This window comes from Vicia villosa, linkage group LG6 (assembly GCF_029867415.1).
Source record: "Vicia villosa cultivar HV-30 ecotype Madison, WI linkage group LG6, Vvil1.0, whole genome shotgun sequence".
Lineage (NCBI taxonomy): Eukaryota > Viridiplantae > Streptophyta > Magnoliopsida > Fabales > Fabaceae > Vicia > Vicia villosa.
In genome coordinates, this window is record NC_081185.1 from 152,699,037 (window position 1) to 152,771,125 (window position 72,089).

At 32.9% G+C, this 72,089-nt stretch overlaps 5 protein-coding genes, 1 long non-coding RNA gene and 1 other non-coding gene across 7 annotated transcripts; 3 read left to right on the forward strand and 4 right to left on the reverse strand.

The window, feature by feature from the left end:
* Positions 1 to 5,987: 5,987 nt before the first annotated feature.
* Positions 5,988 to 9,900, reverse strand: LOC131610547 (CST complex subunit TEN1-like). The gene is made up of 4 exons (XM_058882520.1): positions 9,771 to 9,900; positions 9,365 to 9,493; positions 6,957 to 7,110; positions 5,988 to 6,560 (listed from the first exon to the last, which is right to left on the reverse strand). The coding sequence occupies exons 2-4, from the start codon at positions 9,466 to 9,468 to the stop codon at positions 6,441 to 6,443; spliced, it is 378 nt and encodes a 125-aa protein (XP_058738503.1). The 5' UTR covers positions 9,469 to 9,493; positions 9,771 to 9,900; the 3' UTR covers positions 5,988 to 6,440.
* Positions 9,901 to 16,422: 6,522 nt separating this feature from the next.
* Positions 16,423 to 17,760, forward strand: LOC131612815 (F-box protein PP2-B13-like). Its single transcript, XM_058884563.1, has 3 exons — positions 16,423 to 16,826; positions 16,916 to 17,034; positions 17,186 to 17,760. The coding sequence occupies exons 1-3, from the start codon at positions 16,551 to 16,553 to the stop codon at positions 17,649 to 17,651; spliced, it is 861 nt and encodes a 286-aa protein (XP_058740546.1). The 5' UTR covers positions 16,423 to 16,550; the 3' UTR covers positions 17,652 to 17,760.
* A 1,094-nt stretch (positions 17,761 to 18,854) lies between these two features.
* Positions 18,855 to 20,311, forward strand: LOC131612817 (F-box protein PP2-B15-like). Its single transcript, XM_058884564.1, has 2 exons — positions 18,855 to 19,106; positions 19,681 to 20,311. Exons 1-2 carry the CDS (start codon positions 18,855 to 18,857, stop codon positions 20,206 to 20,208), a joined length of 780 nt encoding a protein of 259 aa, XP_058740547.1. The 3' UTR covers positions 20,209 to 20,311.
* A 1,682-nt stretch (positions 20,312 to 21,993) lies between these two features.
* Positions 21,994 to 24,310, reverse strand: LOC131610548 (uncharacterized). Its single transcript, XM_058882521.1, has 6 exons — positions 23,984 to 24,310; positions 23,025 to 23,060; positions 22,735 to 22,936; positions 22,574 to 22,652; positions 22,372 to 22,489; positions 21,994 to 22,250 (listed from the first exon to the last, which is right to left on the reverse strand). Exons 1-6 carry the CDS (start codon positions 24,151 to 24,153, stop codon positions 22,226 to 22,228), a joined length of 630 nt encoding a protein of 209 aa, XP_058738504.1. The 5' UTR covers positions 24,154 to 24,310; the 3' UTR covers positions 21,994 to 22,225.
* Positions 24,311 to 27,567: 3,257 nt separating this feature from the next.
* Positions 27,568 to 27,666, forward strand: LOC131615431 (small nucleolar RNA snoR69Y). Its single transcript, XR_009287843.1, has one exon. It is a non-coding gene; the product is annotated as a small nucleolar RNA snoR69Y (small nucleolar RNA).
* Positions 27,667 to 31,275: 3,609 nt separating this feature from the next.
* Positions 31,276 to 35,459, reverse strand: LOC131610552 (uncharacterized). The gene is made up of 3 exons (XR_009286527.1): positions 34,897 to 35,459; positions 34,537 to 34,648; positions 31,276 to 34,399 (listed from the first exon to the last, which is right to left on the reverse strand). It is a non-coding gene; the product is annotated as an uncharacterized LOC131610552 (long non-coding RNA).
* Positions 35,460 to 64,548: 29,089 nt separating this feature from the next.
* Positions 64,549 to 64,959, reverse strand: LOC131615019 (uncharacterized). Its single transcript, XM_058886539.1, has one exon. The coding sequence runs from the start codon at positions 64,957 to 64,959 to the stop codon at positions 64,549 to 64,551; it is 411 nt and encodes a 136-aa protein (XP_058742522.1).
* Positions 64,960 to 72,089: the final 7,130 nt, after the last annotated feature.

A 72,089-nucleotide genomic window follows, 5' to 3' on the forward strand; every position in this document is an offset into this window, starting at 1 on the left:
TTTATAAGCATGGGCAAATATATCTTTATTATATTTAAATTAATTTTTTATTTGAAGTTTATTAAAAAATTATAACTTTTTAAAAATAAAAATATATAATATTATAAAAAAATTGAAACAAACGGATTCTAATACTCCTAAAAATATAAAATAAAAGATTATTGACACAAGTTACACCAACAACAGTTATCGAATTTGATTTAGTCATAAGAAGAAAATAATATTTAATAAAAAAAATGTTTGAAATAACTAAGTCTCTATCAAAATCATCGTAACAAAAAGATAATCAAATTTTAACAAATAATTAAAGAATGACAATTTGAAATTTGAATATTTTAAAAACTGTAGTGATGCCGACATATAATTTCTGAAATCAAAATTAGTGTCTGTGTGTTGCTTCTATTTTCTTTTTCATTTTTTGTCAAATTTGTTGTATTTCTTTTGAAAGAGTGTTGACATATATATGAGGGCAGATATGGTGAATCTGTGTCAAGACCCTCATGTCGGCAGAATCTCTCTCTCCCTATTCATGACATGACTCTACAAATAGTAACTTATAGCCTCTTTTTTCTGGCTGTAGTAACTTATAGCCATTTAATTTAACTAACAATTATTATTTTTTTATAAGTAACTATGAATATCTAGCCATTACTATGTGTTAATTTAAACAAATATTTAACGGCTAACGTGTGCCCTAAGAGTACGTGTTAAAAAATATATTAATAAAAAATATATATTGAAAATATTAATTATAAATATTAAATAAAATTATTACACAATTTTTAATAAATTCTTTTTACGTTTAACTTGTCTTAAAGACATACATATGTTAGTATTACCCTAATATAATTATTAATGAATTACTTAATCCAACGTGTCAATCTAATTAACATTAATTTTTGTGATGAGCTATTCAAGTGCAATCACACTAATAACTAGTGATTTATCTCTCTCTTAAAAAAAATGGTTAGGGCTCACTCAATTTTATAAAATTGATTTGTAAAGGAATTATAAATATATATTTAAAACATATATTATTTAATATTTAACTATTAATAAATACTTGAGGCGTAAAAATAAATGGTAGATAATGCGATAATCAAAATTGATAGTATATGATCAATCGAATCATAAATCAAACTCTTATATTATATTAAAATATGTAATTAGATCTAATTTAATATAATAAAATCAACTTGAAATATAAGAATTATTCTCACTTATAAATACATATTGATGTCATATATTAACCGATTTAGAACTCTTAACTATCTCCTTTATATTTAAAATATAATTGATTTAGAACTCTTAACTATCTCCTTTATATTTAAAATATAATCGATTTAGAACTCTTAACTATCTCCTTTATATTTAAAATTAATCAATTTAGAACTCTTAACTATCTCCTTTATATTTAAAATATAATGTAATGAACAATAAAAATAAAAATAGAAATAAATGTGTGGAAAAGTAGTTAGAGTTTTACTCTCGGTCCTAAATTCTTAACAACCTTTTAAAAAAGTTAAATAGCCTTAAATTATAAATTGGTTTACGGTATAAATAAAACAATAATGTTTGATTTTATATCTTTTCATATATGAACTTATTTGATGGAACATTTGAGCAAATGAAGTAATATTCTTGTCGCTGATTGTGAAGTGTTGGTGAGATGTTTTAATCTCTTTGATTGTTTCATGTAAAGCTCGTCCTCTTAAACACTGAGGTGTACATGCAAAAACCAATTACTAGGATGTCAGAATAAGTTAGTGTTTTAGCATAATGCATGTGAATTGATGTGTTGGTTGAAAGTAGTTCATTTTGATATCCTCCACAATTACATAAGGTGTTTTGAGTTCATTTGCAATTATTGGAAAGTGTCTTGCTCGGCTTCTATGGTTTTTTTTCCTTGCACTCTTGAAATTGGGGGAAAATATGTCTCTTTCAAAGTGATAGACCACTTTTGGAGTTTTCTTTTCTTTTTGATTTTTTTTCCACAAACCTTTTAAAAATTGTTTTTTCTATTAAAGATAGTTTGTATTCACAAAGAGTGATATCCGCTCCTCGATGAATCTAGTAACCTTAAATTCTCATTTTAATAGAATTCAAATTCAATGGGCATTAAATGACAGGCTTTTGCAAATTGTGTATTCACGGTAATTTTCAAAGTCATTATTAATTTTAAAAGTATTTTTTATACTTGTTATTAAAAAAAATCTTATTCAAATAAATTCTATTCCACTTTCAACGCATACACGATCGTGTGCTAAGGTATACTGAAGATTATTCACGTGCTTGCCTGTATTCCACGCGTAGTGGGAATGATATTGTGAGGTCATTTCATGTGTATATTGACAAGACTCAGCATGATGATATTGACTAGACATTGTACACCACTCATTAGGACACTATTACCTTCGACCCCATTTTATATCACTCTGAATGGTTGGCATGTGAGACTAATTTGATGTGCAGGTATTTGTCGGAGCAATGCATGCGTCAGTTTAAATTTGTGCATATCATTTTGAACCCCTTCCCTTTCGTAGCTTTTCATATCAGCATCGTCCGCAGACATCTTGATGACATATTGAGGGATTAGAAGACTGATATGATACTAGAGGAGTATCATAGTATGTCAGCCACAAATCAGTGGCATTATGGTAACATACGGTTGCATGACTTTGTTCTATTCTGTGTTACACCCTGTCATGACCCCAGACGCTCCTGGACGTCCACCTAGTCTTACTCACAAGGAGATCCTAGAGAATGAGCAGGGCAGGGATGACCATATCATTAATGTGTTTCCGATCTATTAAAATACTATGCGGATTACAAGATAGGGTATATAGTATGGACTATTTGAGAAAGGTGGTGATGACGTGTTTGCCCTAGCACATTCCGTTCTTACTGAGACACGAAATGTCTTGGGTTACCAACGGCAAAGGAGAAGCCAGGGAATTAGGATTAGGCATATACAATATGTTTTTTTTGTTTGTATTTTCGGGTATTTTTCTAGCATTTTACATACTTTGAGAACTATGTTTGTAATATTTTGAAATGTTTTTTAATTAATAGACTACCTTATTTAGAGATGTTAATGTTTGAATCAAATTATGAATTATGACATTGTTAGTCAAATTAAAATGTTTTTGGATTAAAAAAAAAATACAAACTTAGACAATGTTTTTGCCTATAATGCATGCAGAGAAGTTTTCGAAGATGCATATCTGAAATAAGATTTTCGAAGATGTATCTTCGAATTCACCTCAGAAATATTCAAATATGGATCTTCAAACCAAATTTTAGCAAAAACGATTCAGAGTGCATTCTGAGATACATCTCTAAATATTTTAGAGGACAATTGTGCATTCTGAGTGCATTCTGAGATTCATTTTTTTCATATATATATATATATATATATATATATATATATATATATATATATATATATATATATATATATATATAATCCTTTTTTTAATGTTTTAAAAATTGAACCGATCATCAAATTTATTAGGAGGAATCAGTGATTTATCGATCGAATTACTAGATTAGTGGTTGATCAACATGAGTAAATTGAATAATTCAGTTGAATAAATTAGTCTCTATAGCAAAACTATATAATTATTAAATCAATCAAACCAGATAACTCGATCTCTAGAAAAATCACAACACGTAACCAATTTTAAAATTTCAAAATACCATAATTTTACAAATTCATTCTTTGAATTCAAATTCTAAACATAATCATCACACTCAACAAAATAATACAAAATACAAATAACTTAATTAGAACATAAACTAAATAATAACATATAAGTGCAGCGTCTAATAAATTTAATTTCAAGGAGAAAAAGTTGTTACAAATAAGTTATGAACAAACTCTACTTATATTTTAATTTTATAGTTTATCTATCGATTTTATCCATCGATTTTTTAAAATCACCGGTTTGTCGGTTTTTTACTAGTTTTGATTGGTCTGGCCGACTCTCACTGGTTTAATAGCTTATCTAATTCAACAATCAAATGAGACAGATGACTTTTCCGATTTTCAATTCGACTGGTAAATCCAGTTCAATTTTTGAAACATTGTTATCACCTTTCAAGTTTTTCTTTCACTTTAATATTTTTGCTTATCTCTCATATTTGATAAACAATTTTCATTATAAATATATTACTTTAAATATATTTAACCCCGTCCATAGAGTGGCACCTATTTGGATTAAATATGCTCCATATAGTAGGCCAATCGTTCTAGATGCCTAACTAATAAATGCAATAGGGATTAGGGGTGATCAAAACCAAACCAACCCAATAGAAAACCGCAAACCAAACCAAACCAAACCGAAACCGCAAAAAACCGCATTTGGTTCGGATTAGTTTGGGTCAGTTTTTACAAAACCGCACGGTTCGGTTCGGTTTGCGGTTTGTATTTTGTAAACCAAACCAAACCGAATCAAACCGCACTATGTTACAACCTAAATTTTACTAACTCACATCCAACCCAAACTTAAACTTATTATACCTTAGCATTATGATTACGAACAATTTTCTCATCCTTACACATAATTTCAGTCCCGATCTTCTAAAATCTCTAATAACATTATCGCACCTTCTTTGCCACATACATCTTCCCTCTTCTTCTATAATCTCTACTCTCTTATATTCTTTCTTTTTCACCTTCTCATTTTTATGTAGATGTTCCGTATTTCAGTTTCGTTTTTATCGCATATCTTCTTCTCTAATCTCTTAACACTTTTTTTCTTTTTCACTTTCACTAATCTTTCGTCTCTTCTATTTTTTTGTTTCGTTATAATAATTTTTATATTGTTTTATGCTATTATTTTATGTTTAATATTCCACTTTTGTCTAATTTAATTTTTACATATTAAATGGAAAATTGTTGTCAAAATATAACGAGTTTTGTTGTTATTTGATAGTGTATGAATGTATAAATACAAAATTATGTTATTATCTATATGTGTATGTATGGCTCAATAAAATATTTGTAAAAAACCGAACCAACCGAACCGAACCAAACCGCATTAGTTTGGTTTGGTTTGGTTCGGATTTTTTTTAAAAGCCAACCGAACCAAACCAAACCGCACTATTTTTTCTCTTGCGGTTCGGATGATTTTTTTCGTCAAAACCGTCCAAACCGCACCGCGAGCACCCCTAATAGGGATGAACTCGAGGATATATTACTACACCATGACATCCTGGTATAGTAAGGTTTTTCCATTAGGTAATGTTATGAAATTTAAGTATTCAACATTCTTAGTGAATGATTGATGATATATTTGCAATGATATGCTGAGTCTCATAACATCACAATATCAATGAAACATTTCCTTCAACAATACTCTTATCATAAAAAATTCCATTCCTTTCATGTTCTGACTTCTGAACGATTAATCTGCTGCCCTAACAAAAGCTACAACAGAACTGCATGTCTGCATGTAATCCCACTTTTTTTCTCAATGGTAGGTGCTCGTGACTTTTTAACAGTAGCAAGGGGCAACACATTTATATACACGTGACTTGTTAGCTGTGGCTCTACTTCAAGACTCCCTCCACTTTACTATCAAACATTAAATATGAGCCCCTCTTCTAACCAAAATTCAAGCATCAAATATTAACACATCTTCTAACTAAAATTCAAACATTAGTTCATTATGCTCAAGGAGTCTAGTCTCTTCAATTGACCACTTGACCCAACCACACAGTTGGCGACAGGGCGTAAATTTATCGTCATAATTTACACCAAAGCCAGGATAATGCTCCCTCTCTCTTGCTCAAAATTTTCCATGAATAGATATCAAATAACAATACAAATGATTCTATAACCAACATATTTACTTTAGTTTTATGTTAAGAGGAATGGAGTATTTATACTGCTCCACTAGCACCAAGAATTTATGTACAAATTGTCACGAGCGTGCTTAATGAAGATCAACATCAGATAAGTATGGGGAGTAATGTGTGGGACATGAAAACCAACAAATATTCCATCATTACAAGCTTGAAATGCACCGTCAAAAACATAATTCATTGCTTGTCAATGAAAATTATAACTCCACCACCATAATTCTGAATGAGTGGTAGACAATAATATGAGAAAGAAAAACTTTGTATGTTTAGTAGATGTTGCTCTCTACCTTTTCAACCACTACAGCTACGACATAAATGAGGGGACCGACCGAGTCAACAATAGATGGAAATATGTTAATCATATGGACATCCAAGTACCCATATGCTATAAAGATGTTGATATAATGTTGATGCACCACCATACTGAAAGAGACTGTTAAAAGCATATTAAAATTCATGTTGAAATAATGTGTCACTTCATTTCATTAAGGGAGCAACAGCAACCTTCCACCTTTTATATTTTGATGGAAAAATGATCATGCCTTCTTGTCTACAAAAATAATCCTGCAAAGTTAAGTTGCTGCATTATCCAAATGATTGGCTTGAAACTGTCTCAAAAGCAGCAAAGATTGATGATAAAGGTTGAGATCAATCCCATCGACGTTTCTACCAACACGTGCTTGCAAAACTCCCTATCAAGGAACAAAGAACACAATGCTCAATTATCTTCTCATTCACTTCACATGAATCATACCTTTATTCATACACCGGATGAGGGTGAGTGTGTATACTCTGAGCTAAATGACAGGAATTAATAAAGTTGATAGTAGTGTTAAATTTGTTAAAAATTGATATTGTTTTTTTACTAATTTATCCTTCAAAAATGTGAATTAGTTGATGTTTCCAACAGTATGTATTGTTGGTTGTAGAAAAAGATGTGAATTAATTTAAGGTATGTTAGTAAAGAAATAATTACTGCTATTGAAAATTTAAAGAGGGTCTTATAAAAAGGGACCAAAAGGGTATCATAAATCCAAACGGAAAATTTGTTAGACTAAGGCTTTAACAAAACCTTAACAAGCATATACCTCGTTATCAGGTTGGATAAGGAGTTCACCGATGAATTGGTAGACAGAGCCAACTTGAAACCTAAGGTCCCTCAAATGCTCAGTATTAACTTTTAGAATGTCCTTACCATCGATAACTGTTGCTAGGCCTGTCTCTGAAGAGTACTCATGTAACCTATAGAAGGGTTAACACAAGTTATTCACTAATACTTCACAATCACCATTCATAACAGCAACATTAAAAGAGATATAAGACAGCAACATTGTCCGCCAGGTGCCAGTCATACAGCGACTTGTGCAAAACGGATATAGATGATTATTAGATATAACACTCAGATATCTTACAACGGTTTGTGCTCGATTGAACAGATATAGATAATTAGACATAACATTCTGATCCCCTACAATTTGCATGGAACATTTCATTACTGATAAATATCTTCTACGGTTAATTATTCCTAGTCTCCTAGTTTTGCCAAATTCAGTTTGGATCCTTATAGTTTCAGTTGAAGATAGTTCTCAAACTGATGTAGTTCCCTAGGTGTTCTAATCATGTCAAATCAGCAAAGTATAGTATCACATGCAGTTTTGTGGCATACATATTAAGAAGGACTAAAAATTGACTAAAGTTAGACTGAAAACTAACAAGAGGTCTTAATTGAATAAATTTAACATCTACATGGGCAATATTTTGTGATTCGGCATATCTTATATGTTAGTAAAACACAAGTACTATGTAGCTCACAGTAAGGTAGAACTGTGGAGTTGACCCATCATCGATGAATGTGGAGATGAAGCACTCTCAGACAATAGTTAGTACAACACATAAAATAAACTCAACAGAACTTAAATTGAATTACAATGAACATCTAGTGTTCAGGTCTAATTGCTGAAAACTAATACACAAATTTTAATTAATGATTTAAATAAAACCCTCTACAAGGTCAGGATAATGACTGGAATGCATTTTATTCTAGATATTGTTGATGTGTCATATAATATTGCAAAAAATGGAAACAGACTAAAAGATAATTAAAGGAGAACTACATTCAATAAAAAAGAATTGCAGGAAAATTGTTATATTCTGGCATCAAAACTTCTCTCCAGTTCTTTAAGTAACTTTGGTCACTCTAAGATTAAGGGATTTATAAATCTGAGTATTCAATTGTAATATATAAATTTCCTATATTAAGGACTGACACTAAAACGTATTGAAACTGCCATCTCCATGCCATAGATGCCAATATTTGTTCCCTACAAAGTACAAACACATTTTAACTACTACTCGAGACTAGAGTACTGGTATCCACATGTTGTCAATAGCACGCTATAGCAGCGTAGCATAGCAGCACGGCCCCTCACCACTACGCTATTTGCAAAAGCGATCATAGCGGCTGAGAATAGCGGTTTCTTAGCGGCACAATAGCAGCACTATAGCGGTTTGATGGCCGCTATTCTCAATATGGGGCAAATTTGTAAACCCAAATATTTTTTAAGAGTATATTGGTCTTTCCCACCCTTTTTTACCTAATATTTAACCCCACCAGTTTGCTTCTTCAGTTCCACCATATTTTTTGTTCTCCCCTGCCTTCCCATTTTCCACTCTTCTTCGTCATTCTTAATTGTTCTTCCCCGTTTGCCAGCGTCTTCATTTGTTTCTTCCCCATTTGCCACCCTTCTCCCTTGCCTTCCTGTTTCCCATTGTTATTCTCTTCTGTTTTGTTTGCCTTGCTCTTTTCTCTTTTATTAACAACCAAGGCATCATCATCCTCCACCTCTGCAAGTATAACACCAACCTCCAACAACAAAGGTTATTTTAAACCTATTGGTGACAACCTTGATATTGGTTGGTAGAGGAACTTTTTTAATGACCAGAGCAAGAAAACAATTATTTGTGATTTTTGTGGAACAACGAGAGTTTGAATAAAGTGATGAGCAAGATAATATCAACATGGTGAAACTTAGAAGTGAAGATGACACAGAAGCGGATGTGATTTAAAATTTTCATTTAGTTTACGTTTAAAACTTGGTTTAATCATTTTAAATGCTTTTATTATTTGATTTTGATGGGACATGTATGTTGTTGGAATTCATGTTTCCTGTTGAAACTTTACTACGCATGTATATTGTTGCAATTTCTATTTTTAAGTATTTATGTATCTCGTTGGAATTCATATTTATCATGTACATTGTGTTTTAGTCATCACAATAACAGTCATCCCGCTATCCGCTATTCAGCGCTCCATGCAGTCATCCCATCCCACACACCTTCCATCAAACATTACAAATCATGCATTCACTCATCATCCGTAGCAACAAAAAAAAAAACACAAAGACATATACATATACATTCAACATAATTTCACATATTCCATCTCCAGCCAAAAGCAAATTCACAAATACATGATACTTAGAATGGGAGCACTCACTTTCCAATTATTCTGAGTGATGTTCCTTGCTTGAAAAAAGGAGAGGATGGTCGCAGATCTTGTAAAGATACCAATGAGCCTGATTTCACTTCCAATGATGCCATCAGATCTCACATTCAAGTTCCAAATCTGCTTGCCATCAGAGAAAACATAACATAATCAATGATACTTCATAATGCATGAATCCATGTTAATGGCAAGTTATGCTACTCAAATTTTTGCAGTTTGACCTAATTAGCCATATAAATATTTGAATATATGATTTCCTACACAAAAGAATGGTACTTGTTCATAGTTTCAACAAATTCCAATTCTGCTAGCAATTTGGGAAAAACATAACATATACAAATTCCAATTCACTAATAATCAAAGTGGGAAAATGAGTTGATAACTATCTGAAGAAAACCTGACGAAGGAGAGAAGCTTAGGAAGAGGGTTTGACGTCGACTTCTGCGACGGTGTTGTTGCGGTGACAGTGACTTCGGACGGTGGTGGAGGTAAAGGACTCAGCGTTCTTTTTAACATGGACGACGTCGTTTAAGGTAAAGATGAAAAACCAAATATTTATGAATAAAAAATTATAAATTATGCATCTCTTATCAATTTAATATTAATTTTTTTAAAAAATATTAATTTATACGATTTATTTACATTATTGTATAATGCTTCAAACTCTCGTTATCCTCGTAACTAGGGTGGAAATAGGCTGGGCTGAGCTAGGTTTTGCCGAGCTTAAGTCTGGTCTGTCAAAAAAACTAAAACCTAAGTCCGGTTTGTAGCTTGTCGCAGACTTATTTTTTAGGACTGAGTCTGGCCTTTTTGAATGTCTGGTTAGCCTGTTAGCCTACATTAAAGCCTATTTGTTTTAGACATATGTAAATAAGCAATTAAAATAAGGGAAATGCTAACCAGTGTCCTCAGGACACTGGTTAGCAAGACCGTTAAAATAATGCTTAAATAGACTAATTAACTAAAAGAACTTATGAGAACAATGTTCATCAGGTGTTTTCATCTTATTTTCACCAGTTCTTCCAGATAAACAAATTTCATTAATGTATTTTAATTCAAAGTACAAAATATAATATAATGATAATAAAAAAAATATTCATATTTATTTAAATAGGCCGGCCTGATAGGCTTAAAAGGCTTTTTTTAGGGCCTGAGGCCTAGCCTTTTTAACTAAACAGACTTATAAAAAAGCCTAGGCTTTTTCTATTTAAAAATAATGTGTGGCATGGTCTGAGCCTATATAGGCTGGTCTGTAGGCCCCTGCTATCGGTCTGGCCTATTTCCACCCCCACTCATAACTAAGGAGGATAGGTGAAATTGCCCTCAATTTCAGTGTTTTTAGATGATTTAGTGAGCTCTTCAAAGCAGTTTTATCCCTAAGTGTGAATTTTTTAATAAAGTCATTCTTGCACAAGAAGTTGTTTATTCCCTACACCACTCTCGCACTAGAAAAAATATCATTGCTTTTAAAATTGGTCTTGAGAAAGCTTATATGACAAGTTATATGACAAGTTGAATTAGCATTTTTTTTGAGATTATTTTACAGAGTTGAGTTTCCAAACTTGGTTGTCAAGTTGATCATGAGTTGCATTCAGGCCAGTAATCTAGCGCTTCTTTAGAATGGTGCTAAAACTAATTACTTTAAGTCAACTATAGATCTTCGTCAAGGAAACCTGTTTCACCTTATTTGTCTGTTTTTTGTATAAAGAAGTTATTTTTATTTATCAAAAACAATATGCACATGAGAAGTTGGAAACATGTCCAAATTTCTCTTGGTGGTCTGAGGTTATCTCACTTCTTATATGTTGACGAAGTTTGACCAAATGAAGAGAATAGGAGAAAATAGCAAAAAATAGAAAGAAAAGAAAGGGCACAAAAAGATGAAAGCTACAGGATTTCTCGCGCACCATCGTGGACATGTTAAGACTGCATCATGCGCGCGATGGGCTAAAAAGCTGGACAAATTTCTGATGCGTTCTGAGGCACTGTTTGGATTTTAAAAGGTTTTTCTGGTACAAAATTTGGGGTGATTCTTTTTTACTGAAAGTGGCAAGAAAAGGTTTTGAGAGCATTGGAGGCTAAACTCTTCAAGGAATTCACATGCTATCTTCATACTTGATATTTTATTGTACAGTTATGAGTAACTAAATTATTCTAGATTAAGTTTTATTTAATGAACTACTTTGAACTTGTTGGATCATGTGTTTAATTTGATGTTATATGGATAATTAAAGTTATACTATTATTTAATTGCTTTTGTTCGTAACGCTTATCACATGTGGACACACTGATTGTATGATTTTAGACAAATAGGAATTACTGACCCCTAGCCTATGAGTCTGACATAGGGAAATTAATCTACTGACGCTGGTTGAACAAGGATAGGAGACCTCTAGTAGTGGCATTTGAATTAGCGTACTGCAACAACGCTTCACTTCACTTATGCTGGTTGAATAGGGATAGGAGACCTCTAGTAGAAGTTAATGAGTTGTACACCAAGAGATTGAGTATATTGGTCTTGTTAGTTCATCGTGAAAATATAACGAATTTACCATCCATATAATGCAATGAACATCCACAAGGAATAAATAAGGGATTCACACAAAATCTATTTGCTTTTCTTGCGTTGAATTTAAAACAAATTTACTTTTCACAAAAAAACTCGAACCCCTCCCCCCAATATTTACTTTTAAATTCGCACAATTGTAACTTTGTTAGATAAAAATCCTTGTGGATACGATATTTATTTTATTACTTCGACACTATCGGTACACTTGTCGAGAAGTCAACAAGTTTTTGGCGTTGCTGGTGGGGATTGTTGATAATCTTAACAGGGCTACGCTTTCGCAACAATTAGTTTTAATTGTTATTTTTCGTTTTTATTTTATTTTCTTAGGTTTGGTGCAGTACTATGAAGATATTTTTTGTTTGTTTAGGCAAGGTTTAGGATCAGAGCCACTACCTCTTGATCCAGAGATTGAAAAGATTGCACGAGTAAACCAGGAAGCAGCGCGAGAACATGTTTAGCGCAACAAGCTTTAGTAGAGAGAGAATCACTTGTTTGTTCTGATCTCGAAAGTGAAAAATAAGAAACAACCATGGCAGTACCACTAGCTCAAACCATGGTGGACTATTGAAAATGAACTGATGTAGAGAAAATTTCTATGGGACTCATCCCCGTTAACCTTGCTACTTTTGAAATTAAAAATTCATTGCTTTCAAGTTTAAGGGACAATCCGTTTGATGGAAATGTGGTTTGTGATCCGTGGGAGCATCTAGCTCGCTTTTATGGAACAACATCAATGTGTAGACCAACTAGTGTAACTAAAGATTAGGTCAATTTTTGAGGTTGTTTAGTTTCTCATTGACTGGGAGAGCTAAAAACTGATTGTTTTGTCTACTGAATGGCATGATTGGTACGTGAAAGGAGTTGGAAGACAAATTTATAGGGTGAAACAATATTTTATATCTATCATCATGGATCACCTTGCATAATTTCCTATGGGATAATCATCTTCATTCCTCATAAAAATTTCATGATTGTCGGGGTAAGACATTATTTTATAACGAATTCAGGTATGTTGCGAATGAGTAGTAAGTTAGTACTCTCTCCAGTCCAATTTATAAAAGAAGATTTGTTTTTTAGATATATTAAATAATTAATGTATTTGGTCCATATATAGTTCATATACACTAATTATTCAATGTATCTAAAAAATAAGTTGTCTCTTACAAATCAGACCAAAGGTAGTATATTTTATATTTAGTTAATTATTTAGTTTTGTTAAGTATAATATAATGGATGCTAACGTTACCAAAACACTGTTCTTATTTATGATGTTTTTTATGACATGAAGTAGCCTTATATCATCTTAAAAAATTTCATTCACATTGGATGAAGTTGCACTAAAAATATTTCATATGGGCATATATATGTAACAACCCAAACAAGATATGTCTAGAATTACCTCGTTGGGTTGTTAGTATTGGTATTGGAACATAAATACAATAGTGCATACATTATATGAGTACGAATTTTTTCATATTGATACATCAAGTATCCATACAACATGTAGTAAATAACACGGTATAATATGGAACGGAATCTTTTAGCTCTTCAGATTTTCTGCTTCTTCTATCACTCATACATGTTTATCTAAAATAAACAACGAGAATGTGTGAGATAGTATGTCTCAGTGTAGTATCCTATATATGGGCCTACTCGACTCTAAAGGTATCCTGAACTATTTCAACACTATTATCCTAGTTCTTACGGAATAAAGCCAAATTAAAAAAGTTGAGGTCTTATGACCTCCAAATTATGCGAGAATGCTAACACAATTACCTTCTCAACCAATGTTCACCAACGAGATATAATGACTTACATGAATAATATCTATTAATTAGTGATTTCTTAATCAATCCTAGCTTATGGGCTAAAGGAATTTCAACCAATCACACTCTCACTTACGAGATCACATTTACGAGCTAGGTATACTATTGACCATTTTTTATGTGCATAACACAATACAACTCATTAGCATTACACTCCACATTGGAGTGTGAATGAATGCATACACAACTTTAGTTTATTCTACACATATGTGCTAAAACTTTAGCCATTATGTTCCATATACACCAACGAGAAGTTAATGAGTTGCAGGAAGACATCTATCAACCAACGCTTATCAAGCTCGACTTACAGATTAGATAACCAAAAGGAGAATATTGTACTATTATAGTTTTCTTAACATCGGAACATAGTACATGTTATAATTTTAAATGAAACAATCTTATCCAACAAGTAGAACAATACAACCATTCAATCTGACTACTATTTACATACAATTATCTAATTCAATTAGATTTCAGCTAATGACAGTCATTTACTTTCTTGTCAATCTTAGTATTAGAATTTAGGCTAATGACGGTCATTTAATTTCTCGTCGATCCAAGTATTAGCATTTTGGATAATAACGATCATTTATTTACTTGTGGATCTAAGTATTTGCGTTTTGGCTAAATAAGACCATTTAATTTCTTGACGATCTAAGTATTAGCATTTCGACTAATGACGGTCATTTACTTTTCTTGTTAATATAAGTATTAGCATTTAGGCTAATGACAATCATTTACTTTTCTTATCGATCTAAGTGTTAGCATTTTGGTTAATAACGCTCATTTACTTTCTTGTCGATCCTAGTATTATCATTTTAGCTCATGGCAATTATTTACTTTCTCGTCGATCTAAGTATTAGGGTTTTTCATTTACTTACTTATGGATTTATTATTGGCATTTCGGCTAATGATAATCATTTAATTTCTTATCGATCTAAGTATTAGCATTTCAGCTACTGAATATCGTTTACTTTTCTTGTTGATCTAAATATTAGCATTTTGGCTAAGGAAAATCATTTACTTATACAATCTAGAGATTATCATTTTGTTCTCTTGTCAACCAATTTTCTTTTACTCATCGAAGGACAAAATTTGCTCTTTTATATTTAATCATCTTTCACAAAGATTATATGACTTTTTCATTCATATTCTCTAGTTAATTATATTTAAATAAGGTCGATATAGTACCTTAATTTTGTTCGAGTTGTCTGGTTTTTTTATTTTTATCGTTTGATTATTCTTAAAAATACAAAAAAAAAAAAGTCTTTTCTTTTCATTTATCATCACATCTCTTCATGAAAAAAAAAACAATTATTTAGGATTTTGGTATTGTTTTAGTAAATCACCAAAATCCAAATTTTGAATTTCAAATGTTAGAGGCAAATTGACAAATTTGGCTTTGTCATTATGTGAAGCTGAAGCTGAGTACGTGGTTGCATCGTATGCAACATGTCAAGCAATATGGATAGATATGTTGCTTGAAAAGCTCAAGATCATGGAACCTTAAAAAATAAAGTTGTTTGTAGATAAGAAGTCAGCTATCAACCCCTGAGGGTTGGCCTAGTGGTGGATGTTGGGGTCTTGAGAGTGTGTTCCTCTCAAGATCCCGAGTTTGAATCCTGCTAGGTGCTATCAATTCTTGTGTTGGACCAGTCCATACAGAACTTTGTTCTGGCTTTAAACGGGTCCCCAGCTAATGGACGGTGGGATTGGTCTCTCTTGGATTAGTCGGTCTTTAAACGGGGCCCATGCTAATGGACGCTGGAATTGGTCCCTCTTGGATTAGTCCGTCTTTAAACGGGACCCCCGCTAATGGACGGTGGGATTGATCCCTCTTGAATTAGTCGGTCGCAAGACCGGATACCAAGATTTCCAAACAAAAAACAAGTTAGCTAGCTATCGACCTAGCCAATCATCCTATGTGTCATGGTTGGAGTAAACACATAGAGAAGAGGTGGCATTTCTTAAAGTATGTATTCGACATACGCCTATATATAGACATGACCTTGTATAGTTTATGCATTAACAGTTTTACCAGCTTCACAAATTTGATATATAATTTTTTACTTCAATCTTCTTCCTCATTTTTCTTGAAAAACTTAATTATTCAAATATTGTTGAGTGTGAAAATGGAATTTTTATTGAATGGCCATTCATGATGATTTATGGATTTTGAGGATGAATACGGGAAGAAGAAAAAGATGAAGATACGCTAAAATTTAATTTGGTCGCTACATGCTTAACTGGCGTTGTTTTTACATAGAAACAAATTCTTTTGGCTGGGTATGACTTTCTTCACTTGTGTTTTTTAAACTTTTTTAACCTCAACTTTAAAGGCAGGCGGTGATAACAAAATCAAATTTATAACATAGTTTTTTGTGAATAGTTTCTCTGTCTCAAAAATTGGTATTAAGATGTTAAAACAAACAACGTGTTTATTCAATGGTACGTAATCATCATAACTCCATCACGTATATATTTGATTAGTATTCATTAACAATCACAATTATGAACTAAAATACCAATTTAATATAGCTGGCAAGTGCAAATTGCATGGCTACTTTCCTACCCATGTGCCATATGGATCACTCTAAAGATAATTACAAATTGCAGCCCTTTATTTAATACCACATTTTCAAAATCCCACTGCCTCTAAAATACTAGTTTTCTTCTCCCTAATTTTTCTTCTATCCATGTTACCCTTTTCCTCAAGCATAACATAAAATACCAGAAGAAGAAAAAAACATCATAGAACAGAACAAAGGAACAAATTGATTTAATGAATTCCACTACATCAATAGTTTCTTTGCCGGAAGATTGTGTTTCTGCAATCTTGTCACGCACATCACCACAAGATGCATGTAGATTTTCAATGGTTTCCAAAACTTTTGTTTCAGTTGCAAACTCTGATTTGGTTTGGAAGAACTTCTTGCCCTCTGATTACAAGGACATTCTCTCAAGGGCTGTGAATCAATTCTCTCTCAAATTCATCTCTTCATGTAAACAACTCTTTCGTTTTCTTTGTCGTCCAGTTCTTCTTGATGGTGGTAATAAGGTAATTAATTAACCTTAATTACTCTGTTAGTAACGCTAATTAGTTTATGCTTATTTTATTTGTTTGGTTCTGTTATGTGATGAAAACAGAGTTTGAAATTGGAGAAGTTTTCGGGTAAAAAATGTTACATGATGTCAGCAACAGAGTTGTCAATAGCGTGGAGCATTGATCCAATGTTCTGGACTTTGAAATCAATCCCTGAATCAAGGTAATTTTCTAGTCATCTTTGATTTCAATTAATGTATGAAGCACAGACACAGGAAACACTAATACTGATATAAACACACATTTTTTTAAAAGTGTACTGAGCAATTAATTAGTGATTGTTAATTTAAAAAAATCAAATTAATAATTTGTAGATTTTCGGTGGTTGCTGAGCTGAGAACGGTGAACTGGTTAGAAATAAAAGGTAGAATGAGAACAAATATTCTAACGCCAAACACGTCATATGGAGCATATTTAGTAATGAAAGTTTCTCATCATCGAGCTTATGGACTGGACTTTGCTCCTTCAGAAGTAACAATTAAGAAAGGAAAGATAGTAAAGAGAGGGAAAGCATATTTGTGTGATAAAGATGAGAATAAGTGTAATATGGAAGCATTATTTTATGGAAACAGAAGAAACAGATTGGTTCAAGAACAAGAAAATGGAGAGAATGTTAGAGTGCCATGTAAAAGAGAAGATGGGTGGATGGAAGTTGAGATTGGTGAGTTTTGTAGTGGTGAAGGTGATGAAGAGATTGAAATGAGTGTTGCTGAAGTTCGTCATCAGTTGAAGGGAGGGCTTGTTCTTGAAGGCATTGAAGTCAGGCCCAAACCTACATAATGTCAATGTTGAGTGTTTATGTGTGTATAGTTTAAAATAATGAGTTTATAATTTCAAATACTCCATCAATGAAAATGATGATTTTATAGGAATGATCTTTATATTTTTTTAATACAATTTAAGACTTTCATATATTGATTAAAAAAATTATATTTAATTCTAGTGATGAAAACTTTAAGTTTTTTTTTTTTTTTGCATTGTGAAAAAAAAATCTAATTTAAATTTATAAAATTTTGTATCAATTTTACTTATCAACAAAGGAGATAATAGACATTTGAAATAAACAATTGTGTGCATTTTCTTATAAATAATGAAATTATGAAAAATTATTTTCTTTATTTTCATAAATCCATCTTCCATTCTTAAGATTTCATCAGAATATTATTCATTTTCAAAACTCTTATATCTTTTTATTAAATAGTAAACTAAATATATTTTTTCTAGTAGTCTAAGAGCATTCCAAAGATGCAATCCATTTTTAGATTATTTATTAAATCTCATTAAATCACATCTTGAATAATTTATTTAGTTTAATAGTAATAATTTATCTCTAAAAAATTTATATTGGATCTTACAACCTTACATATTAATATTTTATTTATATTAAATTATATTTTAACTTAAAATATTAGTTAAGTGTTTTAATTAATATTAACAAATAAAATTAATCAATAATGAAACTAGATTAATGAGATAAAATTGTGAGAGAATTTTTTTTAATAAGGGTAAAGTGATAAATTAAAAGTTTAAGAGTAGATAAAATTGTGAGAGAAAATTTAAGTTTGAAATATTTAAATTGCATTGCGCTCCTATAATTAAATATTCGAACTTAATTGATAAAAATAAATTTTTTTAATCTAAATATATTAGAAGAATAATAATCGTGTTCATAAAAATAATTTCACTTATAGATGTATCATGTATCCTAATCCTAGTTCAATTTGTGAAGAAATGTAATTGCCACAATCACACATCATGGAAGATATTTCCATAAAAATGTCCTCATCTACTTAATTGAATTGGTTCTAAGGTACAGGAATACGGAAATCTAATTTTGGATGATGTTCACATGTTTTGAATGAATGTTGACATTAAAAACTATGTCGTCATACTATCGATATATCACAAATTATTTCTATAATATTTACGTATATAAAACCATACAACATGTGAATATTGAAATCAAAAAAACATTATAGTATTATGGAACTTGTGGCTGAAGATTGTTTTTCACACATTTTATCATTTACATCACCAATCGATGTTTGTAGAGTTTCTCTAATCTCTTCAATTCTTCAATCCATGGCAGATTCAAATCATGTTTGGGAAAAATTCTTACCACAGAATTATCAACAAATTGTTTCTAGACTGGTGGGTCCCTCTTTGTCATTTTCCTCAAAGAAAGAGTTATTTGCGGCGTTATGTAAACCGCTACTAATTGACAACGGTAACAAGGTACTAGTCATTTTCAACAACTTTTGTTTTTGTTTCCAACTTTTTTTAATGATGTTCACATTCACCTGACTGGTTTTTATTGGTTGTGGTTGTTTATCCACATCTTTTAATAAATGCCTTTATTTATTTGTTGAAATTTATGAGTTTATTAAACTTATGCAAGATAGCATAATTTAATGAATCTCATTTATATTTCAGCTGATAATTTTTTTTCATAAATATGTTTAAATTTCAAATTATATACTCACTATCTATTTTTAATTATAAGTAAAAATATGATTGAAAATTGTAATTCATATACAATTTTTTAAATATTAATTTTACTTATACTTAAAAATAATTTTGTAATATTAATAAAATTATTATTAACTAAAAATTATTTATGTATCCTCAGGCGGGGGAGCAAATATGAATTTATTAATATAAATTTAAATCCATATTTTCTCCGCTGCTTGTGGTTATAAAAATTATAAGTTAATAATTTTTGTATTTTTTATTATACATATTTATATAATATTAAAAAAAATTAAACATCAAAGAATAAATATTTTATAAATGTTGATGAATGAAACAGATATTTTGTATTGAGAGAAGAAGAGGCAAAATATGTTACATGTTAAGTGCAAGGGAGCTTTCAATTACATTTGGAAACACTCCTCTCTATTGGTCATGGAAACATGTTGAAGGCTCAAAGTTTGCTGAAGCTGCTGAACTGAGAACCATTTGGTGGCTAGAAATCAAAGGAACCATTAACATTGAATTGCTATCTCCAAAAACAACATACAAAGCATATCTAAAAGTGAAAATTGCAGATCGTGCTTATGGATTGGACTTGTTACCATCAGAGGTTTCTATTGAGGTTGGTAATTATAAATCATGTGAAAAGGTTTATATACATTCGAAATGCAAAAGAAATGGAAAATTCTCTTCTCATTGTAAGTGTGAGTGTGATGAAGAATGGTTGGAGATTGAGTTGGGGAGTTTCTACACTGAATCATCAGTTCAAGTTGAAGAGGTGAGAATGTATCTTAAGGAAGTTGAAGGTGTGCACTTGAAAGGTGGCCTAATCATTGATGGAATTGAACTAAGACCTGTTTGTTAACAATAATTAGTTTATTGATTAGTTCGTTAGCATAATCACTTTCTTTATCTCATAATTTGTTATCAATTCCTCATTCATGATTCTATATAAGTTAATATGTGTTGTCTCGTAATCTTGTATTATTGATAGCAAGTATAATAATTTTAATCTTGTAGAAGTTAAAACAAACTTTGCGGGGAGATTTAAACTCGGTTACCATTTTGATTTTTGTTAGCACAAATTATACTATAAAAACATTTTCACACCGGCACCAACATCAACACTTTTGTTTCTTCATGGAGTATGATTGCGCAAACCCCTCTTAATGTGGCAGACATTCTTAGCTTGTCAATTTCATGGGTGAGGCTCTGATCCCTAATTGAGCATATATTTTTCCAAAAGTATCTCTGGAAACTCCAAGTTCTTGTTTCAATGTTAAGAGTGAGAGCAACATCACTGATGTTGAGCACCACAATTTCTTGTTGTATTGGTTCATCAAGTGTGTATTGTCCTTCTGAATGATGAAAAAGAACCATTTCTTAGACCTCCCTCTTTCTTTTACTACTCCATGGTTCATTATTCGTCTCTAGAGGTGAGTCTCTTATTCATTATCACATTTAGTCTTGGACTGTCATCTCGGCTGCCAACTGTTCGGTCATCAATTTTTGAGGGTCATCATGAGGGAGCATATATAATTGGGTCTTTATTTTAAGAGCAACACATTAAGTGAGAGACACCACATATTCACCCAAAATTTTAAGGTGATAAGTATATGGGTTCTCCCACTTATAAAGTGTTCAATCTCCACTTTTTTGTTCGATGTGATGTGAGACTTCCACCTCACACTTGTTACTCAACACTTCCAACTCACAGTTGTTTTTCTCAACACCGACGACTACATTCATTACATGGTACAGTGGGTAGGGTTCCAATCATTTTAAAACTCGACATCCTTGGCTACAGGTTGAATTCCTGCAACACTTGTTGCTCGACTATGACTGCGGTCACTAGTCTGAAGATGAGTTTTATAGACTATCATATTGTTCGTTGGCTCGCCAGTACAGGTGCAAGGTCCATTCCTTGGTGAAGAGATTCATTTGACAATTAACCAAACATTTTTTATTAATTAGTGCCTTTCGATGTGGGATGCCATGTTTTCAGGCTAGCAAAATGTTTCTTGTGTTTCATTGGAGCTCGTGTTTTCCTTGGAGTGGACATGACTTCTGCTCAAAAGGATTCCTGTAGTGAGTGATTCCACTCTGTAGTAATATAATTTGTTGTATCTCCTTACCTTTCTTACCTGTGCCATATTGAATTTGCTTGTCGCTTTTTATTTGCCCTTACAAGTTCAAAGGGGATTCAAATAAAAAGGTTTGATCAGTTACTTACCAATTTAGTCTTAATGTGTTGGAATAAAATAACAATAAATTATGACAATATTTCAATGCACTCCTTAATCAGAAAGCACCTTTTTTTTTTTTGCCAAAATTTGAGTTTTTCTGGAGGTACAGTTTAAAATGGTAAATGTTAGAAAAAACTTCAAAATAATTCAATTAAGAGAAGGTTCTGTAGACGCACCTACGGAACAAATCAACGTTAAGTAAAAAAAATGTGCTTCCAGAGATACACCTCCGGAAACAGATGGTACTTTTGGAAACGCGTGCATGAGAACCCCTCTCACCCCAGGGGTGAGTTAAGAGATTCTCTAAGTTATGGTAGCCAGTAATCCTTCAATTTAAAGGAAACAATTTTGACTAAAGCAGTTTGAGTCAATAAATTTAAACCCTGATGATATCAACAGTTTCAGTATGTTCAAGGTGATAAATTGGCAATTGTTTAGACAACTTTTGTGACCAAATAAATTGATATATATGATTCAAGAATTACATGTGTGCTTTAATGCGAATATCAACACTTTTTTAGCCAATCAGTTTGTGTGGTTACATTTTGACAAACATTTCATTTCTTTGTAGTGACCTACAGTTACAACAAATGTTGTTTCCTTTGCAACAATATGCAGTGGCAAATAGAAGAGAGTTCAGAGAATGAATTCATGATTATTCCTGTGGACAGAAGAAAATGAATAAGAAAAATCAGCAAATCCAAAAAAATCGGCAGTGGAAACAAAAAATTGGCAAATCCAAAAAATATGATTAATTATCTTATCATATCAATGTCACTTACATTTTAGGATGCAAGTACTGCTCCACAGTGATAGGTTTTGGACCACCAAACCAATCAATCAAAAATATTTTTTCAATTTCCAATTTGAAGAACTGAAAATCATGATCCTCTGGCCAATCTGTAAAACATCGCTAGGAGTTAGTATGAATCAGTTCTTAACAACCAATATTTACAATCATTCACATGATTTATTAACAATTACCCATCATCTCAGAATGCTTGGAAAACAAGGCATTTCTGGAAAATTCGGCTTCCTCTGACTTTTCATCAACCAATTTCAGCTGAAACACACAGACGAAATCAAATTTCCAAGTAAATAACAAAAGGAAATGCAAAAGTATTCGTCTGTTCTCACACACAAACCTTCCCTGTAAGAGTAATTTTCGAACAAGTAGGATTCTCGGGATCGATTTTTCCACAGGTCCCAAGAGGGTACTCGCTGACTGTGAAGGAAACTCTTGCATCTTTTAATGCATGTCTTGCTGTTGGGTCTAGAGTAGTTAAGTAGAAGTATGGGATGCCGATGCCTTGGTTCGGTAGTCCATCACTAAATGATACCACATTGCTGCGTATAATCAGATGTGATGGTCATTAATATTATACAGCAGAGTCAATTTCAGTTTAAAGAAAGGAATTGTATAAGCAATGCTTACCCAAAGGGTGCTCCATCCAAATCAGTTGAGATAGTACTGCAAAGAAACAATAAGCTGTTTAAGCAAATTTCAGTATGAAACCAGAAAGCAGTATTAGAGGGTATAATTTATGTCTATGTTTGGATGCCCGGTAGGTTTCCGCTACTGTACGTTCAAAGGCATTTCCACCGAGTTTTAGAGAAGCAGCTATATGTAGCTTGTAACTAACGCGCGGTATGACTGTGATATTTCAGTAACTCCAAACATAGGCTATATGATTTCATGTTCAACTTTGCACCTATGAATATCCAATCTTCTACTAGCAAACCTACATATAGATTTTTCTCCCTTATTAGTTCCTAAGGAGGATTAAGGATATGTTTGGATTGGTATATAATCAAATTTCATTGTTTGGATTTGCAAATAGAGGGAGCGTAACTAAACATGATGAATCTATTTTATCTTATTTCATCAAAATCCTTCAATTTTCATTCCTGGAATTTAGAGTATACGCAATGTAATGAACTAATTTGTTCCGTTTCCTTCGATCAAATTATAAAAAATACACATCCAATGAAATGAAATCTCGGTTATATTCTGCTCCGCTTCATTCCATCATGTATCATTCTGCTCCGCTCTCTTTTAATTCATTACTCTAAACATAGCCTAAAAGAAATAATAGAACTCAAATTGGTCCTCACAAAAAACACAAGACCTAATTGGTGCTTAAAAAACATGGAAAAACACAAATTTGACAGTAAGAATTTCAAATGTTAGTCAAATTAGTCCATCACAGAGACTAAGAAAATCATCATAAAAATTGACTAATTCAATCAAAAAATTTAAAGAATAAACTACCAAAAAAAAAAAAAACAAAGTGAAAAGTCAAACGGAACATGAATATAAATTCAACAAGAGTCAAACAGAATTGAGGTGATGAAAATAAAATCAGTAACAAAGAAATTCGAAGAGAGAAGCACCTTAAGACGCCCCAGAAATTGAAAGAGATCAACCAACGAGCAGTTGCAACAGCATCCTTTGGATCAGGTTTTGTTGAGATCGAAAGCAATCGGCCTTGCACTACACAAACGTGGGAACACGAGAAGAACAATAAGACGAAAGGGATAACACAGAACAAGAAAACCTTCATTTTGATTATGCTCAAGTCCAATTTTCTTCTTATTCTTCTACTCTCTTACGCTCAGGATGAAGAGAAATATATATAGGAGACAAATTTAAAGGAAACCCGATGGTTTTTTTTTTTTTTTTAATGAAGCATGGATACTATGCCACTGTTTCCGCTGAATGTATATCTGTTTAGTATTGATATGCTAAAGATATGTCCTTGATTGATAAGTACATATTGAAATATCCAATTTTTTATTTCAAAAATAAATTTAAAATTAGATATATGGTAAGCTGTCTCCATATTCATCATAAATACCTTAATTTATTGAAGTACTCTTTTCTTTTCTTTTTTTTCAATAAATGAATGTTAAAATTTTCTCATTTTTCAATTTTAATCACAATTTTTATTTATGTTAAGAGGGGTGATTGGTGGTGATGACTAGTGATGGTTTATGGTAGTCGGAATGATGGTTAAATTGGAAGTCGATAGTGGTGAATGATGGTCAGATTGGTGATCAGAGGTGGATAAATTTGTTAAATGAGAATGATTAGAGTGGTGGTTGATGATGGTCAACATGGTTGTTGAGATCGATTGTGGTTATTAGGGTAGATGATGATGACCAACATGATAGTTTGTTGGGGTTAAATTAGATAAATGGGATAAAATGATAATCTTAGTTGGTGGTCAGAATGGTTGGTGGTAGTCGGTGGTGATTAAACTATTGATTAGAATAATGAGTGGTATGAGTGTTGGTTGTTGAGGGTCGATGGTGGTCAAAATAGTTAATGATGGTCGAAGTAGTGGCCAAAATATAGATCAAAATATCATTAAAGCAGTGGTTAGAGGTGGTCAGAATGGTGGCCAATAGTGACTTTCACCAGTGGTTTTAACCAAGGTCGAGAAAGAAAAATCTCTGATTGCCATGGAGGGAGTGGGTGCATGACTAACGACGCGATCACTTTTAACGCAACCATTTTAATAAATAATGTCACAGGAAGAGTTATCATGATAAGTTTCCCTATCAAGACAATCACTATAAAACCTCTCTGACTCATAACGATTAGGCACATTTATAATAATCGAGGCAGAATGGCTATTAAATAAAATGTTGGAGTCTAAACAAGTAAATGTTTCTACTCTAATTAAAAGAGAGGAACCATTATTCCCATAATCACTAGAGAGGTATACAAAATAATTATTTATACAAATCATTGCGAAGATAAATACTGAATATGAGAAAATAAGCTCAGTGTAAGAATGGTACAAGAGGAGAATGGAAGTCGGCGGATAGAGTAGAGGTTAAATGCATAATACAAAAGCTCAATTCTGAAGAAGGCAAACGTTCATGCAAAAAAATTATTCTCATAAAAGGGAAAACTGACTTTCAAGAAAAGTGTAAAATTCACCCAAAAAGCTAAGAAACTCTTATATAAGTAGAGCAAGTACCGGCTCAAATTAAAGGGAAAACATAAAGTTAAAAGTCAACAACCAAATTTCACTTTGGAAACATAAATGAACTTAAGTGCAATCGAATGTCCTAGAGAAAAGCACCACACCTTAACTTGCAAGCCAAATGGCATGTGCCTAAAAATTGATGAAACGTCTGAATGATGAGAAATACACTTAATGTACTTGTTTCCCACTACTTCTGCCACTGCCTCGTGGCCTTCCCACTTCTTCTTACGGTTTGCTTTGGTAATAACATGTCAGCCACAAATTTTAAAAGACTTCCCGAATGAAAAAAACAGCCGACAAGCCTTGGGTAAGATGATTTGGACCGTCCAAAGGCCAAATACGCATAACATCCAAATATTCAGCACAATAAGTCAAAGCCAACAAAAATTATTCAACATATATAATTAACACACGTAAGACTTAAGATACACTTTTAATCTCATAATTTTACTTTAATCATCTTGGACTCTGTAACTGACTTAGGTTTTTAAGTACTAAATTGCGGTAACGCTCACCGTTGCGGTTACACCGCAAGCTTTGATTATAAATTTGTGTCCTTTTTCAAAGCCACTATTTAAAAATATAAGTGAAAAAGCTTGTGTGAAATTGTGAAGTAGGGCGAGAAACACTGAGGAAAACTATACGGGTAGCTTGACTCTGGTGACGACACACTTGTAACCACGAGCTAATTGACGAAACAAGACACATTTGAAACGCATGTTGTAAGCAAAGTTGTAGTGGCAAGTGCAACAAAGTGACTGTGAGCGATGTGACGACAACAATGAGGCTATGAGAGAAATGGCAATGTGGCAATGACGATATCATCACGCGAACTATATGAATGACGATGTAACAGTATCAGCTTGTAAAGATGAGCAAGTTGTCAAAATGAATTGATTTTGAAATACAAAGAAGACATATGAGAGCTTAGAGTTGAAATTGTTGTTTTTGAGTTGAAAAGTTATTTTGAAAAGAATAAATTTGAGAGGTTATGTGTTGTGGCCAATAAATAGGACCGACAAAGGATAAAGCAAAAATTTAGTTAATTTAGTGATGAAGGAAGAGGATAGAAGAAGACCATTTTACTTTTTGAAGGGAGTAAGAGAAATGTAATTGTTTTTAAAAAAAAAAGATTTTATTTTTTTTAATAATACAATTTTAATCAATATATTTGTAGAGGAAAAATCTTAAGAAAACCTAACAAACACTTTAGAAAACAATTATAGTGAATGGTCTTCTCACTTTTATTCTAATAAATCAAAACTATCCATTTAATGGATCACATAATTTTTTTGAATATTATAATTTTAAATAATTATATAAACATGAAACTAATTAATTCTTTTTTATATAAAAATAATTTCAAAAATATTTTTTTTTAAAAAAATTAGGTGATTTTAAATATATTTTAATCTTCAATAAGGTATATTTATGTTATTTGATATCAAAATTAATTTTTTAATTAAAAATTAAAAACTTTTACTATTTATATTTTGTATAAAAACATTATTTAAAAAAATGATTTAAGGTTAAATTAAACTGAGTCTTAATTGAGTTTTCACTATATACATAAGCTTAATTTTTTATTAAGAAAAAATTAAAAGTAGTAAAATTGGATTTGTGACAAAATATGAAATATTGAATTTTTTGGTTTGAAACTATTTGGGCCTGAGAAAATAATAGAATGGGCTTTGGTTCTCAGAAAATCCATATATTCTGTTAACCCTAGCAACGTGTCACTATTCTCTTTAAATATCTCACCCACCGTTCTTCTTAACAACACAAAAGTAAAGTAATGTTCCCCTTTCGTTTCTACTAGCTTTTAGTTTTTGTTCGATATTTTGTATTGTGTGTTGTTTTCGTTTGAATCAGTATATGTTTTTAATCAAGAAAATCATGGTTGAGGGTAAGAACTTGGTGTCTTGTTTTTCTTCTCTACCTGGTTTTCATGGTTAAAGAAATTTACTGGTTCATATTTTCATGATTTGCGATGATGATAATGTGTATCCCAGCTCATTATGAGGCTTTTTTGTAAGGCCTGGGAATTGAATCTTCCACACATTTATCTGAGCTGCTTATTTAATTTTTCTGAAACCCTAATTTTGTTGTCTCTATTTTATTAAATTATGTCAGGGTAAAATTATTAGGTGTGCAGTTTTTTTCTATTCGCTAGTTTATAAGTTTAAATCCTTATTTTTTAATCATAAAATAAATATTAAATTCACTTTTTCCAAGATTTTTGATTTAACATAGAACCGTTTATAAATTATTTTATTGAAAAACAAAATTTTAAATGAAATCGTTTCATCATACTTGTTAGATTTGAAATTCATGAAAATATGTCAAATTATGATTATTATTAAAAAAAAAAAAGAAACACCCATTTTATTATTGAAGCTATTTTCATCGGTAGTTATTATAAAAAATTAATATTGCAACGTTGCTTAACAAAAACAACAGAATATATTCCTAATAATCAGTGGCACTTTCGTATAACTGGCCACCGATTATAAACAGATCTCCGTGAAATTTTATATTTAATTTTTATTTGATGTCAATTTAATTTTTGTTTTTTTAACACCAAAGCAAGATTAATTTTTTACTTTAAACATATTATAAGGTTTAATTTATTTAATTAATTTATTTCTTGCTCTTTACTTTTAAAAAGTTTTTATTTAAAATATTGTAAAAATATTACCATTAAATACTAATATATTTAATTGAAGATCAACTCATTGATTGTGAAATAATTTATTAGTTTTAAATGAAATTTTATTTAATTTCTAAATAAATACGTTTACCAAGTAAAGAGAAATTAAAAAAATATAGAAAAGATTGTTAAATATAAAAAACATCTTTTAGATATAATCTAAAGAAACAAAATTTAATTTAAATAAATAAAGATAATCTAAAAAAATAAAATTTAATGTAAATAAATAACTGTGAAAGTAAGAAATCCGATGGGTCTCTTAAACACCATGCGAAATTTCAATTTTTCTCTTTAGTAGGTTAATAAAAAAAAAATACATTGTGTAAATAATGTTGGTCATAATATAGAATACATTATCAAAGTAACATAAGTAACATACATCACCAAAGTAATACAAACATAAAAAAAATTACAGAGAGACATCACTATTGCGTGCCGAATATCATCATGTTGCTCTCCTTTGTCTCTGGCCCTGCCTGCCTCTGTGCCACCACGCCCTCTCCTGACTCTGCCTCTAGCGTCAAGTGTCTCACCAGTCCTAGCACAATTTCTACGGTACAAAATTGCATCCTCTGGCAGCCTAATCATAACATCCACCACACGTCTCTCCTCAGATTCCTCGGGAAATAAAACATTTGTAATGACTCCTAGGCCCGTGTCAGCTATCTGATGACACCAGGAAGAAGATCTTGAGTGTGGTTCAACTCAGTCTAATAAGCCTGCAGAATCTCCCCGTGAGTTAGTCTGGGCAGATCTCCAGGTGCAACAGAAAGCATGTACTTGTGACACTCTGTAGTGCCAGATAATGTATCCCTCAATGCAGCTCCAATCGCTCTCTGCTTTCGTCGCCCGAGCCTCCTCAAGAATCACGTGATGCTCCAAGTCTGTAAAAATTTCATCTAATGCCGACATGTCATGAAAGATTATAGGATCGCGAGGTATCGTCTATGCACAGTTAAACTGACGCATGACACGCTCCGAAAGATAACGTACAATAATGGTTGAGTTGGCGGCCAATCATCCAGAATACAGTGCTATCTCATCAAAGGGGACACAAGAAGAAAATTTAAATAAATATTAAAACTTGAAATGTATACTTGATGTTGACAATGTAGGCCCACGGGAGGAAGAAATTTGAAGTTGAGAGGTTAAAAGTGTTTAAAAGTTGAGAGTTTAAAATGAGGACAATTGGGGGGGGGGGGGGGGGGGGGGGTCTGACGCGAGTTATAACATTAAACACTTTCGTAGATGCATTTACGAAAGTGTTTCGTATGTGCATCTATAAAATAAAACAACACTAAACAAAAAAAATGCTTTCAAAAATATATCTACGATGTTGGAGGACATTTTTACTATTTCATTAGTGCGTGAGAGATAAATGTGGTGTGATAAAATATTGTCTAAATTTATAATTGGTTTTAAATAAAATTCTATAAACTCTTTTAGATAAAATTAGAAGTAATAATTTATTTGAAAATAAAAATTTTATACTTCAAATAAAAACAATGTTTAGTAAAATAAAATATATATTTTAATAATTGTACCGTGTGAGAAAATAATACAATAAATATGTAATATTTGATTACATGGTTAAAAGTATACTATTTAAAATAGATTTATCGTTTAGCTATTGTAGATTGCAATTTTTGAATTTTGAAGCATTTAACCACATAATATCTCGAACTCATTTATTCCTGACACTCCATAGGGCGTTATTTTCTATACATATAAATAAGGGTCATGCTAACATGTGCCTTAAGGGCACATGTTAAGGATACATTGAATGCACGCGTTCCAAGAAAATATTTCTATAAATATCTCATTAACTTGTGCCCTTAGGGCACATGTTAGCTTTTCCCTATAAATAGTTGTAAGTATATAGTACTTTATATTTAGTCCACCGATGAATTAAATATAAAATACTATATACAATACATTATAATTTAGTCCACTGATGGTAAATAAAATAAAATAAATATTAAATACAGTTGAAAAACATCATTCCACTAATATTATAGTTTTAAAAATTGATTTTCTAACTTGTAAGTACAATATATTAATAAATCATTATATATATTACAGGATCAAATGACATAGCAACGGGGCAGACCTCACGCAAATCCAAATATCCGTTCCCCGCCTCAAACTCAAATGAGATGAAAAACTAAAACGCAAATCTGATCCAAACGGATTCGGATATTCCCACTCTCCACCATCCACGTTCATCTCTCCATGAATCTATTCACCATATTAAAACTAAATACTAAATCTTATTGCGCATTACACAAATATCACAAGGATCCAACCAGCCTCCTATACTAAGTTGGATCAACATCTTGCTCATCCTCATTATTTGACAACTACAACCTCGATTCATTCGAAGTAATAACAACATTACAATATTCCATTTCGAAAGCTCACTCTTAAACTTATAAATGCATTTTTCATCATTGTCCGTGACCAACAAATCGTCAACGTAAAGGCAAAAAATTATCACTAGTTCATTTGTATCTTCTTCACACCTACACACACTTCTTAAAGCTAATATCCTTTAAGAAACCATTCATCATCTTGTTCCAAGCTCTTGTAGGTTGTTTTAAAATGTACAACACTTTCTTTCACTTGTAGAACTTTGATTGGTTTTTCACAATAAAACTAAATGGTTATTCTACATAAACTTCCTTTTCAAATGGTTCATTCAAACCATACTTTTTACATGGACTTGATAAATGGACCAATTGTTGTTATTTGCAATACCAACAACTAGATTAATGGTTTCCTTTCTAGCCACCGATGCAAATACCTCTTCAAAGTCTATGTCTTTTCTTTGCAAAAATTCCTTTGCAACTAATTGAACCTTAAGCTTGATTATTCACCCTGGGATGTGCTTCACTTTGTACACCCATCTTACACCAACTGACTTCGTTCTTTCAAGTAGATTAACCAACTCTCAAGTCTTATTCTTCTCGATTGATTCCAACTCCTTCATAACACAATTTATTTTGGATCACTCAAAACAGCTTCGACTTTGGACATCAGTGCAAAATAGATTTATTGAGTAATTAATGTATCCGGTGTACATAAAAGAGAATATTTGCTTATAATTATTGAGTAATTAATGTATCCGGTGTACATAAAAAAGAGTATTTGCTTATAATAATAGCCAGAAGGAGTATGTTCTAATGACACTTAGAGCACAAGTAGAGAACTTCTGTAAAGTTGAACTTTAATTTGCAGCCGAGAGAATTCAAATCATTCTTCAAGTTGTCGTAGCTATTTAGTAAAATCTCTTACAATCCAATGGACTTCAATTTTCTCAGAATATATTTTTTTGTAAAATCTCTTACAATTCATTGCTTATTATAGGTTCGGTCTGTTGTGAATATTATAAATTTGGTCAGTTGTGAATATTTAGCAAATTCATTCACATCAATCAGAAAGCTTAATGGTTAATCAACTTGTTGGCTATGCATCCGGAACGAATACAACTATTTGAAAGAAGACAGGAACTTGTAAAAAAAGACACAGAAAAATATATGAACTGAGATGATATACATATGAGATAATATTATCCTTCCCTTACCAATGGCATAGACGTAGGGGTGGTAAAACTGCCTCGGCCAACAGGACATTGTCCATTTTAACCACACTTTTTTGCAGGGTGTGGCATAATTTTAGGCCCGCTCCGTGAAATGTGTCCATCCTACCTCACCACCTCACCCCGTTTTTTGCAGACTTTTTACGGGTGCTGATAATAGCATAGATAAGTTTAAAAAGTGTGGTGTCAATAGGCCCGCCTCATCCTCATTTTTTTTGGAGCAGACAAAAGTTTTAAGATCCCACTCTCATATATGCCAGTCCCGTGCTGTTTTTTGAAGACTTTAGCGGAGCGGACCTAATCAGGTTGGGGCACCCCTAGTACATGCTCAAGCAAAATGCCGTCAATTTGGCAGAGGAGGTTCTTACAAATATCACATAAACAGTAATAGCTCCTATCCAAAACCTTTCACCTTGAATACAATGCTTGCATAAACCCCAAAGCTTCCACATACCATATATTCTCCTATTATCGCTGTGAGTATGCACAAAGAAATCATAATGAATAAATATGTGCATGATTACTGTAATTAAGACACCTCACAAAAAACATGAATTAACACAGAGTTTCTAGCTACTGAGCAACGTGTGTACCAAGCTCGATGAGATCTACATAGGAACGAAGATAGAAGTCCCTTACTCTGGTTTAAGCAAAGAGATAGATTCTAGAATCTTGGCTGTTCTTAGATAATGCAAGACACTACATTTACAATTTCCAAGAGATTAAAATACAAAGAATCAGCCGAAGCACAAAGGATACATAACCGAGTAGAAATCCCCATCAAACCAATGTTAGTGATATCAAAACAGTGTGTTTGTTATGCACTAAGAAATATGTGGTGTTCTATGCAGCAATAACAAAGTAATTCCAGCAAGTTATTCTTCCTTACAAAACTGTGACGGAGATGTCAATAAAAAGGAAGTGTAATTTTACAAACCAAGACGAGGTCAGCGGAACAAAGTGATTCCCCCAAGCTATTCCTCCTGTACAGAAGAGTAAAGTAACCAAGACTGCACATAAATAAAATAGAGATTCTTAAGAATCAGTTAAATTCAAAAAACAAAGAAAGATGAAAACCAACAATATAAAAGAGGGCGCCAAGCTTCATGAATTCCTCATCTTCAGTACATTCATGATACAAAACAAACTCCAATACTGCCAGGATACACCTTCATGGACTGTCTCTTCCTTCTCTCCCAAGAATCAATTAAACTAAAAAATCAAGGATAAATAGAACAAAGAATGGTGAAAACTAACTGAACAAAGAGTAAGCCTCTTGAATTCCTCATCTTCAGTGCAGGCATAAAGATATACTCAAAAATATTGTATGCTTTAATGTTCCAATTCCTGATATAAAACCACAAACTCCAATACCTATCAGGACACACCATCAGAGAACAAGTATCCTCAATCCCAAAACAAACACATTGTAAGAACGTGACTAGATTTATCCAAAATTGAATGGAAAGTATGATAACCTCTGCTTGCTACAGGCCACAGAACACCAAAAATTCATCATGTCTCTCCCCTATAACAACCACAGAGAAAATTCCTCGGATAAGATTTATGTAATTGCTGAGTACCAATAAAAAAGATGTAAATACAAAGTATCTTTCTTAGTAGAGAGCTGACCTAATTTATACATGTTAAATAGGAATTACAAATATAAACAATTATTATTAGGCTAATTCTAAGCATCACATTAATGGAAATAATATCATTGACTAACAGCAACACAATCAACAAAATATGATGGTTTTTACATCCAATCTACAAGATCTTGTACTCAATATGACACATCACAATTTAAGCTACCTCCTAATACAGAGAAAGCCCTTACTTAGGCCATTGTAACAGAAGATATTGTTTTATGAGTATAAATGTAAAAGAATTTCATCTCACCTAACCAACTTATCCAAAATTCCTCATTTTTGGAAGGGTGCAGTTACCCCTAGAATCTTGCATGCTCTAAACGAGAGTAAAATTCATGTTAAGAATACAGAAACTCAAAGGGAAGAATTACGTATTATGGAAAATGCAAACTTCTATCCCAAAGATGATAGGAATCAAACGTGTCCGATGAAACAAAATACTGAGCTGTAAAGAATTCATAATACGAGTAGAGATCACCAAATTGAAACACACATCGAGATATCATTATGGTTCATACCCTTGTTGATTCAACCATAGAAGGAGAGTAGTACAAAGCAGAAGAAATACTCCTCTCCAATTTTTCCGCTTCGGATGACGAATTAAAAAGTAGCAGTATGATTACAAATCTTTATGTAGTATATCAAAACCCACATAACACTTACTCTGTCAACACATGATAGATATACAAAAAATTATGCGGTGACAAATGGGTCGTAGAAAAAGAACCATGAAGAAAGAAATAATAATAGCATAATTCATCAAATCCCCAAGTCGCAGATCAAAATAACAAAGAGAGGCCCACAAAGCTATCTAACTTCATGTAGTGCATCAAAATCCATGTAACTGTTACTCTGTCAACACAATGGATATTCAAAATGTTACGTTGTGACAAACGAGTTGTAGAAAAAGAACCAAGAAAAAAGAAAGAATAATCGCATAATTCTTCAAACCACCAAGTCACAAATTAACATAACAAAGAGAGACCCACCAAGCTGCCCCAACTTCTCCGTGTCAGAATACAGATCAAAATAAAAGGAATACTGATGGTAGGAATCCCTAAGGCTGAACTTTTCCATTAAACATCAACGTAACTTTCTCAACTGAAACAGCCAAGTGCGAACCATTAAGGAGTAAATCAAGAAGTCTTGCAATAAGAATCTGAAGAAATGAAAATAATTCACAATTCATGTAGAGGCTTGATTTAGATATCCACAAATCAAATCGCCGCTAAATGGTTAAATGCACATCTCAATATTTTATTTTTGAAAGCATAGCTCAATAAAGAATTACAGCCGAAAAATAATTGAAAATTTATATTTAAGAGCAAAGCTCAATAATCTAAACAAACCTCAATGTCAAGAGACTTAGAGACCATAGTAACCAAGGAAAAAAAGGAAGATAGAACCGAGGAAATACCTCTTTTGCAATACCAATGAGGAAAATAACATTTCAAGAAATATAAGCTCTCATAATCAATATAGAAATACTAAAACAAAAAGAATTTACTAGAGATCACATAACTCAAACAAATGCGGCAGAAAATTAGATTTGCAATTCAATTTGTATATTCTATGAACAGGGCCCAAAATAAAAAATAGTATAGGATAGATCATTGAAGAAATCTGATTTATCTGAATTTTCCTCTTACCCATTGTATTAAGTATATCACCAAGCATTCTAGATATCCAAACATCAACTCGCTGCAAGAGCAGACACATATCCCACCAATTGTCAAAAAAAAAAAATAGATGGACGTGTATTGCAAAAAAAAATGACAATCAAATTCTAAACACAAAAATTAACGTTGTCAAATTACACTAGGGGAAACAAAGACCCCGCTAAATCCAAAGACTAGAAACATGTCTTAACTAATGTTTGTGATAGTTTTCAAATTCTACACTACATTCATAGCCTATCTGTCAGAATATTATTCTGTCAAGGATACAAAACCAGAATTTGTGTTTTCTCTGTTCACTTTTCATTGATCTGATGCTATCCATATATATTACATAAGTCATAAATGGCATTAATAATACAAATATTCTAATTCCTATAATTTATATATAATTAGACAGCCTAACCTATCTTCAGCAACTAACATCAAATATAGTTATAACAAAATCACTGCAATAAGTATTCCTTATTGACATCCCCCCTCAAATTGATGCGGTCGGTCAAGAAGCATCAATTTGCTGATAAGAAACTGATGTCGAGGTCGAGGTACAGCCTTAGTGAAGATATCTGCAAGTTGAAGTTGCGATGTGACATGAGGAAGAGATATAACATGATTGTCCAATGCTTCTCGAATTGAATGACAATCCACCTCAATATGCTTTGTGCGTTCATGAAAAACTGGATTAGTAGCAATTTGAATAGCACTAGTATTGTCGGCAAAAAGTGGTGTGGCTGTATGTTGAGGAAAACCGAGCTCAGCCAAAAGTCCACGAAGCCAAGTAATTTCAGAACAGGCTGTAGACATTGCTCGATACTCAGATTCTGTTGAAGACTTAGAGACGCGAGACTGCTTTTTACTCTTCCACGAAATCAACGCAGGACCAAGAAACATGCACCAACCAGTAACTGATCTTCGTGTATCGGGACAACCGGCCCAGTCTGCATCACTATAACCAATCAAACTAAGAGGCTGCCGAGCAGGAAAACATAGGCCGCGTGTAGATGTGCCTTTCAAGTACCGTATGATGCGACGTACTGCAGCTAGGTGAAGATGGCGGGGAGTGTGCATATATTGACTCACTTGCTGAACTGCAAAGGAAATATCGGGGCGAGTAATGGTCAAATAATTAAGGCTACCGACCAGCTGCCGGTATAACAAAGGATCAGATAATTGATCACTTTCATCACGACGATATTTCACATTAACCTCTAGAGGAGTATCCACTGGTGTGGCTGAAGTTAGGCCCGCCAAAGAAATCAAATCTTCAGTATATTTATGTTGATGGAGAAAAATTCCCTGGGAATTAGAACAAACCTCAAGCCCTAAAAAATAATGAAGACCCCCTAGATCTTTCATATGAAAAGAAGCCTGAAGTTGTTGCTTAATGTGCTGGATCGCGACATGATCAGAACCGGTAATAATCATATCATCAACATAAATAAGTAGAAGAACAATACCATTTAATGTGCGATGAATGAACATGGATGAGTCAAATTTACTCTGAGTAAAAGAAAAACCGAGTATAGTAGTTCGAAACTTTTCAAACCATGCTCGTGGAGCTTGTCGTAATCCATATAGAGAGCGTTTGAGCTTGCACACCCCTTCAGATGAGGAAGGCAGCCCTGGAAGAAGGGTCATATAAATATCTTCTGCCAAGTCTCCATGAAGAAATGCATTCTTCACATCCATTTGGGTAAGTGGCCATCCTTGAGAGGCAGCAATAGTCAAAATGGTTCTAATACTAGTCATTTTCGCGACCGGTGCAAAGGTCTCATCATAATTCACCCCATACTCTTGTTTATTGCCTAATGCAACCAATCGGGCTTTGTAACGATTAAGAGTACCGTCTGAATTCAACTTTACCGAATACACCCATTTACTCCCAATAGGCTTAACACCTGGAGGTCGAGGAACAATGTCCCAAGTGAAATTTTCTTGAAGGGCTTGTAGTTCATCGTTCATTGCCGTTACCCAACGAGCATCTTTAACTGCCTGAGAATAACAAGTAGGAATAGGTGTACCAGATAGAGTAGCAGTAAGAGAAATAGGGCTATATTCATACCTATCAGGTGGACGAGACACTCGTTGTGAGCGTCGCAGAGGCGCTGGTGCAGGCTCAAGTGACGGATTAGTGGCGGGAAGGGACAAAGTCGGAGCGCGCCTGACATAAACATGACCTGGTTTAAATCGTTCTATAGGAAGAGAATCATTAGAAAAATCAACAAGATTAACAAAATCAATAGAGGAAGGTTTAGTATTTTGGAAAAAATATTGTTGATCAAAGAATATAACATTCCTAGATATGCGTAAGCGACGAGAGGTGGGATCATAACACAAGAAGCCTTTATAAGTGGTACTATAACCCAAAAATGCACACATAACTGATTGGGCGCCAAGTTTATTTCGTTCAGAAGGTGGAAGATGAACAAAACATACACAACCAAATGTATGAAGATTAGTGTAATCAGGATGTGCATGAAAGAGACGAAAATAGGGAGAATCAAGCCCAAGAACCTGAGAAGGAAGACGGTTGATGAGAAAGACAGCTGTTGACAAAGCTTCAACCCAGAATTGGGGAGGGACAGAGGCAGCCAGAAGCAAGGAGCGCGTAACATCAAATAAATGACGATTTTTGCGTTCGGCGATGCCATTTTGTTGAGGCGTATAGGGACATGAACGCTGAGACAGGATGCCTTTTTGTTGCAAAAATTCCTGAAAAGGATGAGAAATATATTCCCCACCGGAATCCGTACGTAATATCTTAATGGTGGTCTGAAATTGGTTTTCAACGTAAGCCAAAAATTTCTTAAACATTGCAAAAACTTCAGCTTTAGAACGAAGAAAATAAACCCAAGTAAAACGGCTAAAGTCATCAATAAACGTCACAAAATATTTATATTTGGAATGAGATAAAATTGGAGACACGCCCCAAACATCACTGTGAATAATTTCAAAACATTTTTCAGCACGATGAGCATGGAGAGGAAAAGGAAGAGTTTTGCTTTTGGCAAGTTTACACACTGAACAATTAAAAGATGAGTCAACACTGATATTTTTGTGGCCCGATAAACCTGTTTTTATTAAGTGAGACAAAACAACAAAGTTTGGATGTCCTAATTTATTATGCAAATCCGCAAACGGATGTGAGACATCAATACAAGAAAAAGAAAAATTAGAGGAATGAAACTGGAGCGGAAACAATCTGCCTACTTTAGGTCCCTTCGCGATCACTTTCCCCGACACTTGATCCTGCACAAAACAACCGTTACGAGAAAAATTAACATTATAGTTATTATCCACCAATTGGCCAACGAAAATTAAATTAGAGGCAAGTCCTGGTGACACAAATACATTGTTAAAGGAATGATTGATATCACCAACAGCAGAAATAGGCAGAGTGTTACCATCAGCAATTTGAATGTTTTGGGTGCCCTTATAAGCATGGACATTTTGTAAGTGTTTAGGGGATCCAGTCATATGATTAGAAGCCCCTGAATCCACAAACCAAGGTGTTGAAGCACTAGTAGACTTACCATGAATGCCCAAAGCTGATAGAGCTGAGAGAACAATCTGTTGCACCTTCTCCGGAGTCAACGTATCAGATGCATTAGCGATGATAGGAGTAGACAAACCAGCAGCTTGGGTAGTAGCTTGAAAGGCTTGGGTAGGGCGCCGAGCGGGTCTCGTGGGGCACTCAGTAATAATGTGATCACGTTGTTTGCAATAGTTGCAGAATTTCTTACTGCAGTTGCGAGCAATATGACCAAACTGTTTGCAGGAAAAACACTGGACACGCCGCGTATCACGTCTGTCGGCTGTATTTTGGGCTGAATAGGCGACTGTGACAGCATCGGTAGTATTCTGGTCCGGTGACATGCTGTTTTGGGTGAGTAGGCGCTGCTCTTCGCGGAAAAGTTCCCCGACACAAACTTCTAAACTAGGAACTGGATTACGGTTAAGTAAAGCTGCACGAGCCACTTCAAATTCTGCGCGAAGTTTCATAAGAAACTGATCGCGCTTGCTGACTTCATAAATATTTTGAACAGCTGCAAGGGATGTTTTAGGAACATCAGCATGCAAGATCTCAGAATGTTCAGCCCATAGATTTAGAAAACCAGAGTAGTAATCTTGAATGGACAGAGAGCCTTGTCGATAATTTGCAATATCTAGTTCGAGTTGAAAGCGTTTCGCTGCATTATTCTGATCGTATATAACCTTAAGATGATCCCACATGGCTTTGGCGGTCGAGAAGGAGCGCAAATTATTAACCATTTGAGGCTCAATTGAGGCAAGGATCCAAGAAATTATTTGCGCGTCCTTTGTTTCCCATGTATCTAACGCAGCCTTCTCGGTTGGAGCCTTCGAAGCCCCATTGAGATGACCAGACATTCCTTTCCCTTTCACATACATTTCAAATTGAAATGCCCACGAAGGATAGTTTTTCCCAGTAAATCGAACACAAAAATTCTCTCTTTCTTTTTCCGAAGCCATGAAACCAAACAAAAACCAAGAAACAGCGACAAGAAAAAAAAAAACCGAGTGCAGAGAAGACCAAAAGCAGAGAAGGGGACCAAAACAAGAGTCACCCAAAACTAAACAAGAGCCGAACCCCAAAAAAAATCGAAAAACAACAATGTCGAAGAGAACACTTATCAACAAAAATCTGACAGGTTAGATCGATAACCTACTGATACCATGTCAGAATATTATTCTGTCAAGGATACAAAACCAGAATTTGTGTTTTCTCTGTTCACTTTTCATTGATCTGATGCTATCCATATATATTACATAAGTCATAAATGGCATTAATAATACAAATATTCTAATTCCTATAATTTATATATAATTAGACAGCCTAACCTATATTCAGCAACTAACATCAAATATAGTTATAACAAAATCACTGCAATAAGTATTCCTTATTGACACTATCAGCCCTGTAACACAAAGAAAACCATGCCCATGATAATCTCTCCTACAGCCTTCACAGTATGTATTCCTGTGTGAAATCCACGGGGAACTCATGATAGAGTCGAGGAAACTAGATCGTCAATAAAAAATGAGAAATATGAAGAGAACTCATGAATGATTTAAGAATTAGACCTTAAATTAAGACAAAGAAAAGTGAAAAATCTATAGTTGGAGTAGAGATCACCAAATGAGCGATAATGTTTTGGGAGAAAATATTCCTATTCTTATAAATAGCAAATGATAAGAAAAAAATATAACAAAACAGCGCCAAACCAAGCTTTCCGAAATTCTCAAACCTTGGCGCTAGCAGACGAATCTTGTATGCTTCAACATTTAACCTCTTGATACAAAAAGCCCCAACACTATTAGGAGTACAAGTTATAAATCACAAATAACAATCAAAACAATAAACAATAAAAGAATATCATCACTCCCTTTTCAATTTGTACCCGACAAACAAATAGTCAAAGCAAATAACACTTATCCAAGATATCCATTTCCCTTTTAGAACTACCTCTTTTAAGTTCTCTAATTCTCATTCCACATAAGTAACAGGGTTATTGTCCATTTCTACCAACAATGCTTGCATCTTCCCGTAGATTTCAGTGTTACTGGCTTTCTTTCTTATGCTTTCTTTCGCACTTTCAACCTTTTTTTTTCTGATCATCAGACCCTTGAAAACTGTAAGGCTCAAGATGTGCACAGGGGATTGAGGAAGAAAAACAATTGAAGGTGGTAATCCAAGTATTCCACAAAGCAAAGTTTGAAATATTTTAGCCATAACAAAGAATTAGGTATGATTATATTAGTGATGACGAGTTACGTAATTGGTATATATCGATAGATACCATGAATCCGATGTCATATTCATATGCAGAAGGTTTCTTGAGATTGAAATCTTTCTGCTGTGCCATCCCAGAAGCAACACTATGATCAAAGAAGTAAAGTCCTGCTACCATCAAGGCAGGAATAAAAGCAGAACAAATATATGTTACAAATATATGTTGGAGAAACCTTCCCATGTCTTGTGTCATATGATACAATCCATTATTAGTTGATTAACATTTGGCGATTTTAAGAGTAGTTTTTGAAGGAAAAACTAAACTAGGCTTTATTTGAACATGAATTACTTTTATAAGTGTCCAATGGTGTAAAGATGTAGATTCCAAAACAAGACGAGCAGCTAGTCTTTTGGGAATTTAAGAAGGCATTCCTCATTTTGGGAAAGGCAGGGATACTCCAAAACCAGAGTAAAACTCAAGTAACTGATACAAATAGACACAAAACCTTAAAAACTAAAAGAACATATAATTTATAAATAACTAAAGCATGGATGCATAAACAATATACAGGAATGTAAAGTATATACAATCAAAATAAAGATCACAAAATTAATGCCTCGCGAATATATAACACAATCAACAAAAAAAATTATGGGCCATATGTCTTTTTTATTCTTTCAGAGATATGTAACACAAATCATCAAAAGCACTCATCTCTACATCTCCACTTCATCCAACTGAGTCTAAGAAGAAGAAAATACCACCTCTGATTTCAACACTTCAGAAGATGAATCTCATTTTCTAAGTATAAAGACTTTTTAAACCTAATTAAACAGATGCAATGTGATTGAGAAAGAAGGAAACTTTTTAAGTACGCCAAACCCATGTAACACTCAAAGGCTCTTCAGAAATGTGTAAACTTTTTTTTGTCAAGTTATAGATTAAAATCCCAATTTTAGAACATACACTTTGGCGAGAAAAAAGTAGTATTCATGGTAAGAACCCCAAAGGCTGAACTTTCAATTAAACATCAAAATCAAAAGACTTATCCAACCACTACTTATTTCCATACTTCAATTGTCTAGTCCCGGACAAGAGAGGGTATGTTAAAAGTCTCACATCTGATAATATATTGTCTGAAGATCCCTACAAGTCAATTTCGTAGGGTTAAGTTAAGTCCAACTCAAACTCTAATTATATGTATAGTTCATTTGCATGGCGATCAATATTAGAAGCAAATAAAAAACATGAAGACCAAACAACATAATATAAAACAAGATACATGTGTTCACAAAATTACATTTCCTGCAGCACCAGAAGAAAAAAATTAAGAGAAATATGGTTTCAATAGCAATAAAGAATTATTGAAAACCAAAAAGATTTTACAAGAAATCAAAAAATCAGGCTCCATTCCATTGAAAGAAAGTTATTACGATTATTTAAGAATTGTTGAAAACCAGAACTTTTTTTTTTATAGAAAAAACCAAATCAAACTCATGCTCCACTCAATAATGAAAGATAGAGATTATTTTCACAAAAAACTGCCGAAAAACAAATCCACAATTTAATTTGCATGTAATGTGGTCAAAGCCTGAAAATAAAAATATGGAAGACTCGTTGAAGCAATTGATTTGTAGAGGTAGCCTTTGCTCTTATCCATTTAATTAATTGCCAAATGTTAGAGATATCTGAAAACCAACATGCTGCAACAAGATAAACGCATCTCAATAGACATCTGAATACTATTTTACTTTAAAAATTATTTCTTGAATATCAAATGAATAATTGTCCATAAAAAACTATGCATTAAATCAAAGAGAAATTGGAGCAACAATCAATCAAAACCCGAACAACTCATCAATAGCAGCAGATCATTAATTTGTTCAGTGTAGAGGCAGTCATCTCCAATTTCACCCATTCACCAACTTGCTTAACGTCACAAGCCTCTGTTCCATCAAAATTTTGGGTTGAAGCTTTGTCCACTGCTGTTTCCCTGATCAACCGTCTTCTATCTCAAGTTCTAAATTTTGATACACCTTGCTTTCGTCTTTTAACATCATCCCAATTATCATAATATTCACACTTTTGGTTGTGTATGTATTGTTCACTTACTGCCTCTTGAACGTCATTAGAAAAAAGTTCTTGTGTTATGATGTCTCTGCACATCGCATCTGTATTACTCGCAATATGATTTTTTTTATCATAAATTTTTCCCCGTATCTTTCTCCTAATTCTTATGATGTTTCTATTCTTCCCAACTTCCAAGAGGTCACTCGAACTAGGTGCAATTTGATTGAGAAAGAAGGAAACTTTTTACATAGAAAACCCATGTAACACTAGAAGAGTAGAAGGCTCGCCAGAAATGTGTAAACTTATTTACTGTCAAATTAAAGATCAAAATCCCAAATTTAGAAAAAAATAGTATTAATGGTAAGAACCCTTAAGGCTGAAGAATTAAATTAAACATCAAATCCAAGTGGAAATCATAAAAAAAATAAACCAGGAAGAAGTACAATAAGAATCGGAACAAAATAAACCTGGGACTGATTCTACATGATGTTATAGTTTCAAAACACACAACTCTGCATAAGAAAAAAAGAGTCATTTCAGTTTATATTCCAGAATGTTGGTTGTTCTTAGATAACGCATGACACTACATTTACAATTTCCAAGAGATAAAAATACAAAGAATCAGCCGAAGCACAAAGGATACATAATTGAGTAGAAACCACCGTCAAGCCAATGTTAGTGACGTCAAGACAGCGCATTTGTTATGCACTAAGAAATACGTGGTGTTCTATGAAGCAATATCAAAGAAATAACAACCTACAAGAAGAGATTCAATCCTAGGCAATTCACCAGATAAATGAAGGGTGAAAAGCATCCCAGTCCATCGAAGCTGACCAAAATTCTAAAATATATGTTGTAATCTCCACCAAAACTCTCACACCACAACACACCATGCAACATTCTCTATAGAAACTAACAGCCAGAAAACTACAATAAAAAACTATAAAAAATTCAAAGTTTATATTCCTCTCCTAGGGATAGAAATAATTAGGTCACTCATCTATAATATTTGGTAGACGGCCTGATCTGAAAAAATTTTCAATATCTCAAACATAATACATAACACTTAGACCCACAGATGCACGAACCTACATGTCTTAGAAATTTTTTAGGTGAAAAAAGACAAGGATTAACTCAAGAGAAGATCGCCTGTTTCTTACATAAAGCTAGAAGTATAGTTCTCCAAACCAAGTGGCAGGTCAGAGGAACAAAGTGATTACAACAAGCTATTCCAAATTTCTCCATCTAAAGAAAAGCATGCTCATTATGCTGAGAATATAGAACCTTACATCATTGTGACAGAGATGCCATTATGCCAATAATAAAAAAGGAGGAAATGCCCAAATGTAATTTTGCAAACTAAGCAGGTCAGCGGAACAAAGTAATTCCACCAAGTTATTCCTCCTGTACAGAAGAGTAAAGTAAACCAAGACTGCACAAAAATACAATAGAGATTCTTAAGAAATAAGTTAAACTTAAAAAACAAAGAAAGATGAAAATCAAATTTCCCATCTTCAGTACATTCCTGAAACGAAAACACAAACTCCAATACTGCCAGAAAACACCATCAAAGGATAAATATCCCCCATCCCTAAACAAATATGTAAAAAAGTGTCGAGTTTTATCCTAAGGTTGAATGAACGGTATGGTAACCTCTGCTTGCCAAGGGTCATAGCACACCACAAATTCATGAACTGTGTCTTCCTTCTCTCCCAAGAATCAATTAAACTTAAAAATCAAGGATAGATAGAACAAAGAAAGATGAAAACTAACTGAACAAAAAAGCAAGCCTCCTGAATTCTTCATCTTCAATGCATGCATAAATATATACTCCAGAATCTTGCATGCTTCAATGTTCCAATTCCTCATAAAAAAAACACAAACTTCAATACTACCAGACACCATCAGTGAACAACTATCCTCAATCCCATAACAAACACATTGTAAGAAAGTGATTGAATTTATCCCAAGATTGAAAGGAAAGTATGATAACCTCTGCTTGCTACAGACCACAGAACACCAGAAATTCATCATGTCTCAGGCCACAGAACACCAGAAATTCATCATGTCTCTCCCCTATAACACCCACCAAGAAAATTCTAAGGATCGGATTTTATGTAATTGCTGAGTATCAATAAAAAAGACAGAAATATGAAGTGTCTTTCTTAGTAGAGAACTGACCAAATTAAAGCATGACAACAAAGTCTACAAAACATGATGATTCATTTCTATCCAATATACAAGATCTTGTACTCTATGCATGACAACAAAGTCTACAAAACATGATGGTTCATTTCCATCCAATCTACAAGACCTTGTACTCAATATGAAACATCACAATTTAAGCTTCCACCCAAATACAGAGAAGCCCTTAGGCCATTCTAATGAAGATATCATTTTAGGAGTAAAAACGTAAAAGAAACTTATCCAAAATTCCTCATTTTTTGAAGGACGAAGTTACCTCAGAATCTTGTATACCAGAGTAAAATTCATGTTATGAATACAGAAACACAACAGGAAGAATTGTGTATTATAGAAAAATGCATAACTTTATCCCAAAGATGAAAGGAATCAAGCGTGTATGATGAAACAAAATATTGAACCGTAAGGAATTCATAATCTGAATAGAGATCACCAAATTAAAACGCACAACCACATATCATTATGGTCCACTTTCCCTTGTTGATTTGATCACAGGATAGTAGAAAGCGGAAGAAATTCTCTCCCATATTTTTCCGCTTCGGATGACGAATTAAAAAGGAGCAGTATGATTATGTATCTTTATGTAGTACATCAAAACCCATGTAACATTTACTCTGTCAACTCATGATTACATAAAAATAGAATGTGACAAATGGGTTGTAGAAAAATAACTAAGAAAGAAAGAATAGTAGCATAATTCATCAAACCACCAAGTCGCAGATCAACATCACAAAGAGAGACCCACCAAGCTGCTCCAAATTCATGTAGTACATTAAAACCCATGTAACGGTTACTCTGTCAACACATAATAGATATAGAAAATGTTATGTTGCGACAAATGAGTTGTAGAAAAAGAACCAAGAGAGAATAATCACATAATTCTTCAAACCCTCGAGTTACAAATTAACATAACAAAGAGAGACCCACCAAACTGCCCCAATTTCTCCGGAGTTATGGAAACTTAATCCCTGTCAGAATACAGATCAAAAACTCAAATATAGAACTAACATTTATAAAATAAAAGTAATCAAAAACCCAAATGTAGAACTAACATTTGTAAAATAAAAGTAATAGTGTAATACTTATGGTAAGAATCCCCAAGGCTGAACTTTTCTATTAAACATCAATGTAACTTTCTCAACTGAAACAGCCAAGGGCAAATCATTAAGGAGTAAATCAAGAAGTAATGCGATAAGAATCTGAAGAAATGAAAATAATTCAAAATTCATGTAGAGGCTTGATTCAGATATCCAGAAATCAAATTGCAGCTAAACAGTTAAATGCATATCTCAACATTCTTTTATTTTTAAGAGCAGAGCTCAATCATTGAATAAAGAAATATAAGCAGCTCTGATAGTCAATATAGAAATCCCTCGGTACTTACATAGCCTCTTGGCCTTGTAACACAAGGAAAACCATGCCCATGATAACCTCTGCCACAACCTTCACAATATGTATTCTAGTGTGAAGTCCACAGGGAACTCATGATAGAGCCGGGGAAATTAGATCTCAATAAAAAACCGAGCAATGAGAAGAAAACTCGTGAAGGATTTGAGAAAACCTTCAATAAGACAAAGAAAAATGAAGAATTTATAACTGGAGTAGAGAACACCAAATGAAATTGTAGCTTCCGGTGCTACATAGGCTCCACCCCATATTTATACTCCAAATCCGAGTGACTATGTTTTGGGAGAAACTATTCCTATTCTTATAACAAAGGAAATGGAAAACCAGTAGAACAAAACAAAACGCTAAACCAAGCTTTTCGAAATTCTCCAATCTCAGCGTTGGCAGACAAACCTTGTGTGCTTCAACATTCCATCTCTTGATACAGAAACTCTCAACACTACCAGGATGGACCATCAAAGGACAAATATCCCAATTGCAAAACACATACAAGTGTGAAAAAGACTAGTTTTGTCCAAAAGAATGAAAGGATATCAGATTGTATGTTAACCTCCGCTTGCAACAGAGCCTAGGCACACCAAAATATATAACCACCCTAAACTAAGCTTCCCAAAATTCTTCATCCACAGAGCTAGAAAACAAATCTGGTATGCTTTAATATTGTAACACCAAGATGAAAATTCAAAAGAACTGAGAAAAACAATTGTTGTATCAGTCAAAACAAAAATTGAAATGTTAAGTATCTTAGTAGAGATGAATAATTCTAAGTATATAACACAGCATGCAGAAAATGTTGGTTCTTTAGAACAGATGTCTACCCAATTTGAAAGATCTTGTCCTCAATCTGAAACATTATGAATTTAAGCTTCCACTTAAAACAAGAGGATATCAATTTACGATAAATCACAAGTAACAATCGAATCAATAAACAATAAAAGAATATCATCTCTCCCTTGCCAATGTGTCCCCAACAAACAGATAATCAAAGCAAATAACACGTAACCAAGATTCCTCATTTTGGGAAGGGCGGGGTTACTCCAAAACCAGAGTGAAACTCATGGATACGAATAGACAAAAAACCTTAACATTAAAAAAACGTATAATTTAAAAATGACTAAAGCGTGTATGCTGAAACTATATACAGGAATGTATAATATATATAATTTAAATAGAGATCACCAAATTAATGTCTAGCAAATATATAACACAGCCAGAAGAAAATTATAGATCAAAAACCTAAATTTAGAACATACCCTTGTGCAGAAAAAAGTAGTTTTGATGGTAAGAACCCCTAAGACTGAACTATTCAATTAAGCATCAAAATCAAAAGACCTATTCAAGTGGAAATCATAAAAGAGTAGATCAAGAAGAAGTGCAATAAGAATCGGAACAAAATAAACCTGGGAACTCATAAATATAATTCATAAATATTGTTCATATTGTTTCAAAACAACTCTGCAGAAGAAGAAAAAGAAAAGTCATTTTAGTTCATAAATATAGTTCATATGTATGGCAATCAACACCAGAAGCAAATCCAAAACATAAGACCAAACAAACAAGGCACAAGTGTTCACAAAATTACCTTTTCTGCAACACCAGAGAAAATAAAAATTAAGAAAAATATGATTTCAATGGCAATAACTAATTGTTAAAAACCAGCAAGTTTTTTAAAAAGAATCATAAAATCAAAACTCAGAGGCTCCACTCTATTGAAAGATAGTTATTATTATCTAAGAATTGTTGAAAACCAGAAAGATTTTAAAAGAAATCACCAAATCAAAACTCAGAAGCACCACTAAACCAGGAGAGATAGAGATATTTTGGCAAACCGCTGCAGAAAAACAAGTTCACAATTCAATTTGTATGTAATGCGATCAAAGCCTGAAAATAAAAATAATATAGAATGACTTATTGAAGGAGTTGATTTATATTGGTAGAATTGCCAAATGTCAAAGGTATCTGAAAATCAACATGCCGCAACAAGGATAAACGCATCTCAGTACACGTCTGAATACTATTTAACTGTAAAAAGTATTGCTTGATTATCAAATGAATAATCGTTCATAAAAAACTATGCTTTAAATCAAAGAATCATTGGAAGAACAATCAATCGAACCCAAAAAACTCATCAATAGTGGGGCAGATCACCAATACAAAAACAGGAAACTCAAATATCGATACCATCAAGAACCAAATAAAACAGCAATATCAAGAAACCAAAGCTACCAAGGAAAGAAGATTGAGAATACAAGAGCTTGAATAGCAAATAAGAGGGATGAAGAAGTGTGTTCATCTGCAACACCAACGAAAAAAGATTGAGAATACAAGAACTTGAATAACAAATGAGAAACAGAACTAAAAGGAGTCGTGTGTTCGTCAGCAACACCAAAAACAAACAAAAAAAAACATATCAACAAATATATGCCTTTCAGGATTTAAAGAATACTTAAAGTAAAAGAATTTACTAGAGATCACCAGATCAAAGTTCAGGCTCTCTGCGACAAAGGACAATATTTTGCCAAACCACACTGCAGAAAAGTAAGTTCACAAATCAACTCGTGTCTTACAAATAGAACCTAAAATAAAATAGTGAAGGTTAAATCATTGAAGACATTTGATTTATACGAACTCTCCTTTCTTCTCTCTCATTTCTTCTCTCTCATTTCTTCTCCATTGTATCAAGTATTACCAAACTTTCTAGACATTCAAGCTTCACTCTGCAAAACAGATGCGTGTTTCAATCATCCAAGAAAGAGGTGGACATATAATATAGAACCATAAATGCTGAAATTTTCTTAACACAAACTCTTAATTCTAAACACACAAATCTACCACATTGTACATCATAGGATACACCAAAACAAAAGCATCTCATTCATAATGTCAACCATAATTTTAAAATACCGTAGTACATTCATAGCTTCTCTCTCAAGTGAAATGCCCTTGATAAATTTGTCACAGCTTCCACATTATATATCTCCCTATGACACCCACAAGGAACTTATTAAAGCATAACAACAATAGGGAGTATGCACCACAACCTACAAAAGAACAAATTGACCATCCAATATGCAAGGATGTGTACCCATATGAAATGACAGTGTCGGCCTCCTCCTAATACAAATGAGTCCTTGCGCGCGGTATGTAAGAGGATATTTTCTTAGGAGTATCATCATAAGCATATATAAAAAATAACGATAAAAACAAAACGACCAAAGAAGAAAATAGAAAAACCTCTTCCAACAAGGTTCAGTTGTCCCTGACCAAATCATCAGAACAAACAGTACACATACGGCGTGACCAAGTTGTCTAAAATCCTACATATATGAAAAGGCAGACTTATTCCAAAATGAAGCATACAGTAGTACTCAGGTTCCAGATGAAGAAACACAAAAGCTTCAACACCAACATGTACACAATCAAAAGAGGACAGCTGTTCATGAACAGATACATGTATGTATGTATAAGCGAAAAAACAATTATATCCCAAGGATGAATGAGAAAGTATGATAATCTCAAAAGCTCAAGAGAGACAAATGGGAAACATGCATACAGAAATGTTAAAATCTAAATTCAAATCCTCAAATTAAGCCTAGCAACACTTGAATATATAACCCACTTCACATGTCCTAGTTAATTTGTTCAGTGTAGAGGCAGCCATCTCCAATTTCACCAACTTCAAATAGGAAAATTACCAAGGTGCGGTGCAGTGAGATAGGTACAGTTAGACTAGGAAAGAATGGAACTTCTGTGATACACCAAACTCATGCAATACATACAACATCCAAGTTTTATCCCACTAAGTGCTAACTTTCTAGTTACAACCACCCCCACCCTACATCCATAGACCTATCTCTGTGTAAGAAAACCCTAAAGCAGAAATTTCGCATCAGAACTCCACCGTACTGCCAACAAATGAAACATAATCAAAAGAAGAATATTTGAAAAACTCAATATAGTAGCAAATTATTATATTAAGAGAGACACTCCAAGATCAAAACCGCAACAACCAAATGAAACCACAAAATGAAGAAACCAAAATAACAAGAACACAAAACTAGAAAATCAAAATAAAATCTGATGAGCATTATTTCATTGACATTTAAAGTCGCAGGAAAGAATAAAAGGAAGAAACCAGAAGGAATCGTGTGTTTATTATATATCATCTCACCTACAATAACAAATAGGAACATAACAACAAAACAAGAATCATCTGCTCTCAAAATTGATAAAGAAATATTGAGTAAAAACAATTTATAAAATCATATTCTGATTTGTCAAGGCTCATCTTCTTCCTTAAGCCCCATGGATGATCTACAATCTTCCTATTTCCAATTAATAAAATCTCATCTAATAAAATAATAATAATAATAATAAAATTATTGCATTGACATTTATCTTCTGAGCATAGAAAAGAATTTTACAAGAGAAATCCAAAAGAAAGAGTGAATCGGAGTACCATTTCGGGTATTTTGGTAAAGTTTGCATGTAGCAATAAATTCTCACTGAAATAGATATTTGGGTAACAAATAGGAACATAACAACAAATACTTGTATTCCTTCTGTATTTATGAAAAGAAAAAAAGCTGCAAAACAGACACATCTCAATTTAGCCAAGCAAGACATAGACCCATATATACCCATAAATGTTGTAGCTCTCCAAATACTTGTATTCCTTCTGCAAAACACAAAAATCAACATTACCTCGGTACACTCTCATAGGACACCTATTATTTCAAATGTACATCCAAGGAAAAAAGAAAGGTTAAATCAAAGGTTCAAATTCCACAATACATTCATAGCCTCTCTCCAATGAATCATCAAGCAAAATGTCCACGACAATCATCCAAGCAGTTTTCACAGTAAATATTCCATATAACATCTACAGGAAACTTACGAAGAAATCCATTAAATAAGATCTTGACATATATACAAAGAAGCATGAAGAGTTAATAGTCATATTATAGATCACCAAATGAAAGTACAACAACAACAACCAATTTCAGCCTCTTGAGCTCATTTAGGCTCCCCTTTTGCCAAGTTCTTGCACCAGTTGCAGATGCTGTGCGTGATACCCATATGGCAGAGATGATCTATAATTTCATAGCCTCTCCCATGAAACATCAAGCAAAATGTCCACAACAATCATCTAAGCACATATTCCATCACCAGATGAAAGTACAACAACAACAACCAATTGCAGCCTCTTGTGCTCAATTAGGGTCCCCTTATACCAAGTTCTTGCACCAGTTGCAGCTAAGGAATACCCATATGACAAATGAAAAAAGAAAAAACTAAATTATATCAAAGGAAATGGAAAATCAACAAAACAAAAGAGGAGCAAAAAAACTGCAGTATTCCTTATCCTGATATTTCCTAAAATCGGGTATGGTTACTTGTATGCCTCCAACTAAAATAAGACGCACCATTAGAGGACAAATATCCCAAATACCAAAACAAATAGATTGTATGTATGTAACTAAAAAATTGAATGTTCTTTCCCAAAGTTATAGACGGAAAGAATGTGAACCTCTGACTGCAACTATAAAAAAAAAGAGTGTGAACCTCGAATAGCCAGAGGTTCCACAGAGAACGAGACGTTTATAGGTTATCTCCTGTGTAACATCCACGCACAAGAGACTAAGGATCTGACAAAAGTAGATGTTGAGTACCAAAATCAAACAAATATTGAAATGAGAAGAGTATTAGTAGAGATGACTAAACTAGAGAATAGCAACATAGGGAGTATATAGCCCACAAAATATAAGGATTCATTGGAACAAAACTCCATCCAACTCGAGAGATCATGTAATGATAAGTTTGGTTCCATCCTAATCCAGAGTCATCCTAATCCAGAGTCTTAGGGCCACTGCAACCGAGAGGATATCTTTTTAGGAAATATGTATCATAATCATTATAAATCACAAATAAAAACATCATATCAGAAGATTATAGAAAACCTATCCTGACAAAGTTAAGTTCTCCCCCGACCAACCAATCAACATAACAAACAACACTTTTGGTAAAAAAAAATTCTCAACTTGAAAAGGGGAAAAAGTAATTCCATTATCTTGTATGCTAAGTCAGACTACAACATAAGTTCCTCTTATAAACACGCACAAAAGCTTCATTAACTGAAGAAATACAAAAACTAGCATGTATGTAAAAAATAATCCTCAGGATGAATGAGATAGTGCAAAAATCTAAGCTGCCTAAGCACAAGGAAAACCGATATGGGAAAAAAGATTTTTAGTTTAGCATATGACAAATGAAAAAAGAAAAAAGAAATTATCACAAAGGAAATGGCAAATCAACAAAACAAAAGATGTGCAAAAAAGCTGCAGAATTCCTTATCCTCGAAATAAATATGTTCCCTGGAATCGGGTATTGTTTCTTGTATGCCTCCATTGTTTCTTGTATGCCTCCAGCTAAAACAGGACGCACCATATGTAACTAAAAAATTGAATTTTCTTTCCCAAAGCTATAGACAGAAAGAATGTCAACCTCTGACTGCAGCTCTAGACAGAAAGAATGTGAACCTCTCTGAATGCCATGTGTTCCACAGAAAAAGGGACATTTACAGGTTATCTCCTGTGTAACATCCACACACACAAGACTAAGAATCTGACAAAAGTATATGTTGAGTATCAAAATCAAAAAGATTGAAATTAAGAGAGTATTAGTAGAGAGGACCAAACTAGAGCATAGCAACAGAGGGAGTATATAGCCCACAAAATATGTGGAACTCGAGACATCGTGTAATGATAACTTTGGTTTCATCCTAATAGAGTCTTAGGGTCACTGCAACAGAGAGGATATCTTTTAGGAGTGTGTCATAATCATCATAAATCACAAATAATAACATCATAACAGAAGATTATAGAAAACCCATCCTGACAAAGTTAAGTTATTGCCAGGCAACCAATCATCATAACAAACAACACATCTTGCAAATAAAAACTTCAACTTGGGAAGTGGAAAAAACAATTCCATAATCTTGTATGCTAAATTAGACTATAACTCAAATTCCTCGTATAAACATGCACAAAAGCTTCATTAATTGAAGAAATACAAAAACTAGCATGTAAGTAAAAAAAAATCCTCTGGAAGAATGAGAAAGTGTGAAAATATAACCTCAAGAATGAATGAGAAAGTGCGAAAACCTAAGCTGCCTAAGCACAAACTTGCATAGAAGAAACAGAAGGAATGATGCTGAAATATTCAAATCTAAGCATGGCAACAGAATATACAGCTCAACCAGCCAAACATGACTATCCACATCTCCTTGACACCATGTTAAGTAGTTCACACCGCAGAAGCACTCATCTCCAATATCTCGAAGTTAAATTCAGACCTAACTTCGAGAAAAAAAATAAAGACAAGGAGAGTTTTTGGTTTTGGTTTATGTATCTTGTAGTTGTTCTCTGTCCATGTCCACTGTATCGAGACTAATGGAAGAAATTTGATTTATCTAACGGGAGATTCTAGATATTAAGACCTAACTCTGCAAAATCGATTAGACGAGTCACTCAATAACTCAATTATCAAAATCATAAATCATATTAAAAAAAATTACACAAATAAAAGGAATATACACCAGAAACCAACAAAATCTGAAATCAAACCACACCAAATAAAATGTGAAATTAATGGCATCTACGATCTGAGAGAAGGTATCAATACGATCTGAGAAAAGGTATCAATAAGAAAGTCCCTAACAAACCACGTTCATAGCAGCCAGTCCAAGAAAGCAAGAACAACAGAACTTAAAATCAAGCATCCGCGGAGCAATTAACTGACCAACTAATCAAGTAATCAAGAAATTAAGTAATAAAGAAATTAAGAAAAGAGAGTGATCTTGCAAGACCACAAATTCAACAAAGCAGAAATTTTGCATCAGAAATCTACCGTTCTGCCAACAAATGAAAATATGATCAAAAGAAGAATATTTGAAGAACTAAATTTACTATACATAACCATAAATATTGAAGCTCTTCTAATACTTGTAGTTTTTCTGCAAAACACAAAAATCAACATTACCTCATTACACTCTCATAGGACACCTACATTCAAGGGAAAAATGATTGTCTAAATGCATAAGGTTCAAAATCCACAATACATTCATAGCCTCTCTCCAATGAGCCATCAAGCAAAATGTCCATGACAATAAAGTAAGCAGTTTTCACAGTAATATTCCATATTACGTCTACGGGGAACTTACGAAGAAATCCAAAAAAAAAATAAGATCGTAACGTATATAATGACAATCATGTAAGCAATTTTCACAGTAATATTCCATATGACGTCTACGGGGAACTTACGAAGAAATCCAAAAAAATACGATTGTAAGGTATATACAAAGAAACACAGAATTAATAGTCATAGTAAATATCACCAGATGAAAGTACAACACAACAACCAATTGACCCCTCTTATGCTCATTTAGGCTTCCCTTTTGCCAAGTTCTTGCACCAGTTGCAGATTCTGTGAGGGATACCCAAATGGGAGAGATGACTTGTAGTTTCATTGCCTCTTCCTTGAAACATTAAGCAGAATGTCCACGACAATAATCTAAGCACATATTCCATGGTGACACCTACGGGTAACTCACAAAGAAATCGAGAAAACAAGACTTTAATATATAAAAGAAACATCAAGAATTAATAGTCATAGTAGAGATCACCACATGAAAGTACAACAACAACAACAACAACAACAAGAGCAACCAATAGCAGCCTCTTGTGCTCAATTAGGCTCCCCTTATACCAAGTTCTTGCACCAGTTGCAGCTGAGGAATACCAATATAGGATAAAAGATTTTTAGTTTAGCCTTATTGTATCACATATGACAAAAGAAAAGAAATTATCACAAAGGAAATGGCAAATCAACAAAACATAAGAGGTGCAAAAAAAACTGCAGAATTCCTTATCCTCAAGATAGAGATGTTCCCTGGAATCGGGTATGGTTTCTTGTATGCCTCCAGCTAAAACAGGACTCACCATAAGAGGACAAATATCCCATATACCAAAACAAAGAGACATATGTAACTAAAAAATTGAATTTTCTTCCCCAAAGCTATAGACTGAAAGAATATGAACCTCTGACTGCAGCTATAGACAGAAAGAATGTGAACCTCTCTGAATGCCACGTGTTCCACAGAAAACGGGACATTTAGAAGTTATCTCCTGTGTAACATCCACACACACAAGACTAAGGATCTGACAAAAGTATATGTTGAGTAAAGTAGATGTTGAGTATCAAAATCAAACAAAGATTGAAATGAAAAGAGTATTAGTAGAGATGACTAAACTAGAGCATAGCAACAGAGGGAGTATATAGCCCAGAAAATATGAGGAACTCGAGAGATCGTGTAATGATAATTTTGGTTTCATCCTAATACAGAGTCCTTGGGCCACTGCAACAGAGAGGATATCTTTTAGGAGTATGTATCATAATCATCATAAATCACAAATAAAAACATCATAACAGAAGATTATAGAAAACCCATCCTGACAAAGTTGGGTTCTTGCCAGCCAACCAATCATCATAACAAAAAACACATGTAAAAACAACCTTCAGCTTGGGAAGTGGAAAAAGTAATTCCATAATCTTGTATGCTAAGTCAGACTATAACTCAGGTTCTGGTATAGACACGCACAAAAGCTTCATTACCTGGAGAAATACAAAAACTTCGACACCAGCATGTAAGTAAAAAAAATACCTAGGATGACTGAGAAAGTGTGAAAATCTAATCACAAACTTGCATAGAAGAAACAAAAGGAATGATTTTGAAATATTCAAATCTATGCATAGCAACAGAATATACACCTCAACCAGCCAAACATGACTATCCAAATCTCCTTCAAACCATGTTAAGTAGTTCACATGGTAGAAGCACTCATCTCCAGTATCTCTAAATTCAGACACTCATCTCCAATATCTCCAAATTCAGACTGCAAACCAACACATGCATTACGTGAACTCAGCACCAAATGATACGTACATACAAAAAAAAACAAAGACAAGGAGTTTTTGGTTTTGGTTTATGTTATCCTGTAGTTGTTCTCTGTCCATGTCCATTGTATCAAGACTAATGGAAGAAAGTTGATTTATCTATCGGAGATTCTAGATATCAAGACCTAACTCTGCAAAACAGATTAGATATGTCACTGAATTATCAAAATCTTGAAGCATATCCAAAACAATGTCACAGAATTATCAAAATCATGAAGCATATCCAAAAAAAATTTACAAATGATTATCACAGATCCTTAATAGAAGATCTTGATGTCTACACAATCAACACCAGAAACAAAAACAACAAAACCTGAAATCAAACCACACCAAAACAATATGAAATTAATGGCTAACAATATGAAATCAAACCTACAATCTGAGAGAAAGTGTCAATATGATCTGAGAAAATGTATCAAAAAGAATTCCACCATACTGCTAACAAATGAAAACATGATCAAAAAGAAGAATATTTTAAGAAATCATTAAAATAAAAGAGCATACTCCAAGATTGAAACCACAACAATCAAATGAAACCACAAAATGAAGAAACCAAAATAGTAAGAACACAAAACTTGAAAATTAAAAGGAGGAAGATCAAAATAATAATAGTATCCGATGAGCATTATTGCATAGACATCTAAATTCGTAGAAAAGAATTTAATAGAGATCGCCAAAACTAAAAACTAGGTTGGAGAACACAACAACTTAAGGATCAAACAAATAACAACAAATCAGAAATTATCCGCTCTCATAATAGATAAAGAAATATTCAGAGTAAAAGAATTTATAAAATCATATTCTGATTTGTCAAGGCTCATCTTCGCGCTTAAGCCCGATGGATGATCTACAATCTGGCTATTTCCAATTTATAAAATCTCATCTAATAAAAAAATAATTATAATAATAATAATATATAATAATAATGATAATAATAGATATGGAACATTATTGCATTTTTTACAAGAGAAATTTAAAAGAGTGAATCGTATATAAAGTTCAGATATTTGGTAAAGTTGACATTTAGCAATAAATTCTCACTGAAATCGTGTTGTTTATTTAGGTAACATATATTTCTTACTTCCAACTTTTTATGAGAAGAAAATTTAGCCAAGAAAGAGATGGACATATACTATATAACCACAAATACCTCATTACACTGTCATAGGACACCTATATTTCAAATGTATGCCCAAGAAAAAAATGACCTGTTAAATGTAAAAGTTCAAATTCCACAATACATTCATAGCTTCTCTCCGTATGAAGTCTACGGGGAACTTACAAAGACATCCAAAAAATAAGATCTTAACATATATGCAAAGAAACATTAAGAATTAAAAATTAGAAATTGCCAGATGAAAGCACAACAACAACCAATTGGAGCCTCTTATGCTCCTTTAGGCTCCCCTTTTGCCAAGTTCTTGCACCAGTTGCAGATTCTGTGAGGGATACCCATATGGGAGAGATGATCTTTAGTTTCATAGCCTCTCTCCCATGAAACATCAAGCTCGTCCACGACAATCATTTAAGCACATATTCCATGTGACGCCTACAAGGAACTCACAAAGAAGAAATCTAGAAAACAAGACCTTAATATATACAAAGAAACATGAAGAATTAATAGTCATAGTAGAAATATTCGATGAAAGTACAACAACAACCACCAATTGCAGCTTCTTATGCTCAATTAGGCTCTCCTTATGCCAAGTCACCAGTTGCAAATTAGCTGAGGAATAGAACTTATAACAAAGGAAATGGCAAATCAACAAAATAAAAGAGATGCGAAAAAACTGTAGAATTCCTTATCCGAGATAGAAAGGTTCCCTAGAATCGGGTATGGTTCCTTGTATGCCTCCAACTAAAACAGAACACACCATTGGAGGACAAATATCTCAAATACCAAAACAAAAAGACCGTATGTAACTAAAAAATTAAATGTTATTTCCCAAAGCTATAGACAGAAAGAATGTTAACCTCGGACTGCAGCTATAAACAAAAAGCATGTGAACCTCGGACTGCCACAGGTTCCATGGGTTATCTCCTGAGTAACATCCACACACAAAAGACTAAGGAACTGACAAAAGTAGATGTTGAGTATCAAAATCAAACAAAGATTGAAATGAGAAGAGTATTAGCAGAGATGACCAAATTTGAGCGTAGCAACAGAGGGAGTATATAGCCCACAATATATGAGGATTCATTGGAACAAAATTCCATCCAACTCGAGAGATCATGTAATGATAAGTTTGGTTTCATTCTAATCCAGAGTCTTTGGGCCACTGCAACCGAGAGGATGTCTTTTTAGGAATATGTATCATAATAAAAGACTATATAAACATCGTAACAGAAGACTATATAAAACCTATCCCGATGCCGAAATATTCAAATCTAAGCATAGCAACAGAATATACAGCTCAACCAGCCAAGACCTGAAATCAAACCACACCAAAAAAAAATGTGAAATTAATGGCATCTATGATCTGAGAGAAGGTATCAAGACGATCTGAGAAAAGGTATCAATAAGAAAATCCCTAACAACCACGTTCATAGCAGCCAGTCCAAGAAAGCAAGAACAACAGAACCTGAAATCAAGCCTTCGCGGAGCAATTAACTGATCAACTAATCAAGCAATCAAGAAATCCAGAAATCAAGAAAAGAGAGAAAGTAGGGCATAAGAACGAGAACGAGCAAACTCTAGAATCAAGAAATCGTGCAACCCTAGACGCTCCAAGGTGGAGAAAAACAAGTTCACTATTCAATGAAGAAATCTGAATCCATTCCGTTCTTATCTGTTGTATCGAGAATCGCAAAAAGATTAGCAGCAAAACGGTTAAACGTATATCAAAAAATTATACAAATAACTCTTGAGTACTGAAATTCTTGATATCAACAATCCAAATAACGAAAAAAACTTAGCGATAAAAGAACCCTAAAATCGAGAGCAATCACGAAGAAAACAAATAAATCTGAGCAATGTATAATGGAACTATGTAGGATTGTTTATATAGGATTCGGAGTCAAGATAGACGGCTAAGATAACACGGATGGTGGAACATTTGACGGTGACGATGCAATTTAAATAAAACTGTTTGACGCGTTTTCTAAATAAGGCGGTGTCACTGTCAGATACGCGGGTTAAGTTACCGTTGGATATCGCAGTCGGTTTGCGTACCAAGCAAGCACCAACTTGTGTGGAAAAAACTGTTTCATATATCTAAAAATATAACAAATCATTATTAAATTAAATATATTTGTATAAATTCTAATATTTATGTGAGGTTCCAGAAATTTCTTAGTTGAAAATGTACCTATTATACTATTTTACAATTTTACTCAAATTTTTTTAAAGCATCCACATTTATTTTATTTATTTGAGTTTTTTTAAATAAATTTCTTTATATTTTTTAATTATTTGAATAAAGAGGTGTCAGATGAGCGAGATAAGATATAGTTGGAGTCGCAGTCTGTTTGCAACCAAGCAAGCACTAACTTAACTTATATGAGAATGAATAAGAATCATCAAATTTAAAAAGAAAAGATTGAGATTAAATTATTATTTTCACTAAATCATGTGTCATTAAGAAGAAAGAGAAATCATTAATAAAATTTTATAAATATATTTTAATCTCAACCACTAAATATAAATCTAATGGTTAGTTTTTATTTTCATCATTCTCATATAAATCTGGACCATTAAATTAAAATAAATTATTTAAATTAAAACATGATATTTGTGAATCACATGACTCAATCAATTTAGTAGTTCATAAATTTGATAGTGGGGAGAGAGCAAGTTAAATGACAATAAAAATGGCACATGATGACATGAATCATTTAAGTCATTTTTTAATATCACTCATTTATTTATTTTGTGACATCTTGGTGTGCACAACTCAGATTGAGTTATATGATAGCTTCAGTATTTGGTCAAAAAATATGTTTTGATTTTAGTTTGATCACAAGATTGCCTTTGAAAAAAGGTTGTTAATTCAAATCAGTTTGAAAAAGATTTTACCAAAGCATAAATATTGATGAAGAAGATTCAATTGGATATGATTTAATTAAAAGATTTGAATTTGGTATGATTAAAGAAGATTTGATTTAATCAAATGTGTCTTGAAGAAAATATTTAATTGAATATGATTTAAAGAAAAGATTTAGTTCAGTCCAAGACTTTGCTGAAATGAATTTTCAAACATATTGATTGAAAATTTAAAATTAAACGAATATTTCATGAGATTTAGTTGGATTTGTTTTGATTACAATATTTGAATTTGCACTTAATAAGAAGATCTCCAATCTCTATTAAAAATTTTATAGTGCATTTCTGTTTTATAAGAGATTTCATTATGAATCCTCTATTTAAGAGTTTTAAATTCTTATTTATATCACATAAATACATTATTTGATTTGTTTTAATGAAGATTCATAATTGTCTTTATGAAAACTCGCGGAAAGCAACATGTTAAGCAAAATATTTCACATTATACTTGACATCATATCTCGAATTGCTTGCTTGGCGTAAAAGGTTGATTAAAGATTATATTGCACTTTTGAGTTTTATTTCCTTTTTGGTCCAATCAGAGGCATGAGTGTGTTAGCATGTGTTTGAATTTGAAAAAGATTTATCCTAAATCTGTTTTTGACATTTGGTGTTCTAATTTGTTCAAGATTTGTATAAATTCAGGATCTCAATCAACATAATGAATATTGGATTGATTATGCATGTTTTTGGATTAAGAAATATTTAATATGAGTTGGTTTCAACATGATTGAATTTGATATATTTAAGAGATTCAAATTTATTAAGATTTGATCAATAAAATATTTGCAACCAACATTATTGAAGGTTGATCTATATAACGATTCAACACTTTAGCTCATCATTCAATCTGCCTATCTAAACTAATAACTTGGTAAATTGGGCGATATTTTCACGTAGGATTTTTTCTTCTTCTGATGGATCCCACTAAGAACGACTATAGTTCGGGGGTTTTCACTTTCCAGAAAACTAATTTTTAAATTAGTCATACAGTTTCTTCTAAGAGTTAATGGATCAAACGGGTAAAGTTTTAAATCATGTCATGGAAGCTCCCTTTAGGACCAAGACAAATAATTTCTTCTTTGTCGCGCTCATGATGTGGTAATAGTTGAGCATGGTGTCTACATGTTTAATATGTTCGTCTAGATCCTCAGCCCTTCATATTCATCTAGCTTTGGCATTTTTTAAAGATATTTGAGGATTCCACTGTCAAATATGTTCGTAGAGAACAAGTTCTTTATATGACTAGAAGGGACCTAAACCTCAATGCCCTGCTCATTTCTTCCATGATAATGACATGACAAAGACGTCTGATGACAACGATCTTCGGGGGGCATGTAGCTCCCGCCTCCGCCTCCAGCATCATGAGAGGAAATTATAAGCCCGAGATTGAAAGCGTTCAAGTGACCTAGGGATTCCCCAATGTTTTAGGACTACATAGTTGAGAACCACCTAAGGCAAGCCTCCAATATTGTATTGCTAAATGTTTCCACCCGTTTTGTGTAACCTTGAAGCAGATATACATGTTATTCTCTTCCACTAGTAGAAAATTTTCATTAAAGAGATGTGCATTCTATTGTTGTACTAAATTGTAAATGTTGGTAGTTAGTTCATTCGCTTCTTGCATCCTTAAGGCGACTAAGATTTGTTGGAGGCTTTGGAACAACTCTGGCTCAAGAACTTGTGTTTGTGGTTGAGGTTGTTTAGTGATATAGTCTTGAAGAAGTTGTTGTAAAGTTTGAAAGGTCGTCATGATTTGAAACATGCTCTAGCCGATAGGTGGAGGGGCTAGAGCTTGAGAAGATTAGACAATTGGAGAAGTTGTTGTAAAGTTTGAAAGGTCGTCATGATTTGAAACATGCTCTAGCCGATAGGTGGAGGGGCTAGAGCTTGAGAAGATTAGACAATTGGAGAAGTTACAAGGACTGGACCAACTTCTACTACAAGAAGAGGGGTGATATTTTTCATTGGAGTGAGGACCAATACAACAACTTTAACCGTATCGTCGAGGTTGCAATCCAAGCTGACTTGGGCGCTACATTGTCAGTGAAGAGTTAATGAATATTGGAACCGTTATGGCGACACAACAAGTAGGATTCAGTGGATTTCTCGAAAGTCTATTTCCATACACCGTGCCACTATTCTGGTGTGCAATAAGAGATCAGTGAGGTAAAGGTAGAGAGTTCCTTCAGTGTAGTAGTACAAGCCTCTAATGCGGTGGAGCAGGGATATATCTGCATAGTTAGCAATCTAAAACCCAATTCAGTGAGGTTAGAGATATATAAGGTTGGAAGAGTGAGTGAGTAATACCTATTGTGAGATGTGACAAAGTTTGAATAAAATAGACGGCTAAAATGCTTTTGCTATTGCTTGGTCCAACGTGGGTTGCGGGAGACTGTCTAACTAGATTTGACAGTTGATGGTGACTAAATAGACTGAATATGATATGCAACCTTCTGATAAGGGTGTACATGTTCTCATTCTATTTTAAAAATACTCTTATGAAACAACTTGAATTGAATCGATCTTATTGACTTGTTGTGCTGACTTAGAACTAGCTTGAAGGCTTGAAAATTATAATCGCAATCCTCTATATCTTTTGAGTTTAGATTTAAATTACTCTTTTGTATGCTAACTCTCTTTTCCTCTTCATTATAATTTTATTTCACTGAATTTTAGAATAATATTTTTGATGAGAAATAATGCACAGCTCCAACATAGTTGAAAGCATTCTCTATTTGCTTTTAGCTTTTATGCTAAAAAAAAGTTTTTAAAATTAAGAGTAATTTTTGAATAAAAATGATAACTCAAAAATTAGTATCTCTTGTATCCAAAAATTAATGTAGATGGGTTTTATGTGATATTTTAAATTATAAAAGAACAGTTATTTGTTTGATAAAAAATGACATAATTATATACAGATAATTTTTTTTAAAAATAATTAATAAAATTATAAGAAAAGAGATACACTAAAATGTGATGTATGATTATAGTTATATATCAAATTATGTAATAGTACTATCTTTTAATTTTGGATTTAATATGTTAATGTTTTAGGGCATTTTATTTTATTTTATTTTGAGAATAATCTTTTTTACTTTTTTAATTGGAAAATAGAAGTTCGAAATCAACACCTCACAATTTACAGAATTAGTTATTTTACAACACTTTAAAATGTAAGGTAAAACTTTTATTTTTCACTAAACCGACTCCTCAAATGTAATCTTCGTTGTTAAAGTTCAATAATTTAACAAATGAAATGTTAACTAAACTTTACCATACCAATATTAAAATATGTTTTTATCAATATCAATATTATTTAAATAATATCAATATTACTAATTAATACACTATTATTATATACAGAGAGATAATGAAATAAATTTTATAATAAAAATATAAATATCAGAACTCTAAAATTTTAAAATATATTAATTAAAAATCACATTCATTACATTTATTTTCTATCGCATATTATTTTATCTATATTATAAATTGCAAATATTAATTGGAACCATTGAAAAGTAACAAGTGTTCCATTGGCTTAGCAGTAAAGTGCACATATTTTACTTACAAATATAATCAAACTGAAATGAAATAAAACACAAGAAGAACTTTTTTATCTCTTGACTGAAAATATAATCAAATTTTCACAGTTCATCTCAAATCCTAATTCCAAACTAAACAATCCTAACATATAGCACTTTATACACTAGCGCCATGTGATGTTACACAACTCTATCATCTAAAACTAAACAAATCCATAATGTTAACTCAGATTTAATGGCTACAAAGGATTTCGATTACTAAAGAAATGAACATGCTGATGAGTTACCATTAGAAATCAAAGAAAGACTGATTATAGATCCATAAACGCGCCTCATCTTTATACTTGTAACCAGGTTTGCTTTTAAGTTTGATCACACCCTTTCCTTCAACATTTGACAAATTCACTTCAGCAAAGTCAATGTCTTCGTACCATGCAATTGCGACGATCTTCCAATGCCATATTTCTGCGTTCTTGATGGAATTTCTTGGTGCGATGTTGGCTTCTAATTTGTAATCCAAAGTGTTGTTGGCTGTGAGGTTGAACTCTGAGAGAGAATCCTCAGTTATGTGAAACTTAACATTAGAGGAGAGAAAGATGGAGACTAGCAAGAAGATCATAAAGGAAGAAAATGAAACCGCAAAAAGCTTGAGGAAGATGAGCCTTATGCTCTCAAATGAGGGTTGGAAGTTGATGGCCATGGTGAGTGAGGTGTTAGTATGATATGAGTGAGGCTTTGAAATGTAACTCTTCCAAATATATATAATAGTTGGTTACAGTTTGTTATTAGGTAGTTACAGTTTGTTATTAGGTAGTTAGTTGGTTAGTTAGTTTGTTATTAGATCAGTCTGTTACATATTATAAAAATTACAAAAAACTACCTCTATTCATATGTACATTTGTAGTAATTTTAATTTAGCTTTTCAAACTTGGCTGGTATATATTATTGATGCATGTTCAAGGTATTGGCTAGAATTACATAATTGATTTAAAGAGTATATATATCAGTAATTTCTGTATTTGTTTAACTGTTTGATCATTAAATTTCATAATTGTTTGTAATAGTTAGCTGCCAAATCTGATAGCAGTGTAGTTGCGAGTTAGTTATGCTATCCAACTAACTTAACGTACTCTATAAACCTGAGTTTCTAATCTGAGAAAATTTGAAATATATTTTACACATTTTCAGATTTATATTCTAAACATTATTTCTCTCATATCAGTTTTTATAAGCATGTAAAGAAAACTCCAGGCCGAGATGAAATGTAATTCAACAAGTTTGGTTGTTCAAATTTTAGTTCCTATCTCTTCCAACACAAATCTGACCCATATTGCTTGACACGCAACATATGATCCTGCTATATATTCATCTCACACGATGACAATGTCACCATCTGTTGCTTTCTCGAGCACTATGAGATTGGGACACCAAAGACTTAAAAGAAGTAACTAGTTGTGCTTCTTCGATCTTCCTTATCTCCACACCAATCAACATCTGAATAGAAACTAATCACAACTTCGTTGCTTTCAGAGTCTCGTTGAAATAGAATTCCATAGTTTATCGATGCTTGTAAGTATTTTAGAATTCTTCTTGCAGCATTCATGTGTGATACATTTGGTTCACTCTTATATCTGCTCACTAATCCGACTGTGAAACATATATCTGGTCGACTGTTGCACACATATCTAAGAGACCCCACAATTTATTTTAACAAAGTAGCATCGACCTTGTCCTCTTCTCCATATTTCTTCAATTTCAAGTTTGGTTCGACAGGTGAGGATGCAGGATTCGACTCATCCATTATGAATCTCTTGAGTATCTCTTTGACATACTTTCTTTGATGTAGCATTATATCTTACTTCGACATTTGAAATTCCACGCCTAGAAAATAAGACGAGTTTCTCAGATACGACATTTCATATTTCCTCATGATTAGCTCTTTGAACTTCAACAAGTTCTCCAAGCTATTTCCAGTTACCTTCTGATTCATGTCACATAGATTCAATATGTCGAAGATCTTATAAGCAGTATGCATCCTTAACAAGTGTTTTGTGGTTTCCAAATAGAATACGTACAAACTGCACATGGTGGAATACTGCAGGCTCTCAATCTTAAGTTATCATCATTAGATATTTTAAATAACTAAGATTATTTTTTTAAAAATTTAGTAAAAATCTCACGCGGACAAAAATTATGAAAACAAAAAAAAAAAATTTTTACCTCTGCAATGTTAACGAATTTTTTTTTTGAGAAAAAGAGGGCCTAAGCCCAAAGAAAAAAACACTAAACAGGAATCCAACGAGGAACAGCAATGCCTATCCTATCATCTTCCAACAGATGAGCAACAAAACTGGGCTCAACCGTATAATCAACAAAACTGCAAGATAAAATACATCCTTCATTAGCCATGGCATCCGCACACTTGTTTGCTTCCCGATAAGAGTGACTAACTTGAACATCCTCATGGAGATCAATCAATCGGCGAATTTGCCTTAGCAGAGCAACACCGTCTCCACTATTAGACGCACCTTTCATAATAACATTCATAACCGCAATAGAATCCACGTTTAATTCCACTCTGTTTTGTCCTATCTTGAGAGTATATTTGAGACCTTCAAAAACGCCCCAAAGTTCTGCTATAAAGGCAGAACACTCCCCTGTGTATTTTGCGAAACCTCCTAGCCATTTACCGTGAGTATCTCTCACTACTCCTCCGCATCCTGACGTTACCCTATCCTTGCTAGCTCCATCAGTATTAAGTTTGACGTAATTATACCGCGGTGGTTGCCAACGAATCATAACGATCTCCCTATCGACAATAACCGTGACAGCATCTTGTTTCTTTGCCACAAAATATTCCTCAACCAATTTTGCAACTTGTTGTGCCTCGTGTATAGGCCGAGCGAAATCGATTTCATGTGTTTCTTTATTCCGCCATGTCCAAAGGCAATGACACGCTACTGCCCAGAACTCGCTCCAATTATGCATATTTGTACCACACACTCGCAAGTTGAGATTTACCCAATCTTGCAAGCCTACCTGCATAAAACTGTTAGTAATACCCGAAGGAATTCTGCTGTCCCAAATACGCTTGGCATATGGGCAGTCCCGAAAGACATGTAGCAGCGTCTCCACCTCCGCCCCGCACGTTTGACAATTTGCTCCACCAAATCCCATGCGACTCTTCCGTTGATTGGTGAGTAACCTATCATGAGCCATCAACCATGTGAGATAACGCACTCGTTCGGGAACATTCAGCTTCCATATATTCTTCCAACATATATCCACACTATCGAAGTTGCTATCCCGTATAGAATTATACATAGCTTTCACAGAGAACTGTCCACCACTAGTTCCCATCGTAACAAACTCATCTTCGCCATAACTATCATCCGGGGGGAGATGAGCTTGAATTCTGTTCTGAATTGTCAGCGGCATCCATCCCTGCATAATCCCCATATTCCATTCACCATTGGAGTCCAGTAAATCAAATAACTTAGCTTCCATTAGATTATGTGGAATATGCATGTTTGGATCCTCTATAATCTTACTGTTATCTAGCCATCTATCTCTCCAAGGATCAATTTGCTTACCATTGCCAATACACCAAACTCCATTTTCATTTAACAGAGATTCCATCTTTTGAATATCCTTCCATAATTTTGAGTCTGTGTTTTTATAAGTGTCGGTCGCATGCTCCTCGTTCTTACCATATTTACCTTTTAACACCTTACACCAAAGCTCAGCAGGCTTGTTATGCAATGTCCCGCTCAATTTCGTTATGCAAGCATTATTCATCTTGTCATGTCTTCGCAGCCCCAGACCGCCTTCCTCTTTCGGCGTTGTAATCTTGTCCCAGCTTATAGCATGATATTTCTTGATTCCATTAGAGCTCCCCCAAATAAAATTACGTTGTAAACCGTTACTTTCCTCAATGCAGGCCCTTGGAATAATATTTGTCATCATCGTGTAAATAGGCATAGCTTTCATTACACTCTTGGCTAGAGTTACCCGCCCTGCAAAAGATAGATGCTTTTCTTTCCAACTAGCAAGTTTCCTGAAAATGTTCTCTATAATGTTAACGAATTTTGATTTACCTCTCATAATAAAAAAATCAAATTTTTTTCAAAAAAAAAAATTCAAAAAAAAAAAAACAAATTCCACATGAATTTTAAAAAATAAATAAAAATTAAAAGAAAATTCATGTTGACATGTCACATAAGCAAAATTGAAGATTCCATGCCACTTAATCAACATTACAAGGGAGAATCCAATTTTTTTTTACAGAGGATAAATCGATTCTCGCTAACATTATATGGGGATTTTGTATATTTAACCCTACATTAAAACACATCAAAATGTCTGGATCACATTGTTGAAAATAATAATTCAGTATTACATAAAAAAAAAATGAGTCACCACCTAAATATATTGTAAGATAAAGATAAAAATTAAAATGCATCAAAACATGTGTCACCACCTAAATCTATATTTATGGATGGCTGAACCTTTGACTTTTGCTAAATTGACTCTCTTTCAATCTCGCTAAATTTTTATATTTGATCCAAAAAGTTATCCTACTAAGTTTCAACTTCTTTTGTGGAATGAGATATCCACTTAGAGACTGTACGTGGTGTAGGACATCCCAGTTTCAAATAAATTTGAACAAAATATCGTGATCTTGAAAGCCATCCAATACAAATAATGTGTTCGATTGGACTTTGAGGCGAAATACTTCGGAGTGAAAAACATGTTTTTGAGAAACCATATCTTATTAGGTCGATACACGCCATGTATTACACACTTGCAATAGGATGATCTGTTTCAAGGAAACACATCCATTTCCCCCCAGAGTTGGACCGATAACACAAGGAATAAGGGATGCATGAATTTCATCTTATTTTTTTTCCTGTATAGTTTCATGAATGATTCTTTATGTGTCTTCGTCTCATTAAGTGTATGATTCTCCTCTCCTTTATCGAAAAAACTGAAACAATGCAATAGCCGCAATCACCTTCACCCTTAATATCCACAATACATTTAATTTATTTGTGCATAAAAGCCGACATCTCTTCGTATGTCGGTGAGTTTTTTAGGGGCATTAAGACACACCTCATAGTATATTATAGTACAAATTTAAAAAGTACTAACTTATAGCCTCCACATGAGACATATTTTTTTATGGGTTAAATATATTTTTGGTCCTTCTAAATATAGTGGTTTTCAACTTTAGTCCTTCTAAATATTTTCTTCAAAGAATGATCCTCCTAAAAATTTTAATTTTAACTTTTGGTCCCTCGTGGCAAAATCGTAGCTAAAATGGTCGCTAATTTCGTCTCTAAATTAAAAACCGTCGCTAAAACCGTCACTAAAGCTGTCACTAAATTGAAAAAATCGTCGCTAAATTGCAAGAGGACCAAAAGTTAAAATTAAAATTTTTAGGAGGACCATTCTTTGAAGAAAATATTTTGAGGGACTAAAATTGAAAACCGCTATATTTAGAGGGACCAAAAACTTATTTAACCCTTTTTTTATTAACAAGTTTAATGTTTATCAAGTCTCACAACATTCCTGAGTTCTTGACTAAGAGTCAAAGCGGAAAGGAGTATAAGATAGAAAATATCTATCCTTATATATGTCCCGTACAGGATATGATAAATTTGAGAAAACAATGATTAAAGAAAAAAATAACATGAGTTGGGAGATTCTTATATGAGTCTAGATCGTAGTTATCGATACAATTATAATTAGATTCTTTTTTCAACATTATTAATTGTAGTTAATTTAATTTAGTAATTGATTTTTATTTATAATGTAGGATTTGTTGGTTGAAAAAGTCAATGTTGATGTCTTTGTTCCACAGCAACACCATGACATACTAGTACAAGTGATTGGAACAAATTGTCTCAACAAAAAAAAAATTAAGTGGAACAAGTGAGCATGGTTCAAAACAAAAACAAAAAATGGTTAAACTCGGTTAAAGAAAAAGATTAATTAGTAAAATAAAAAAATCAATTCAAATATAATTGGCGTTGAGACAAACCGATTTGAAATTTATTTTGTATTAAAATAACCTCAATCTTTATGTCTTTGCCCAATCCATATCCAAAAATATGATATATAATTGTTCCTTTTTTCAAAATATATAGAAACATAAATTACTTCGTGAAAAAATAGAATATAATAAACTCATTTAACGTTATCATGTCGTTAATTTGGTGTGACTAATTAAACAGTTACAATGATACATTTTTCTTGCCAATCAAAAGTCATGACACTCCAATCTCCATAACCTCCCTAATCCTTCCTTGTGGCTCTTAACCATTTCAGCATAGATAATGACGATACTCACAGTACATGTGGGAAGATATCAAATAATTCGGTCACTCATCTTTAAGAGAAGATCGTTCATTTCTTACTTGAAGCTAGAAGTGTAATTCTCCACACCAAGTGGCAGGTCAGAGGAACAAAGTGATTACACCAAACTACTCCAAATTCCCCCATCTACAGAAAAACATGCTCATCTACAATATAAGAAAATACTATGTTCTGGAAATACCAACATTGCCCTTCTGGTTCCATGGCTTGCCACGTGGGAGGCCTAACTGAATTTCTTTATTTCCTTGCACAATATCACTTGGACTTCAAATAGCTTTCCTTTCTATTTTTTTCCCCCAATTTTTAATCAAATAAAATAATATTACACTTTTCTATTACCTTCCCAATGCAACTTTGTCTAACTCCATACTCAACTTTACAAATCAAAATATTTATTATTAAAAAAAACTTTCTAGCTTCTTTGAGAAGCTTTGACTCTTTAAACTCTCTCATTATCTTTCTTAAATCTAAACTCTTTCTCTTTTTCTCTTTTTATCTCACGTCCTCTTTTTCTCTCTTTCTTCCTTCACTTTTCTTTCAATATTTTCTAAGCAATTTCATCATTTTTTTAGGTGTATTCATCTTTATTTAACAATATTTCATTACATCTTTTTTTCCAGGTTCTCCTTCATTGTTTAGAAGCTTATTTTGTTCTATTTTAGGTATGATTTTATGGTTTCTTTGATTTTGTTTAATGATGGTCATTATATCTTCTTACAGTCATGCTTATGATTTTGATTTCTACTTATTTTACAACTTTAAGATAAAAGTTTTCTCTTTTTCATCTTCTTTACACTATTTTCACTTCTTTTAGTTTTTTTCAGGTTGTAAATCTTTTGAAACAAAGATGAACATATAATTTTCTCAAGTTGTAGATCTATATTTAAAATGTTAGCTTTAACATAAAAGTTTTCTTTTCATCTTCTTAACACTTTTTTCACTTCTTTTATTTTTTTCAGGTCATAAATCTAGTGAAACAAAGACGAACACGATACTAAAACAACAACATCAACAATATTTGTGAAAATATAAATTATGGTTGTTAATTTTATATCAGATCTATTGTTTTAAATATGTTAATTTCAGATATGTTACTTTTATATCATACATGTAACCATCTTTGTATTTTTTTTACAATATAGATCTTCTTTTGAGTTTTATTCAATTTTCTCTCTTCTATTTCAAAATTTAATATATATTTTTTAAATTTTATAAAAATGAAGAAGTGTAACAATTTTTTGGATGTTTCTACAAGTTGAGAGTGAGAGGGGAAATACAGTGAGATAATCATTTAGAGAGAATAAAATGAGATGTGAGATTGTTTTTCTTTAAAAAAAATTCTATTATTTATTCAATGATATATATATATATATATATATATATATATATATATATATATATATATATATATATATATATATATATATATATATATATATATGGGACGACTCA

Excerpts from the sequence above, each read along its gene's own strand:
- LOC131612815 (XM_058884563.1), top strand. The coding sequence starts at position 16,551 with ATGAATTCCACTACATCAATAGTTTCTTTGCCGGAAGATTGTGTTTCT. Across the intron at positions 16,827-16,915 it reads TTCTTGATGGTGGTAATAAG|AGTTTGAAATTGGAGAAGTT; the intron begins GTAATTAATTAA and ends TGATGAAAACAG. Across the intron at positions 17,035-17,185 it reads AAATCAATCCCTGAATCAAG|ATTTTCGGTGGTTGCTGAGC; the intron begins GTAATTTTCTAG and ends AATAATTTGTAG.
- LOC131615019 (XM_058886539.1), bottom strand. The coding sequence starts at position 64,959 with ATGGCCATCAACTTCCAACCCTCATTTGAGAGCATAAGGCTCATCTTC.
- LOC131610547 (XM_058882520.1), bottom strand. The coding sequence starts at position 9,468 with ATGGCATCATTGGAAGTGAAATCAGGCTCATTGGTATCTTTACAAGAT. Across the intron at positions 7,111-9,364 it reads TCACTCAGAATAATTGGAAA|GTTACATGAGTACTCTTCAG; the intron begins GTGAGTGCTCCC and ends ACCCTTCTATAG. Across the intron at positions 6,561-6,956 it reads TTATCCAACCTGATAACGAG|GGAGTTTTGCAAGCACGTGT; the intron begins GTATATGCTTGT and ends GTTCCTTGATAG.
- LOC131612817 (XM_058884564.1), top strand. The coding sequence starts at position 18,855 with ATGGAACTTGTGGCTGAAGATTGTTTTTCACACATTTTATCATTTACA. Across the intron at positions 19,107-19,680 it reads TAATTGACAACGGTAACAAG|ATATTTTGTATTGAGAGAAG; the intron begins GTACTAGTCATT and ends TGAATGAAACAG.
- LOC131610548 (XM_058882521.1), bottom strand. The coding sequence starts at position 24,153 with ATGAAGGTTTTCTTGTTCTGTGTTATCCCTTTCGTCTTATTGTTCTTC. Across the intron at positions 23,061-23,983 it reads AATTTCTGGGGCGTCTTAAG|TACTATCTCAACTGATTTGG; the intron begins GTGCTTCTCTCT and ends GTTTCTTTGCAG. Across the intron at positions 22,251-22,371 it reads CAGTACTTGCATCCTAAAAT|GAATAATCATGAATTCATTC; the intron begins GTAAGTGACATT and ends TTCTGTCCACAG.